This window comes from Fulmarus glacialis, unplaced genomic scaffold (assembly GCF_000690835.1).
Source record: "Fulmarus glacialis isolate BGI_N327 unplaced genomic scaffold, ASM69083v1 scaffold2849, whole genome shotgun sequence".
NCBI lineage: Eukaryota > Metazoa > Chordata > Aves > Procellariiformes > Procellariidae > Fulmarus > Fulmarus glacialis.
The window spans coordinates 1-61,287 of record NW_009231223.1 but is presented as its reverse complement, the minus strand read 5'-3'; the positions used below and the strand labels follow the sequence as shown (position 1 = coordinate 61,287).

The 61,287-nt window shown below is 36.1% G+C and overlaps 1 protein-coding gene across 1 annotated transcript; it reads right to left on the bottom strand.

Annotated features, from left to right (window-relative positions):
- Positions 1-3,360: 3,360 nt before the first annotated feature.
- On the bottom strand, positions 3,361-40,330 carry LOC104081641 (regulating synaptic membrane exocytosis protein 1-like; the record flags this gene model as incomplete). Its single annotated transcript, XM_009584474.1, has 14 exons — positions 40,267-40,330; positions 39,416-39,526; positions 37,187-37,286; positions 32,859-32,982; positions 26,078-26,124; positions 24,799-24,911; positions 23,632-23,762; positions 23,135-23,306; positions 22,847-23,003; positions 21,546-21,617; positions 13,227-13,380; positions 12,045-12,170; positions 7,913-7,975; positions 3,361-3,450 (listed from the first exon to the last, which is right to left on the bottom strand). Coding segments are annotated over exons 2-14 (1,385 nt in total), but the record flags the coding sequence as incomplete, so codon positions are not given.
- Between the last annotated feature and the right edge of the window lie 20,957 nt (positions 40,331-61,287).

Genomic DNA, 61,287 nt, shown 5'->3' with positions numbered 1-61,287 from the left:
CCGGTCTTCTTCCCCACAGGCTCCTCTTTCGGCACATGGGAACAGCCTGCTCTTGCGCCTTTAAGATTTGCTTCTTGAAGAATGTCCAGCCTTCCTGGACTCCTTTGCCCTTCAGGACTGCTTCCCAAGGGACTCTGCCAGGCTCCTAAACAGGTCAAAGTCTGCCCTTCAGAAGTCCAAGGCAGCAGTTCTGCTGATGCCCCCCTCCTTACTTGAAGGATTATGTTCTATACCAAACTAGTCCATTTACCAAAAAACTTTGGCAGGCCTGGGCCAGGGCAAGGTCAGTTTGACAGTCAAGTTATACAGACTTTCCTTGCTCAAATGATGTAGCTTATAGCAGGAGAAAAGAAATGTCTTTTTTTTGTTGTTTTGTTTTTGTTTTAGTGCAACTAACAAGACATATATCCCAAAATCATATATACTGCTGAAAGCATTTTTCTGCTGGTGTATGCGGGTCAACACAATGACTTTTATTGGCAAAGCAGCATCTTAAAAAACAATAATCACTCCAAATGTTCCAAATGACAAGAATGATGTTATACAGAGTTTAAGGATCAAAACCATTTCAGATAAATCAGAAGAGAAATAGGACTCTACTGTCTATCAGTTACACACAGCCAATACCATTTTGTTAAAAAAGGTCAAGTGGACCATTTTAACTCTTGATCCCAAATGCAACCTAATTTATACCCTCTGAGACAAAAGGTTGGAGGGAATGAGTAGAAAGAATTTTTCATAGGTAAGTATACTTACAGTTTTGTTGAAGAAAATATGTAATGCCACATTTAGAAGTCTATCTTTATACTTTGAGGCACATTTAGAAGCCTACCTTTATACTCTTATACTAAAAGCCTAAATTTGTAAATAAAATATAAAATTTCATTCTGGTGAAGGAAAAAAAAAAGCAAACACCTGAAAACAACTAACAATGCCTTCAACATATGTCCCTCAAATATAACGATCATAAAGTGCTGCTGTACAGATTGGATTTCACAAAACCATATAGTGTTTCTCTTCGCTACAAGCAGGACCAACTACACCTGACAGATATTTGTTTAATCTCTTCTTAGGCAGTCTCCAGTAATGAAGTCTAGAGAACCTTTTTCGTATCTTCTATTACAGCGTTTCACTATACTCACCTTCAAAAAATCTTTCCTACTATTTAAGATGAACCTATCTTACTTTATTTTAAGTCACTTATTCTCATCTTGTCCCCATATATACAAAATGCTTTCTACATAGCTTGAACTTAATTCTGTGTTCTTCAAACTAAAGACTCCTCTATCATTACACACAACTGATCACTAACCTCACGCTAAAGCGTAAGCAGATACATTCAACAGTGGAGAATGAAATCTTCTAAAATTAGCTCCCCCCAAACCAAAAGTTTAATTTGGTGTTTCTTATACATTAAATGCAACATCTTCCTCAAAAAAATGGGCTGTACTGGAAAAAAATCTATGTCTGAAGAAAAAAAAAAGCGTGTTGTTAATCCTCTGACAGAGGCACACAGATCTTCTAATTTGCAACAACACCATCATGGAAATTTTGAACAATAATTTAATAAAAAAGAGCTTTTCTACACCCCCTTGAAGGACCCCAAATCAAAAGCACCTATTAGTCACTATTTAGGACTTCTAAAAGCAAAGACATAAAAGTTTCATAGTGATGGACAATTTTTCTGGATCAGGCCCACAGATGATTTGGGAAAACCTTGTATTTAGCAGAGGCCATTAACACAGACTAAACACTTCTCTTTATGAGGAGGCTCATGAAAAATGCTGCCGATTCTGTTCAGTGCCTACTGGACAGAGGTTGCTGAAGATGATTTATAAGGACATAATACACCTAGGTAACATCAGTGACAGGTTTAGTTTTGAGTATAATATTCTAACTAGGTAGTTTACAATAACCAGCTTTCATTTCATTGAATATTTAACTTGACGGGTGGCATCTTGAAATAAAGTACAAAACATATACTGCTTATGTTCATATGTTATTGTATTAAATAGCTGCTTATAGATGAATACAGCTGTATATATCTACACACTTAGTTATTAATATGATGCTACAATAATTTTTTTAAACATTTAGAATGGTATCCTGTATTTCATTCCGAGTGGTCTTATTTCTGTCATACTTTTTTTGGATAACCATATATGTTTTATCTATGATATCTTGAGCTTGACCTGAACTATTGTAGATCTATCTGAGATATCTCAGCAAAACATTAGTCACTCCTCTGCAACAACGGCACAACTTGAGAAGCAAGGTCCAGTCAAGGAGCAGCCGAAGTGGGGAGAAGGGAAAGGGAAATTACACAAAAGAATCCCCAAGAGAAACCTTATCTCAAAGAAAAAAGTATGTTCTTATTGCCTTTCCTCACAGGTCCTCTCCCATGATAATGAAAGTGATACAACTGTTTTAATAACCACACTGTGGGCTGACTGACAAAGCAATTTTGCATTATTAACTACCACACTAGTTAAATATGTATTGCACAGATTAAATTATAATTCCACCATATTCCCACTCAATGGGAGCCTATTATTGCTTTTAGTGAAGCTAAAATCTAGTCTAAACGGTATAATTCTTAGCCAAAACCACAGGTGGTGACGAAAAATTCCCTTGTGGAACAATCCCATCTGTCAAACACACCAATAGTATTTGGTTCACCTAAGATTTTTAACCAAGATATTGTAATATTAGAAATTCAGAAAACATCCATAAAATGCCTGCACAACGTATGTGACACAACAGTATTTCATTTAAACTGCAAACATGTCTTCTTATGTGGCCTTAATATAATGTCACAGAGTGAAAAAAAGCTTAATGCAGTGATTTGCCTTGTAATTGAGAAAGCAGATGCAGCAGATTAGATTAAGGAAGCAATGAACTTTGGCTGTTTTGTAGAAAATACATCACAATACAAACGACAGTTCTGGTTTGAAATATGAGAGTTTTGTCACATAATTTATAAATTTTGTCACCGCCTCATTAGCAGTCCACAGAACAGGCAAGAAATAAACATAGTACTTTTTAGCAAATGATGATGAAGATTAACAACCAAGTGGTACTTTGTCAAAATACTTAACACTGCAATGCTATTATCAGCATACTGAGGACTTTTGTAAACAATGACATCAGCTTGAACTAAAACAAGGAAAGAAGCCAGAAGTGGTTATAAACTCCAACACACGTTTTACATGACATACATGAATATAAGAGCAAAAATGTCTACAAATACCAAAGCAGACATGAATGCACAAGAATGTAGAGTACTCATATGAAGAAAAACAAAACTGATAAAGATCACCAGCACAAATGACAAGAAATTCATAAGTTTTTGTTTTATACCTTTCTCGTTCTGGTGAATGAAAACTAGTATCTGGTCTCAAGCAGTTGGTACTAGCACTCCTAGCCCTGTCAAGGGAGGGCTGTAGTTCACTAGTGCCAGTGCATTGCATCCAATGGTAGAAGAGAAAGAAAAAGAAAACAAAGAAAGGAATACAATGTTAGATATTAACTCATAAAATAATGCTCTCTTTACAGAAAATGTAGAATCACAATGGTTTAATTAAGGAAAACTTAAAAGAGCTGGCTGGATGACAGTGCCAAGATTTGTTTAGAAAATAAAAGCAAACAAAAGACTGCTAGAAATTTTTTGCTACGATAGTTGAAATGTTTAAAACTGAATGAGACAGAACAACATCCACTTGTAAGAAAGTGGAATGAGAAATACCAAACGATAAATTTAAACTTTTATTAACAGCAGTAAATCTTAGGCCAACATAAAAGGATGTGATACACTACATGTTATGTGAAATGACTTTACAGTGAAGCTCATTTATTTTGCAAATCCGTATGAGATACCAAACAGGAGGGGGGAATTAATCCTCAGTTTCTTACCTAACCAGTAGATCATCTTCAAATTTCGGTATTTGTGAATTAAGGCAATCGCGAAGGAGTGAAATATCCTGTCTAATCACTGATTTGGTCTTAGCACATGCAGGAAGAGTTGAACTTTGTAAATTAAAATTATTTAAACAAAATGAAAATAAATTTGACATGTAACCAAAATCATATACGTAAACAAAAGAATGTAATAAAGAAAAACAAGCAACATATAATTTTAACAGTGAAGAAAACGCTACCTAATACAAAGTGTTTGTTTTTTCTTTTTTTTTTTTTTTTCATAATGTAGGGGTTAATTTAGATAGTTATATGAAGTTATTTTAGGATTATATCCTTTATTTCTCAGTTATAAAAACTGTATGAAGCTTTTTTTTTTTTTTTTTAATTTAACAAGGCAAGACTATTTATTTTTTAAAAATGAACTAACTACTTAACACGGACTCTAAACACTTCTTACCTGTATAGGTTCCAATTAGTACCATTTTCTAGTAAAGGCATCCTGGGTGGTAATGTTTTATAGTGCCTAACAGAATTTCTTGAATGTGGTGGAACAGAAAAGAAAACAGAACAACACAAAAACATGCCAGAAATAAAAAGACAGGTAAAAGTAAGGCAAGATTGACCAGAATGTAAAATAAATGCATAATATTCTACTACATTTAATAGCTGTATAAGTAGATTTCTCAATATATGTTTTTCTCAACTCAACTACTGTGACAGCTATCTGGGGGACAAATTTTTGTATTTACACTTTTGTTAATACAGCCCACGAACACATGACAATACTAGTAAAGCTCAGATTTTTTTCCTTGTAATGAAAGTAATCTAAATTCCATTTTTAGAGATTTTTAATTAAAATATACAAGCTGTTGTAAAGGATTAGGTTGTTATTAAACTTGCTGTTTATTTCTCTCAGTAATGCCTTATTTAGGCCTACAGAGACTTTAACCTCTTCAGTAGCTAAGCATGAAAAGCTTGCTAAAACAGTGATATATAGTATCACAAACTCAATTATAGATATATTAAGATCTGGTATTTTTGAATGTGGAAGTATTTTTGAAGTGATGTATCAGCTTCAAAATCCAACAGTAATTAAATGCTATTAATAATAAGCTAATTAAAAAAATTAGGAGATCTACTACATCAGCCAGCACAGCAGCACTCTGAGATGCTATGTGACAACTGCCTAATATCATCACTTACAGTACATAAGATTTTAGAACCGGAAATGTTTGCTTTATTATCCAGCTCTACCCAATGAAGACAGGAGAAATTTAAAGGCAGACAGTGGCTGCCAATGGGAATCATGGCCATTTAATGGTTAAGGGTTAATAATCAAGTTCTACCAATTTCCACATACCCTACCAGGACACAGCTGTGGTGCTATTAGCAGAAGGACTGGCAGCCTTGTGGATTTTACAGCTTCAAGAACAGTCTGTCCCAATAGGACATCTTGATTCCTATTAAGGTTTGGACCTAGGCACAGCAGATCAACATTACAAACCTGGCTGTGTCACAGACAGATGAAACAACTGTCTGGAAACCCTAGTGTTTGTAAAACCCTGAGGGATTTAACAGAGGAACTTTGACCCTTCTTGTACAGGTTTAGCAATCATCACTGCTGCCATCTCTACCTGAGACGTTGCGAAGTTGGTATAAAGGAATGGTTGTCCATCAGGTCAATCCTGGCATACTAGCAGATATTACCAATCAAAGTGGGTGTGACCTAAGACATGGACTGTGACCACCTATGGTCTATGGCATGGTACATGTCCTTCCACCATTTCTGCTATTAGTCAATAATTGCACACAGATGGACAGGATGGACAGCTAGGACTAGTATTATTCTAAACTGGTGTATTAAACTAACCATATATCTTAACTTTATAGCTTGGACTATCTCAGATTAATATTTCTTTCATTTAACATGAAACCCTTTCCCATTTTAAGCTGAAGCTGTCTCAACAATTGATTAAAACATTATTCAGCAAGCTGTCTAGAAAACAAGGATAAAGACTTAGAATGTTTCTAACATGAATAAATGTCAGACCACTACAAATGAGAAAGGACAAAAGATGGCAACCAATGCGCAGACCAAATTTTTGTTGAAAGAGTTTTTAAGACTATTCAGTCAAGGATGGATATTGGCAATTTTCTGGGTATTATTCAAACTTGGATTAGGCTGTATAAGCCTCAGAGTTAAATTTAAAAAAAACAACCTGTTGTCGTCTGTTGCCCTTATATTCACCTTCAATACATTATTAAAAGTACCATTCTGTTTTATAGTATACCATTACTGTTACTTTAAAGGGGTGAATTTTTTTACTTTTCTTGATCATAAAAAACCCCAGCAATAATTAGAATAAGGAAAAAGGCAAGAAAGGGTTATATCTCTGAATTCAGTGTAGCTCTTACCTAACTCTATTGCTGCCCATGCACAATTGTTAGCTGGTTAACTGGCCAGACTGGTTAGTAGTTTTGTAAAACTACTGGAAATCTATTGTGGCTGGGCAAAGTGCATCAAAAGTTCATAATATTTACTTTGTGAATTAAGTGAGATTTTAAGCATTCTTTCATTGAAGAATTCTAATGAAAATTATAATCTTTAAGAGGGAAAGGAAAAGGCACAGAGCTGGGGGCAAGGAGGAGGGTAAAGCTATAGAAGATGCAGCACAAAGAAAAAGGCCATAGGAAGGAGGCAGGAAAAATTGCTATTATATGGCAATAAACTGACATAAAATAACAGGGAGTGAAATAAATGATTAACCCTTGAAACCTAAAAAGTTGGGGAAAAAGCTTTTTTAGCTGAAGTATGAGAATGAAACTCCTTCTACTGATAATGAAAACTTAAATTTTAATTTAACAGCTTCACTGGTGCCCGGATTTTTTTTGAAAGTTTTTGTATTTATTATTTTACCTTTATACTATTGTGCCTTGTAACAGAACCCTATCAGTATCTTTGATGCTGTTTCAAATTCGATGAAAAGAATGAAAGAAACCCAAAGCATATTAAAAAAACCTCCTCTGTATTTTTTTTTATCCTACACCAAGTAAATTAATAAGTACATTAGACAACATGGTTTTAGAAGTTTGACAGTTTTAAACATATAGCACTGACATAAAACTCTTAGCAACACCCGGATCCCAAACAGAAAAATGGTTAACTACTTGGTTGAAGTAGTTGAATGGTTAACTACTTCAACTTCAACCTACATTTTTACTGATTCTAACTGGAAGATTTTCTATACAATCTGACATGTATTTTTAAGAAGGTTAACAGACGTGGTGAAAAAAAAAAGGGAGGGGGACAGAGTTAGATTTGTCAGATAAAGATATTTCAGTCCCGTTTAGTTTCACAACATTGGGAAGAAGTTGAGACAGGAAGCTCCAAGCTTTGGAACGAGAGATTAATGAAGACTGAAGATGAGCCCAAACTACAAAGTTTATACCTGGATCTAATTTATAGCACAATTTGTAGATGAAAAAAACAAGTAATACAAGACCCCTCAAATCTGAGGTACCAGGGAGCCCTCATTAATCACTGTTCTTTCCTCAACAAGTGACCAAAATCAGCAAGAGATTAGGTGTCACAACACCTAATTGTTGGCTTGTGCATGCTTGTAATATAAACATAAAAATGCAAATAAAAGAAAACATAAAAACAACTAAAAAGGAATGTTTGAAATTATAACAACACTGTCATCCATTGGGAGACCAGGACTTCTGTGACTAGACAGAAAATCTACCACGAAATACAACTGCAAAATCAGAATATCTTCAACTGCTTTAATCCTTACTACTGAAGTTCACAAACATATATACACATCTCGATCTGAATTAAAATGAACAAAAAAGAACAACTGACACCTGGATCACAATGTACTAGGAGGTTCTTTACTTACTGGGACTAAACACCGCTATGGAAGAAAGTCGGGCACACAAAGTATAGACAACTAACCAGACGTGTTCATGATTACCGAATTCCTGTATTTACCTGATGGTATGTAGGCACTCTGCACTTCTTCCTCGTTTTGCTCTGGGCAGCATAAGAAGCTCACTGCACAGACAGGATGGGCGGTGAGTGAAACAGATATAATTATGAAGCATTAGATGACATGGGTTATGCCAATGATACGCAGATGAAAACATAAAAAGAAACAAGAAGCTTCCACCCAGATAGATAGTCTGATAATGTTCAAACCCAGACTGCACTTCTCAAAGAATGAGCCAAAAAATGCCTGTGATAACTACATTTTCAACAAATTCCTTTCAGCGTGGCACCCAATTTTGTGGGATTTTCTCCTTTTAAAATTTGGAAGTACTGTTTCAGAGTTCTTCATAACAAAAGCAATCCATAAACCAGCTCCTTTCTCATGAACTAATTAATGAAGAAATACTTTAGAAAAAAAAGAATGATGCTTGGTTGTTTGGGGTTTTTTTCTTCCTAAGCCACAAAAACACACATGAAAAAACAGAGAGGGTTTGCTACTAATTTACTGAAAATTGGTTTATGGGAAGAGTAACCAGTCACCCTTTCAGGAAAAACAAAAATATATGTTCACTGGAAATATTACATTTGGAAAAATATAAATTCTGACTCATAGCTCTTGGCAGTATTTTGTAATGCGATCCTAAAAAAACCAAAAGAATTGCTAATCAGCCATTAGACTTTCTGTTCCTTATTTTTTCCAATTGAGAAAATCATCTGTCTATTCTGTTTTTCATTTACTGTAACCAAACATATGCTACAGCCAGCAAGGTGATAAAATTAATACATATTTATGCCTATGGTAAATATGACTATGATATGAAATATCCTTTGAATTAATCTTGCAGTTTTATGCACTTCAACACAATCAGAAAGACCAAGCTCCAAATCTCCTACTTATCGTAAATATGAAATTAAATCCAAACTTCATGGAAACATGCTATTTTAAAAGAAGCAGGGAATCATATGAAGTACTATGGCGACAAAGAGAGAAAAGATTACAAAATAGGTAAAGCAGCAGTTGTTCGATGCGTTTTGTGCTTCATGCCATCATAAAAATGACCCATTTAATTGATTCAGTATAGGTAATATTTGTCTAAAATTCTAAACTGGGCAGCTTGAAATAATGGCTTGTGAGTCACGGGTGAGATTTAACTTTGCATCTGGAACCACTAGCCTCATTTTGATGCAACAAAATGTATTAAAGGTGAACTGAATTGTTTTGTTGGTTTGGGTTTTTTTTAAGCAAATTTCAATTCATAAGCTCAGACGACTGACAGAATTTATATGCAGGTTTCCAAATTACATATAAATATGCGTTTTAGGAAAAAAGTTACCATTTTCTTAAAAGTTGCGAGGTAGATGCAAAGTCTGTACTAAATCATAGGGTACTTCATTAATATTTTCTCTACCTTTGCTAAGCCAAAGAGTATCTATTGTAATTGGCCCACGGCAAACAGTAATATAAAATTCACCCAGAAAAGGGATATAAAATAGCAAATCCACCATGAAATCTTCAAGTTAAAAAAACAAAGCAAAAGAATCCATCACAGCAGATTACTGATAATATAAGAAGATACCACAGTTCTATAGTAAATTAAGACTGATTTGGGGACATTTAAAATAAAGATTATTATTCTAAAACAAGTGTTTTCTAATGTGAGTCTTTTAGCACTCACATTAACAGATTTTATTTAGGAATAAAAGAAACACTAAGAAGAATTATAACGGGCATGTCCTTGAAAATTGGATGACGATCCTAAATTCAGAGCAAAGTATACTGCTTAGCTACATTTCCTAATAAAAAGCTTTTCCTAACAGATTTATATATATACACACACACACAAGTGTGTACATATATAAATATATATAAAAAAGGTAAAGTGGACAAATCGGTTTGACTGGAAATTTATCACACCAGATGCTTTAGTAAGAGACTATAATAATTATTTTTACAAAGATCTATTCAGAATATTCAATATTAATTTGGGACCAATAACAGATCATTGAGAAAATGATCAAAAATAATCAGCAACTGCAGTTTCTGCCATGTAACTATTGGGGAATACCTTTCAAACCAAGTTTATGTTAGGTATCTACATGAATGTACTTGTTTAGATGAAAGGTTCAGTAAATGAACCACACATACTACTTATACTACTATTGATACTAATACATAATACTGAATAAAGATTTTTTTAAATCCTTAGATGTGATAGAGAATCTTCCTCAACAAAAGCTGGTTTTGATCTTCCCTATGATGCTGCTCTTACGTACTGAAAGACAGTGAAACCTGCAAGAGTTAAACAGTCTCCACAACTGAAGAAATCTGGGGGAAACGCAAAAAGGAAAATGGGAAAAAGGAGACCACTGCAGACAAGATTGTTACTCAAGGAGATTAAGTACATGGACTCATCTTTAAATCCTGCAGATAAGCCACGTACATCCTTCACGTCTGATCTTTAAACTTCTGAAAAGCGTTTTCTGATAATTGAAAAGAACTGAAGAATGTGTCTTACTCCTCTGAACAAATTCCTGCTGTGGTTCTGGTCTGATAGCTCATCTCCAAGCAAGCCTCAATGGAAGGCCCTGCTCTTCAAGCATAATCTATGCATATATAATCATTTATATCATGGTTTAATGCTTTACTAGAAGAAAATTTTTTAGACAGTTAACTGTCTATATTTATTTCTACTAACAAAAGCTACTTTTTAATTGCTCTTTCTCTTCAGATCTTCTGAATAAGTCATCTATTCAATAAATATTTTCAGGAATCTTTTGAATATATTACTACTTATAGTAAATAATAAAATGAAACATTTGCAACAAGTGCAAATTACTTGAAATAGCTTAACTATAAATCTGACTACTACATTTAAAAAGCATTTCAATTCACCTCTGAAATTCAGTACAACAATCCAACTTAGACAATTCTGTACATACTTCTTGCCTATAATTTTAAAATTTTAAAATGTTTCAAATAACTCATTAATTCCCATATGTATGTTATCACATTAAAAAAGCAAACCAGGCAAGATCATATACAAAACTGAACTAGATTAACTGCAAAAGCCATCTGTTATTCAATTTCTATGTTGCTTCAAAACTGGACAAAGAGTTCCAGAGATTTTTCTGGTTTATTCCTTACACATTTTCACCATGAAATGTATGGTTTGTATTGAATTTACTAGACTATTTGGAAAGGTTTTGTCATCCTTACTTATAAAAAAAAGTAACTTACTGCAAAAAAAAAAAAAATCCAAAGACATTACTATGACAATTGATTGGATATGGATGGTAAAAGTTTGCCATTATAGTTTGGCTATACGATTTTTTTTCAAAGTAAACAAACAACCCACAAACATTGATAATCTATGTGACTGTCATCATCATGTTTCCCAAATACTGAACTGAAATACCTTATTAAACTTTTTTCAGCTATAAACTAAACAGGTATTCTTGTTTTCTTCCATTTTATTAGAAGACATTCCAAGACAGCTGAAAACAATGCCTACTAGGAGAGACCAAGCATTCTCTGAGGAGTGTAGCCACTGCATGTATTCCAGGGAGAGATGTGTACGTGTCACAGATCTAAGATTGGAGATTTTTGCTAATTACAAGCACTGCAACTATCCTTGCTATGCTTGGGTACTATACCAAGTTCACCAGAATGTTACATAAGATGCTGTGACACTGCATATATAGATGTCCAAAATCTACAAGCACAGGAATGCAAATCATAGCATATGCAACTCCCAACCAGTAGGAAGTCATGCCTGGTATTTTGCTGGCTACCAAAACAGAAAAATTCTGAGTTACAAGAATAGCTAGAGCATACATGTAGATTTATGGTTTTCTAGCAAAAAATCTCTGGGCTTCATTCATGAAACAAACAGCAGAATACTCTAGAACACCCAAGAACCATTAATCTAGACACCTGCTATTACTGTCAACCCAGAGCACAGTTTTACCAAAAAAGAGGCATAGATAATTTAATCATGACACTAGATTTGTCAGTTAGGATAATTTCAGTCCCTTCCCCATTACTATCAGTCATGTTTCTACTGAATACTTGAAAATTAGGCAAACCAACAAAGATATTTCTAAACTTGTTTCCAAGTTCAGGCTGATGATGTACCTTTCTTGATCAGACAAATACTGACTATCCATGTCTCTGGATCTGTAATCAACTGGAGTTCTGGAGGCATCATGGTGTCTAGTTGGAGAACGTGATCTTCTCATTTGATGAATTTCATCTAAACTCCTGAAAGGCAGAAATATGTATGATAATCTTGTTTTCTCAAAAATAACACAGCTTAACGGATTACAGTACAAGCTGATTGAAGAAAGTCTTTAATCATTAAATTGTTAACATATGACTTCTAAAAAAATATCAGTTCCTAAGATTAAAAAAACCACCTCTAAGTATAGAAAGCAGCCATTTCTACCATATTTAGAAGTACATGCCTGTTTCTGTGTACACTGATGGATTCAGTAATGGCATTTTCAAAGCCTGTACTTAAAGAATAACTGAGGTAACACAAGAACTGATAATACCTCACATGAAATTAAGTTTTATGCATTTGTAGATTCATAGCCAGATTTCTAAAGGGCTGATTTTGGGCTGTCAACTTTTTGCAGGTATCTCTAAGTATTCTTTAAAAAATTCTGGGATAGGATATGGGAACTTGCAGCAGATTTTATCAATCTCAGACTAAGTGTTATACAAAAGAGATATGATTTTGTATAAATGCAGGTAGGCTCTGACCTCCATTACCGTAATTTAAAGCTCTTCTCACATGGAAAAGAATAAGAAGGGCAGATTCTTCCTTTCGTTTAATAACTGCCATTTATTTCTGTAATGTATTTTTTACTTCTTCCATTAAAAATGTCACATTATAAATACATTTGGTAATTTCAGCTTGCTGTTAATTCAAAATTAGCTCAATTCATATTTATTATACAATTTGTACATGCCACTATTTATTATCCTACGAATATAATTAAGTGGCTTTATACAAGATTCAGCCACGGACTGAAAAAACATTTCCAAACCTACGTATTAGTTATGGTACACAGATGATGAATCACAGAGAAAATATCAGTAAGAAAAGGTAAGTCTTACAAAGTTATGATTCATCTCATGAGTGCTCTTGAATGATTAATAAAAGCATACATCAAGTTCAAATACTACACTATTAAATTAAGACACAAAAAAAGTTTTTAAATTGTGAAAAATTGCTGAACAAGAGAAAAGTTTACAGTGACAGATTATACAAACTTGAAACCACCCAGTGTTTCACTAACTTGTGGTGCCTACCTCTGTAATGGCACATTTGGTAAACGTGAACGGGTCCTGCCCTGATCGTCGCCACGGTGAGGAGATACAGATCGTGAACGATGATGTGTTGTTCTTTGCTGTTCTGGCACAGTTAGCGTTGTAGATTTACTTTCTCTAGTACTAGATCTATAACCTACTGGCAAGAGGGCAACAAAAAGAAATTAGAGAATAAAAGTCTGGGTTTGGAAAGAATTCAGATGGTTAGTCCTTTCAGGAACACACATATAAACTTACACAACTTTCAAGTCGTCATTCAGCTGTTGTACCTCCTGATGTATCATGCATCCAGGATAAATTACAAGCATTACTTTTAAATGACTACATGTACAGAAACAGAGAAACGGAGATGATTTTCATACCGGAAGATGTGGAGGAGAGGACTGAAATAGTTTTCTGACTTGGGGAAGAGTACCCAGAGTAACTTATACTTCAAAATTGTCATACAGGAGCAAATATTTGAAAGCAATCCAAGCAACATAGGTTTACCTCATCTAACAAATGGAGAAGGCACGCTTGTGTACAGCAACACAGACTCATCCAGGACTGCTCATGTATAAAGCATCCTTCTAACCCTTGTTTCAGTTAAATACAAAGATATTCTCTACTGAACTTGGCCAAAGCCACCTACTTTCAAAAATTACGAGCATTCAGAGTATATTGTATAGAATATTGGTGTTGATTACTCTGCAGAACACTTTTTCTGAATACTATGAATGAGCTGCAAAGTTTCTCGTAGTTCATTTTTACATATGATTAAAAAAAAAATCAGCAGAATGTTAGTACATTTTAAAGCGTTGATATTCCTGTGCCTTTTTCCATGTAGCACACTGTTTGCCTTGATACACACTGAATCCCATCCTAAAACAGACAATGAAGCTCAAGAAGACAGCTTTCAAAAGGTGCATGTTATCTTTCCAAATGAGCCTAAGGAGATTTGGTCAGACTTCAGTTGCTCACTTCTAGACATTTAAATTAGATTACAAGAATCCCTTGACAGAAAATCCCTTAATGACAGAAAGGGTCATCCCTTGAGTCATCCCTTAATGACTTCACAAATTATTGTTTAGATTCCAAAATAATAATTTTGCTGCTTCTCTGAATTTGTTTAGCACTAAGTTCCTGTAATGTGTTATTTCGTTCAGCTAAAAAAACAGCCTGTATCAGAAATCTTCTTTCCATACAGGAAAAGACTATGCTTTAGTCACTCAATCATCAATTGGATAAATTAAATAAGTTGCACTTTTTAAGGGTCTTGTTATAGAGTTTCAAGTTTGGGGTTTTTTCATATTTTGTATAATTTGTGTAATTCTTGTAGTTGTTCTCTGATCTTCTACCAAATTGTTATAGCCCTTTTGAAAGTGTGGCCTATATACAGAGTCTGTATGAGGCTTGGTCACGTATTCAATGACACTTAATAACCTGTTTAGCTGCAAGTCTGAACCCTGATCACAAACATCCAGAAAGCATTCATGCTTTTTCTCCCAAATTGCGCATCAGTTTACTAACCTATTCTAATGGACATCTAAGTTATCTGAATGCATTATCTGATTATCAGACCCGAGAAAAACACTTTGTTGAAAAAGTGGTAAGTAATCCTAAAATAATAACATATTCCACCATAGAACAGATTATTTTAGTAACACAAAACTGCGAACAGGGATCTACTAGATTATGCATTTTATCATCCAAGGAACTCTAAGACTGTTTTCCCTGATTATACAGCTTACAATATCACAGCCTCCAGAACTGTGTCCACACTTCTTTTTATATAGTACTGAGAAAACTAGCAGAAGTTATCTGAAGATAACAGATGAGCACCAAGGTGCTGTAGCATCCTGCAGTAGCTTCCAGCCTTGCACCAGCAGCAACTTTAGTAAATAAAAGAAGATTGGCTTCAATAATTTCTTGTTGTCTTTAATATATTTACCACTACAAATACAATAGGGAAGGCAGGTGTGAAGGAGACAGGGTTAACAAAAAGATGATTAGACAGTTTTACTATGGACTTTCTGGTACTGTCAGCTAGAAAACATATGCAGAAAGACCTTTGCAAGTTCTGCTATCATCTTGTCCAACTTTCCTGTTTTATACTTCCTAGTATAGCGGCTGGTGTGAGAAGATGGGAAATAACTTTTTTCTTCCATTTGTTGAAGCAGAGAGGTGAGATGAGGTTAATAGATCAGGGAAATGGGAAGCAGTATGAGTACTGATAAATCTTAGAGGGTAGGATTGGGCCCAAAGAAAAGCACTTGTAATAAGAACATATGTAGCTCAGAAACAAACATCAGTGACCATAACGTTGTGTGCATGTGTGCACTCTTCCCAAACATTGAGTTAGACATGTCAAATAAAAATAATGAATACAGTTTCATATTTAAAATGTGACATTACTCAAGTTTGGGGAGGTTGGGGGCTATCATTTGAAAAGCAGAGAAAGACATGGAGAAAAAACTTTTACATAGGAGCTACATAAACAGCAAATGCTTGCCACTTAATGGGCATTTTTAATAGCAAAGCTGTACTGAGTATTGACTGCAAATAGACCTGTAAAAGTTGATGGCATGCATGAAAGTATCTACCGAGGTTTATCAACCTTTTAACAAAGAAGGACTCCAATGTTTCGCAGGTTTTGATGCACTGTGACGCTGGAGTACCTTTTCCACTGTAAAAGAAATACGAGGATCTCCCTGATATCAGGACAAGGACTGGGTGCAAATTTTGAGGGAAAAAAGGGACTCCCTCAGACTTCAGTGGAGATTCCCTCACCTCATGTACTAAGGTTGCTGCAGAAAATGTCTGGTTTTTTGTCAGAGGAAGAAAAAAGACTACACATGACAAAAGCTGGATGTGTTCCCTTTCCCAGGATAATTAAATCTAAGCTGTATGTGCTAAAAGATATTTCATTTTCCAAAAAGCTCGTTTTAGATAAAATCCTGTCATCTCTATCAGAAGGAACACTAGTTTACATTTATTCAGCACTAAAATAAAAAAAATCCAAAACTTCTTTTCAAGCTTTAGGCAACTGTACTGAAATACATATACATTAAACATACATTTCACTTCAAAATATATTTCTAGAGTATCTCTAGTCTGCCTAAAAAAAATACACCTAGGATTATTCTGTACGCTTACAAATCTGGTATAGAAAGATGATTTTATCCTATATATTCTTCCTAGCCAAGCTATACAGGGAACAATATCTGAAGCTTGTGCATTGTGTGTACACAAAGCTTACAGAACAGACACAGCAATAACAATTCACATTTATCCTAAGTATTAGCTCAAGTATTGTCAAGTTGGTCAAATCACATCCGTACTTCCATAGTGACCATGACAGTGACAGCAACAGTAACATTTCCTCATATGCTCAAATACAAAGGCTCTGTGCTCTCCAGAGTGAGCAGAGAAATTTTTTGCATGGACCAGCATGATAGCAGCAGTCAAGCTTATGGTAGTTTACGCAGAAGAAGTTTCTCAGTTGCTCATGGGAAACTGTCAGGTGTGACATGAAATGGAAGCTGGATGAATAATGAAAATGGTTCTAGGAAATGTTCGATACCAGAACTTTTTTTTTTTTTAAAAAGACAATATAGGCAATGACAAGGTGTTGTGTTGGTGTCACCCTGCTGCTACAGGAGGAAGGTAAGTACAGTGCAACCATTTATACAGATTACATATGATAGAAAAATAAATTGTTCTGAAGAGTTACCCATAGCATAAGCAATACAGCTCATTAAAAATACCCTTTGGGATATTGCCAACTGTATATCAGCTTTTTTTCTTTTTAATTAAGAAAGTTACTGAAGTTTTGGTTAAAAAGTAGGCCTTAAAACATGTTCGGTTTTTATTAAATCCTTTACTGATCCTTTACTGACACTTCCCATATACTTAGCATTGGTGAGGCCACATCTGGAGTACTGGGCTCCCCAGTACAAGACAGACATGGAGCTACTGGATTGAGTCCAGTTTAGGATCACAAAGATAATTAAGAGACTGGAGCTTCTCTCATATGAGGAGAGGCTGAGAGATTTAAAATAATATTTTCTTCATGTAAACACATGTAGGCATACCAAAAAAACCTGTCAAAAATCAATTCTGTTAAAGCTGAGCTTCAAATTAAAGCTTCAAATTACTTTCAGCTGTTGATATAAACTCCTTTTATGAACAGTTCTATGAGCTGATTTAAAAATATATATATATATCACTGCAAGATACTAATAATAAATGAAGACAGTACAATTATATGAAAGATAAGACACATTTGTGATATAACAAGGGAAAAATACTTTTCTTAAAATATTCTTGAAGTTATCAAAGCCATTATTTTTGATGTAGCAGTCTACTTCCATCGACAAGCAGTGATTCTTTGCAGCTGCTGAAACATCTAGGAAAATAGTTTTCTCTGTTATTACTAAATGCTAATACTGCATTTGCCTTAGCAATTGGTAAAACATTTGAAATTATAGTTTTAACAATTTCCAATTTTAGTTAAATTAGCCAAAATATTTTCATCATTCTTTTTTTAGCTTATGGTGGTGATCAAGTGAACTTTTGTGCTTCTACATTTTGCAGTTATGTGTCTGTATTTTAGAAAATGAGCAATAATCTTTGTGAAAATCTCGAGACATTAAGAAGGCAAAATAACTTCCTTCTCTTCTGAATATTTCAAGAAAAAGAATAAATTAACAACTGTAACAATATACCTTTAATAAAGACAGAGCTTATTTATCATATATAAGCACCACGGTGGGTAACATTGGCAAGTAAGTGGTAAAGGAAGGAAAAGGAGCTTTAAAGGGAAACATTCTCTTTTGCGTAACATGTAAACTCAATTTTGATATTCTTACTTCTGTTGAGAAGAAATATCTTAATCCTAGACTAATGTGGTTGAAGCCAATAGAGGCTATGCCAAAATGGTCTAAGAGTGCACCTGAACTGCATCATCATCCTACATACGGGGAAATATGGATATTCATCGTTCCCTCCCACACGCATACTTTACAGGAGAATGTGTGGGAAATCTGGGCTAGAAGAGCTGCAGTGCACTCTGGTGAGGTCCATGGTATTGGGGGGCAGGAGAAGGGAAGGGGTAAAGACCCGGCAGCACAACAAGGAACTTACACGCAACTTATTTTAACAGAGGAGACTGTTAGATGGAGAAGATACTGTACTATTCATTCGGTGCAAATGAAGGAAGCAGTCCAAAGTCTCAGAAGATTTAGCAATGTGATAAGTAAGGAAGGATGGACAGGAGGGTAGAAATGCATATCTGAACTTGGGGCCAGGCACATTTGTGAATCTGTGCCTAAGATTCTCGAGCAAGTCAGCAGGCATGGGACTGGCAACCTTTTCCAGTTCTCACTGCAAAACACATTTTCATATGCTGTCTAGGTTGTCACACATCTGTGGCTGACAACTGAAATTTTCTTTGCCCCTGTGTGCCTAAAGTCTAACCCCCGTTTAAGAATTCAGGTTGCACCTGCAAACAAAACCCCCACACTTATCTGTATATCCACTTCACATAGGAATCACAAACATATTAATTCCACTTACAATTCCCAAACATGTATCCATTAAACTCAAAATAGACAAATTTGTGCTTGGTCAGGTCAGCTGCCAGGTTGTTTCTGATTAGGTGGACTTCAGAAGGAGTATCCTCACCAGGCCCTTCAAGTTTCAGTTCAGAAACTCTCAGCTCATTGTAAATCCTATTGCTACAGATTAAATCTTGCAATTTTCTACAGTGATCTCTGAGAAAGTTTGGACCCATGCATTCTTCAAAGGCACACCTGAGCATGCACAGTCCCAAGAAATTTCCATAAGAATCAGTTACTCAAGTGCTGACGCAGTGAATAGAGTCCAATGCATTCAGCTTAATGCTTTTTAACGTTTCCTGTCAGATGGAGAATGGTTTTGTATTGGGTTTGCATGGCAAGGTTTTGGTAGCGGGGGGGTGGCTACCAGGGTGGCTTCTGTGGCAAGCTGCTAGAAGCTTCCCCTATGTCCGATAGAGCCAATGCCAGCCAGCTCCAAGACAGAGCTGCTGCTGGCCAAGGCCAAGCCCATCAGCAACAGTGGTAGCACCTCTGGGATAACATATTTAAGAAGGGGAAAAAATCTGCTGCACAACAACAGCAGCCAGGGAAGAGAGGAGTGAGAATCTGTGAGAGAAACAACTCTGAAGACACCAAGGTCAGTAAAGAAGGAGGGGGAGGAGGTGCTCCAGGCGCTGGAACAGAGATTCCCCTGCCACCCATGGTGAAGACCATGGTGAGGCAGGCTGTCCCCCTGCAGCCCATGGAGGTCCATGGTGGAGCAGATATCCACCTGCAGCCCATGGAGGACCCCACGCCGGAGCAGGTGGATGCCCGAAGGAGGCTGCGACCTTGTGGGAAGCTCGTGCTGGAGCAGGCTCCTGGCAGGACCTGTGGGCCCATGGAGAGAGAGGAGCCCACGCTGGAGCAGGTTTGCTGGCAGGACTTGTCACCCCGTGGGGGACCCACGCTGGAGCAGTTTGTTCGTGGGGACTGTACCCCGTGGAAGGCACCCATGCTTTATGAAGAACTGCAGCCTGTGGGAAGGACTCAGGTTGGAGAAGTTCATGGAGAACTGTCTCCTGTGGGAGGGACCACATGCTGGAGCAGGGGAAGAGTGTGAGGAGTCCTCCCACTGAGGAGGAGGAAGGAGCAGCAGAGACAACGTGTGATGAACTGTCCAAAGCCCGCATTCCCCATCCCCCTGCACCTCTCAGGGGGAGGAGGTAGAGAAAATCAGGAGTGAAGTTGAGCCCAGGAAGAAGGGAGGGGTGGGGGAAAGGTGTTTTTAAGATTTGGTTTTATTTCTCATTATCCTACTCTGATTTGATTGCTAATAAATTTAATTAATTTTTCCCCAAGTCGAGTCTATTTTGCTGTGACGGTTATTGGTGAGTGATCTCCCTGTTCTTATCTCGACCCACGAGCCTTTCGTTATATATTTTTTTCAGCTGTCCGGCTGAGGAGCGGAGTGATAGAGTGGCTTTGGTGGGCACCTGGCGTCCCACCAGGATCAACCCACCACAGGTTTATTTCAAATGGCAAATGGATGCCTTGAAGAACTGGCAGCTGAAAAAAGGCCCCAATTCTTAATACAGTATACTGAAATCTTAAACTTAAGTAAGTCTACACAGATATGCCAGTATCTACATTGCCATAGAACCTATGATTTATTTTAATTTTAAATGTTCACTCTCTCAGCTGATGTAAAAATATCAAGCTTAATCACTTCATTAAAGCAAATATCATTACTAGACATACCTGAACACATTTCCCTCTTAGTAACTCAGGTGGTAAGTGTATTAAAGTAAGGAAAAAACCCAATCAACATCAAAGGAAGGAGAATTTGGCTCAGTAAACATCAAAATGATACTGCATTAATAAAATATGTGATTTATTTGTGTGGTTATATAATGAATAAATAAACTGTCAGATTATTTTAAACACATCAGGAGGATAGAGAGCTTTCCAAATCCCACCATGATTTAATTCAGCGATTTTCATCAGGAAGATCCACAGAAAAACTGATTTAGTGCTGGCAATGACATAGTGACTCTTCAGTTAGTTTGGGACAATTGGGAAACATATTCATTTGACTTGTGGCAACAGTCAAATAGAAGTAGAAAAATGTGGTATCCAAAATGATCCTCAAGATTTTCAGTATGTAAGGAATGCTGAACTAAAAGTCAAAGCACGATAGTCTCTACAAGCATATATTTATGAACATTTACGTAATGATAGTTCATGAAGGCTTATGAAAACTATAAAAGATATAGCCATGCTACATGCATCTTAATCTACAGCCATGCATTCTCAATAAAGTCCATGGGAGACTGCATCATATCTAAGTTTCAAGCAACAAGCAAAATAAAAAAAAATGCTTGCAATAAACACTGAAATCTTAATTACTTTTTTAAAATGATTTTTTTAATTTAATTTATATTTTAAAAAATGCTTGGAACATTACGCAGTAAATAATTAAACAATTTGAACCATCCAGTGGCTCACATATGAAGAATGATATGTAAAAGAAATATCAATGAATGAATAGTAGAATCTTTTAATTCACCACGATTTAGGACAGGTACCATGGAATAATCAGGAAAACTGTTTTTTTCACAATGCACTCTCCGAAACCAGTATCCTCAATATTCCGAAATGTTATAAAGAAAAAAAAAGAAACAAACAAGCAAAAAAGAAGAAGAAGAAGAAGAAGAAGAAGAAGAAGAAGAAGAAAGCAGGACCATGCTGTTCACCCACGCACCTGGAGGAACAACTCCAATACCATCATCAACATCATAATCTGAGATGTCACTATCACTGATTGGCCGAGATCCTGCACAACAGTAAGGTAAACAAATACCTGAACATCTGGTCGTGTTATAAAATGTAAAAATATGTTCATTTAACATACTACTGAAATTAAAAAGATTACTTTAAGTCTAAACAATAGAGGAGGAGAACTAAACTGCAGTGACTGACAGTGGTGTTTCACAAGTCAGCTGAGCCAATTTAACATCTTACAGCTGCTGCAGCCTCCTTTCCCCTTCTCCTTCCCTCAAGTCCTCAGTAATCCTCTACTAGGACAGTTTACCTCACTAAATCAGCAAAAAGTTAACTCAAAAAAAAAAAACAACTTTTGTGCTATTTCAGTGAGTAAGCTGAATCAGCTTGCTGACAGGAGAGGAGAGGTGGCAGCATATGGTGAGAGAAGGGAAGAGGAAACAGCACTGCCAGCTTTTAGAAAAGTTCAAATATCTCATGAAAACTAACCTTTAATTTGCTCACTCTATACATATCCTCATGCAGCAATTACATTTTTATAATTCATTCCTGAATGTGCACCAATTTCCTATGCATTGGCTGGAACGAATGACTTCCATGTTTAAGAAAAAACAGAAAAATAGCTTGGAAACGTATTTTAAAATAATCCCCTACATCCTTCTTATTTCTAAATAAATCTTAAATTAATTTAAATGAACAGAGAAGCTACAGTATTAAAATATTTCAATACATTCATTATTTTAATATGCCTCATACAAACCTGAAATCAGGCTGATGAAAACAACTGTACCTCCCAAATACACGCATACAATTTCTGTTTGCTGCAAAAGTACAATTCTCATCTGATTGCATAATGACCATATTGGAGGCTGAGACTAACTTTATGATGAAAAGTGTTTTTAAGCCTCGTAAGTCTTTAAGGACTTTCTTTTTTTAAATAAAAAGCTTTTAATTATTAAAAAAAAAAATCCAATAATGATGAACATCATCTTTCTATGTAACAGGGAATTTATGCAAACAAATGTTTGAACAATTTTCTTTTGCTAGTGAAAACCAAACCATTTCCAACAGGTTTCACGTACTTAAAAGTTATGTGTCACAGGTGGAAGGCTGCCATGTCACAATGTCATAATTTGCATCTCTTTTCTGCCACACATTTTCATTAAGTTTAACAACTATTAGATAATATTTTTATCTTGTATATGGAAGTTAAATACCGTTACACGATATCCAGCATTTCTAATTTAAAATTTAAAAGACATGAATGGAATTTGGACCTACTTTGTAATTTTTTGCTAGTGCTTTCTCCACCATGAACATGTCTTCTTGGCATGAAAGGTGATGGCTGAGGCAGAGGTAGTGAAGATTCATCATGTGTCTGTAGCTTATACCAATGTGGTTCATCATCTAAAAGTGCTGTCTCCAGTTCTATAAGAATCTAGTAGAAAAATTACCACGTTTTAGTTTTACTTTCAAGGCACACAGGCACAAACACATATATAAAATATATATGCATATGTATTCAAAACCAAACAACGAACTCAGGAGAAATGTGATTGTATGTATCACCTCTCCAAGAAATTCACTCTCTTCTTCTTGTACTCTTGGTTGATCCCATACGGTTATTTCAAGCATTCGTTCTCTAAAATCTCTACGATGTACATGTGAGTAGAGAAAAGTTTGGTTCCATTTTGGCTCTAGACTTTTCTTTACTGTTTTGGTCCTCCTTTTACTCTTATCACTGAAACATAAATATTTGTTGTAAATTGTTTGTAGAGATAAATCACAAAATGCCATCTACTCATCAGCATTCACTGTTTTCATTCTTTCTGATCTGATACTGCCTAAAAGAGAAAAGTATTTGCTGTACAGTAGATCACATTCATCCAAAGTCCACAAAGTTAGTTTGATACTGACTTGCATGATTCAAGTGCAATTTTTTGTTATAATTAATCTAACTACAACAAATTATTAAAAGGAATTCTTTACTTCACAAGCATTCATTTAAAAGTTGATTCAATACATGGTAAATAATAACATAATTTTCTAAACTGAAAAACTACTACCTTCTGTCTGGAAGAAAATACATTTTCACGTAGGGATTCCTGGGGCGTCCATCTACTCTTGGTGGCAAATCTGTTGCTTGCAGAACATTTACTATTAACTGATGTCCCACTTTGTCGTACCACAGTTTAACCTACAAGAATCAAGTTACCAGAAAACATTACTGAAAACGGAGAAAAACCAGAATTTTCAGACTACATCACGTTAACCACAATGTAAAAGTAACCATTGTTTTTTCCAAGAGACAATGTATATATTTTATTTCAAATCCCTTAATATTTAATTAAGTTAGATGGAAAGTATGATGGTATATACCAAAGACTTTTGTATTAACCACAGCTGAATAAAATGGTGGTGCTTGATTATACTTACATTGTTTATTGTACTCACTGCCTAATCTTGTATCTCTGAGTACATTTAAACCAGCATATGACTTAGCTCTGCACCTTAAAAGCTACATTCAAATAGGAAGCCCTGACTGCAGCTAAACTCGAGGCATAGTTGAAATCTATCTACTCTGATTTGTCACCTTGCAAATGTCCATATGAAAAGTATAATATACAGTTAAATCATTTCTTAAGAAAATCATAACATCATGAAATTTTTGAGCCTGACGTATACTTAGAAATTAATATCATCAATACAAAAAAATAAGAATGTACCAAACAAAGTCTAAGTACTCACAGTATATTTAATAAGCACAGCTTCAGTTAGTATTACAGACAGTTCCAGGATGTAGGTGTGTCTAAATTAAAATGCATTACTGAACAGTGTAACTCTTCACAAATACACAGCTCTTTAAATGCGCCCATAAAGAAGACAAAGTGGTACTATGCTTGTTATCTGCGGATTACTGGGCACGTATAGAAGAGTGACCATTTTCAGTGCAGACAGTACAGGATGACAAGTTACAAGGCACTTTTGTGGGCTCCTCTCAACGTAAATTCCTGCGCTCCTTGGTGTATTAAGACAATTCTTTACCTCTGCTGTGATTACAGTAATGGTTTGTGAGTGTGCATAGGGGGTCTTAAACATTTGAAAGATGTTAGTCTTTACCAACAGCGGACATTTCTCTTGACCTCCCAATAGACCTTGGGAATGTGGAGGGCTGAGGGACCAGCACTTCATAGATTTTCATTAACAATTCTGGAAAAACAAAATATGCTCACAGAAAGCTGCCCTGGTAGGACTTGTGGTGCATCCCGCAGGGCTCCAGGGCTGGTTGGAGATATAACAGAAATAGAAGGCCTTTCCATCTTCTGTGATTCAAAAGAACTTGAACCTAAAAATGCATGAGAAACACATGAACTTTCCATCCAAAATTCTGAAGTGAATTTGGATAACTTATGAACTGCTTTTTCTTTGAATTGTATAAAGCTTGTATTTATACACAGTATAACTGGATTAATATACAGAAAGATTTTAAACTGATGTAGATAGCATGGTGAAAAAGACTGTCTGGATACCCTTACCCCAGATTAAACCTGCCATGTTTTGTTTTATTTGAAATAACATATTAAAAAGTGCTCCTCATATAACAGTGACAAACCATACCAAGAGCTTTAAATAAAATATTGTCTTCTGATAGAATTACACATCTCCCTTCCAACCCAAACTATTCTATGATTCTATGATCTCAAATCTTTGATGAATAAACCCATATCTGTTGTATGGATTATACTCCTGGTAGCCTCTGAAATTTTAACTCCCAAGGAACTGGCACACAGGAAGGTACGCAGGACATGCGTCTGGCATGGAGGATGCTCTGGTGCCTGCTGGACATCAGCAGTTCTCCACCAGCGAAGCAGAACCCTCACTAATGAGATGAGCTCATGACAGGTGTAACAGCACTCGGTGGCCCCACAGAACCCTGCCCCAGGGAAGGTTTCTGGTTGCATCTCAGGCAAGGCTCAGATGAGAAAGGACTGGGAGCTGTGGCCCTCACACACTCTAGCTGAAACTGTTCAAATGGGATAGTTAAAAAGAAAACCATTCTTTTGAAGCATGATACACAAAAAGTTCACCTAATCAACATTTTCTTGTTAAGAGAAAGAAACAAGAACTCTGGACTTACGCTGGGTGGTGCAGGAGGTGAAATCCTGACACCACTTGTACCTTTGGCAATCCCTTATAGCTGTTTTCTCTCTTGTGTTAGGGCAAGTAAAGGACTGTTTTGGGCCACAGCATGTATACCAGTATGGTACTAACAACACAAGATATAGAAGAAAACAATAGAATCCTGCTAAGATTTGAAATCTGTATAGCTTTTAATCAAATCTATATTGTTTTGAATTTAACACGCAAGACCAAAACCCATTGAATTTTGTCATACAAAAACCTCAGACCCAATGCAGTCTCTCAGTGCTCATCTTTCAGAAAATTCATAGCTGAAACAATTGTGCTGGGTACAAGACCATGCTTAGTGAATGGAACGAGGTGTGTACTCACTAGACTCTAACGGGGGGTGAGAAGTCTCGGGAATCCGTGGAATATCACTAAAACGTGAATATACACATAGTAATTAGAAACATCGGAGACAACCTTCTGCTGTAACAAATACGTTTCTGGGACACTTAGAAATATGGATCTGTTTCTGTTCTAATGGGTTACAAGGAAAGAAAGGGGAATTATTTAAAGACATATTTTCCACTAGCATTCATGAAAATCATACTAATGGAACTACTTCTTTCAAGTTAAGGAACTAGCAGACATAACAATATGAGCACTACAATGTTAATATTGTGGATGGATTCCACCATATCTTTACAACCAGAACAATAAAGTTAGAGAGCTTTTGGGAAGAAAAAGGTGGCAAAAGGTAGTATAGCTACGGATGTTCAACTATTTTTTGGAGGAAAAAAATCCAAAAAATAAGACATAGATTAACTCACTAGTAATTTTTATTTAAACGTCTCAAGGAGTTCACGGAATGAAACTGATGAAAATGTCTTATAATAATAAAAAGAAAAAGCAAATGAGGTTAGCAATGTTAAACAAAAAAATGAATAATGCATTTCTTCACAGGCTAAACAAAAAAAAAATCAAACCACATTACGATCGGGTATGGACATTTTTCGACATACACATACCCAGCACATATACAGGTATAAGCAAAATCAAACTGGTTAAGTCCACACACATCTATCAAAATTTTGCCATCAAAAAATTTAGTCTTCCATCAAAATCTGAATGATGCTAGCTCCTGACTCTCTTCTGTTCTCAGCAATCATTGAAAATACATTGTGAGAGCAAGAAACGACTGTTATTGTACAAACGTTAGCAAAGCAGCAGAGCAGGAAAATGGAAACAAAGCTCTATGGTGAATTACATGGAAGTATTTTTGTCTACACAAAATAATCCAAAATTGGAACTACAATAACATTTCTGAAGAACATTTACAAGATTTTAAGTCTAAAACTGAGTATTTTAAAGGTATTCAGGCATTTCTCTGTTCAGTGAAACATTATCTTGCTGACTTGGAAGTCAATAAAACTAAGACTTCCGGGTGTATAAAAGTCACTTATATAAAAGAGACACTTAAGTCAGAAAAGCAATGTAACAGTGCCCAATCAATTAGCCTTAAATTTGCTTTTCATGTCCTGCAATTTGAACTTCTAGTGCATGTGTTTTAAAAAACCCTATTTCAGCTCCCAGTTAACGTCTCACATCAGCTTACATCTCATATCACTCCACAAGAATGTGCTTCTCTTTGCTTTGACTTTGTCATTTGAGAGTAATGTGGTTTCCTCAAACTCATGGAAATATAACTGCATTACTTAGTCTTGACATGGCATAGTACTACTTTACAAAAATATGAACAGATTAACGACATGTTGCACAGCAGGGCTGCTGTGCAGACTTCTTCCCCTTAATATTTTCTCCCTTCAATTTCCAAGGCAATTCTCATCAGTCTGAAATATTTACTTAGCATATTCAAACTGATTTTTCTCTTCAATACAACATCAAGCGTGCAATGTTTTCTTGTGCTAGAATATGAACACTTTCATCTGCAGTATAGCATTGTTTGTAATAATATCCCATTTAGGATATCTAAACGAGAGCTCATATGTGCAAGGAGTATTTCAACATGGAAAGTGCAACCTACCGTGTCAAGTTGCATAATTCCTGTATGGGTGAAAAAATGTTAAAGTTGATAGTATTTTCCTCACTTAGAGCTGGCTATACAGTAGTCCTTGCCAGGTAAAGGTAAATGACAAAAATAATCATACCTTTCTTAAGATTTTACTCGTCAGACAGGAAAGAACTGAAAGTAATAATTTTTTAAAGTATTTTTCTAAACTCCTTGTAATTCTTACGAAAAACTGACAGGAACAGTGGAAGCTAGAGCATAAATTTCAACTCCCGACAAAATGCATGGTTTGCAATAGAAATGTTATTTGGCAGCTTTCCCACCCACCCCATTCATCCCCACTATATTAGAGCTTGTTCACCCTCAGGAAATCTCTAAAATTTTATAGTATAATGGGAAGCTTGTATTTATATATAAAATGTATGTATGTGTGTGTGTATTTTTATATATATATATAAAAAATTATTGCTAGGAAATCTTCTCTTCCCTAATATATTTATCTTATTTAAGCACAGCTCTACACAGAACTGCAAGACACAAAAAGCAAAGAAACTAATAAATTAGGTATGCAATACAGTACTGATCACCAAAATCATGGCAGAGTATCCTAACAAGCTCTGTAACAGTTCTGCTTTCTGCTAATGATTTCAAAATGGACATGAAATAATTCAAAGCTATGCTTCTGTCAATATTTAAACTTCTTAAAAATTCAATAATCCACTTTACATAATTATTTTTTAAATATTACATGCCCACAAGAAAATAACTGGTGTTATATATCTAATGACTTTATCAAATGTATGAGTAGTATTTTCTTAAAAAACATTGGCATTTTAATTGAAGAATGAAAATTCTAAAAAGAAACTATAACCTAAAGCTTGTTAGGTAAGAAAATGTGTCTTATCCAGCCTGCTCTTATGGATTGCAGGAAATATTCTAACACTATGATTTACAAAAAAAGCTCTTCAGAAGAAATAGTAGAAACCTCATGACTCACAATATTCAAAACTAGACTACTCAAAGCAAATAGTAAAAACAAAGTAAGAAGTAGCACAACCAGTTATTGAAAATAAGAACAACATTTTGCTCTGCTTTCAGAGCAATGTGAATGTCAGAAAAGTAACGTCAGACATAAAGAGCTGCTGACATCGAGCTTTGTCTTTCTATCTCTACCTGAAAGCCAAAGGTTTTGTTTGATCTTATGTGATGTTACATATGACTATCTTATGTCTGATCCTTCCACACCTCAATGAATACATAAATTAAACTAAACTATACCTTAGAGTGAGACTACTCTGTGCAGATATATGGTTTGTCAGGATCACTATTTTGTAAAACACAGGAACAGCCATAATATCTCTGAGGGCTATAGTCAAGAGCTTGATCACTGAAGACAAACCAAATTCAAATGTGGTTGTAACCCACACTTCTTTAGGTTGCTTCTAGGGACAGAAGCATCGTCCTCTACAAACGCCCTACAGAGTTTTCAGAGTTTCTGACTACCTGTCCCCAGTGCTCATCCTCCTATTTCCAAAACCATTCCTTCCCATCAGAACCTGTAGATCAATCTGCACTTTGCACTAATTACATTACTCGAGCGACTCTCTGGAATTCAGTACTGTCTGTTTTATGATGGAGATTCAACCTCCTTGCGAAGACCTAGTGCACAGTAGCAGTCCCTGCACAGAGGAGCTGAATCACACCAGAGAAACAACAATTTTGGCAATATTATCTGTGGAAATCCAAGCAGAGATAGCTAGCATCTGACAAAGAAAACAGAGACAAATGAAAAAACATTTGTTTTACCTGCACTATCCCACAGAGCTCACCCGAGCACACAAGAGACGGTGAGTTAGTTACCATGCCAGGTTTCTTCTCCAAAAAGCATACTGCCAGAGGATTTTCTATGCTGTCCTATGTTAACTGCCTCTCGCGTTGTATGCATATTCATAGGTAATTCTTCCCCTCGTATTTAGATAGCCAACTCATTAATTCTACTTTTTATAGGTTACTTATCTACCTTGTGTTGCAATCATTAGCATCAATTAGTTTCTATGGAGTTTTTAAGGTACTATTGTGGTTATACTGTTTATTGTCCGTATGCCTTCATCTGCTAATAGTGTTACGTTTCACATTTTTCTCTAATAAACATCCTACAATTATCCATTACTTAAAATTACATTTGCTGGTAGACACAGAAATCCAAATTTACAAGACTGAGCAAATTGTTTAGACATCAATTTTGTAACTGGCAGTCATATAATTTGTGGGCTTACAGTCCTCCCATTATTCACTTAAGCCAAACTGTGTCATGTTTGGGCTTTTTAGACCTAATATGCTAGGACTTTTTAAATAGAGACCATTAAAAGTGCTGGTACATTATTTGCATTATTAATACTGAGAGATGAAAACACTTAAATTATGCAGACGAAATATCATTTTTCAGGTCTTTCGGGAACCTATTTCCCCACAGGAATTTTAGGTGTAATGGATTACCACTTACTGCTGTATCAAGCAGCTTCGATTTTGCTGAGTCAGCACCTAAAGTAGACACAAAACTTTCCTATACTAGATTTGTTGGATTAAATAAAATTCCTCATCATGAATTTGAAACAATCACATAGTTTGGATAACAAGACAAGGAGAAGTTAGGGGGAAAAAAAGCAATCTGTTAATGCAAGCAAGCCATTTCCCATTATGTAACACAATTTACATAGATTATAATTATTTAAAAAAAAAAAAGAAAAAGAAAATCCTATGCAGCATGTTCTTTTTTGTTAACTAATATCAGGATTTCCTTCATTGTACAATGCCTGATATTTTTTTTCTTTGAAGATGACAGACAGGTAAATCCCACTCTGATACAAAACAACAGGACTTTGACTCGTTACTGCTGGAGAAAGGAAGTATCTTTAAATTTCAAAGTTATATGCTCTAGTTGCTTTGGGATATTTATTTGCTTTTCTCAAAAAAAAAAAAAAATCAATCAAGACACAACTCTGCAAGAACAGTGGTGTTATAGTATGTAAAAACCTACATGCCAAGACTCCATTTATCTCAAATTAAAAGCACAATCTGATGTGTTCTATTTTTGCCTATGTCTGGAAAAACATGTATGGGTCATCCAAAGCAAAACTTTATATTTTATTGGTACTATTTCTGGGTGCACTTTTTTACTGTAAAATTCACTGCTTGGATTCAGAAACATTCTTTGATTTTGAATGCACTTCACATTCTATGTCACAGTTCAACAGTTTATGTCTCAGTTCAACAGTTGTGGTATTTTCTCTCGATTTTTCTTCAAGAATATGTCACTGGAATGTGGTCACCTAGTACTTCATTTTTTGAAGCTATTAGATTTATCAAATTCATAAACTAAAATAATTCAACTGGTTTAATAATGAAGTTATCTTAAAAGCTTAAGGATACATGACATTTGCAAATATATTGATAGCAATAAATATATCTAAAGCTCATTATTTAAAATACTAATCTAGCACTTTCCATTTACATCAGTTGTACAAATCAATTTTCAGGTTTTCTTTAATTAAGACATGAAGTTCAAGTCAGGTCCAGTATCAACATTTTTTTTTTCTGCCGATTTAAACATAAAAACTAGACTTCCAAAAATCTCCTTATGGCATCTTATTTTTAATTACAAAGACGTAGGACTGAATTTGCAATTTTCAGTCAGGAATGTCTCCTAATTTATACAGCTAAAGAATGTAAAATAAGATTTCTACTCCCCCACAGTCTCCATCTGGATGGTAATTTTAGCTTTCAACAACCACTATTACTGCATCAAGCTTTCGTTTTCCATTAGAAGGTCAAACTTATAACTGGAATTAGCAACAAATGTTAATTTTATTTAAGTACTTTTAATAGTGATTGCCATTAAAAAGGCTGAACTCATTTGCAAAATATAGCTACACTTGCACAGTACAGGCAAAACCAAACATCAAAAGCCGGCATGAAATAAATGTAGAAGAAGAATGTTTTAGTCAGAAAGAAAATTAATACTGGTTTTTGTTTCTAAAACTGAAAACTTATCATATTTGAGATAGATAAAATTTATAATGAGGATGAAATCTAGCAAATTCAAAATGAAATAGTCATGCATTTATAAGGGGGAAACTGTTTACCATCTACCTACAGGATAGAGACTTATAATGGGTGCATATGAACTCTGTCTGGGAAGGTGACAAACTACAGAGACATTTAAATCCTTTTAATTTTTTTTTTTAAACTAGCCAAGAGTCACTTTTTATTGTTAATCATATGACTCTGTTCCACAATATAAATGTCAATTTACAACATATGATTCACATTCAATCCTGTAAGACTTAGCTCAAAATGGTCCCAATAGAGTCCTGTTCAGGGAAGGAGTGTAGAATTTCACTAAAACAACTGTGACAAATGCAAGGTCAACCTCACTAATCTTATCAATTTGAACAGATTTTATGGTCTTTCTAAGGCTTATTTGGGAAATCAAGAATATAAGAACTGTTACCACAAAACCCCAGACTTGGATTTATAGTAAGTAAAAATTAAGATTATAAACATAACACGTTAATGCCACTTTTTGACAAAACAAATTACCTTTATAAATATGAAGGCATTTTTATTTCCACTTTTGATTTTGATGACGGTATCATTTAAGGCTAAATACAGTCTTTTCAATTAAGAGTTTTGGTTTTCCTTTTTTTAGCTCTTTAAAGAAAGCCTGTTTAAAATCCTACTAGCATTGACTTATTAAAATCCTGCAATATTCAACGTTTGCTGATGCTTCCTTCTACTCATTAGTATTTGTGTAAGTTATTCTGATTTAAGGATGTTAAAAGCCTGAAAAACAGATTTTTTTCATCCACTTGATCCACCAATTTTCGTTTGCCACTTGGCAAAAACCTTGTTAGTACTTTGACCATACAGAAAACAACATTTATGCTTATATACATCACTGCAAAGACCCAAGATTGTAAATGGCAGTGAAGAAAATGGAATATACAGAATGTCAATAGTAGAAAGTGAATCATATTCCGTTATTAAGAGAGAAAAAATAATGAACTCACAAATAGTCCCTTTAAAAGTCCCACTAGTAGAAGTAATAACTGTGCTTAAGAAGCAAGTCTTTAGCCTTACCCAATAGGCCTTGAAACAATAATTTCAACTTGAGGTTCTGATTTTGATTCTAAAATAATGTTGTAAACTTCTTCATTTGTAGCTCCAGGCAAGGGTTTACCATTCCATTCTAGAACTTCATCCCCTTGAATTTAAAGAGAAGTTTATCTCATTTCCATATTCTTTTAGAAAGAAGAGCAAAACATTTATGAAATCTCTATAACCAAGTAACATTGCCCGAAATTAATTAAAAAGCCGTGCTGGAACCCAAAAAAGGTTTTTGAGATAATATCAAGGCTCCTTTCTCATAACACGGGTACAATTTGTACACACAAAACATATTAAAGAAACCACTTGTGCCAACATATTAAGTACTTCCAAAATAATGCAGAACCTGTTATTGTGCTATGAAATGAAAGAGTCTTTTTAAAAGATCCTTTATTCACTAGCAGCAATAAAGTTTGAAAACAGGTTAATCTTCAAAAGTGAAAAATATAAATACCTACAGTTAAGCCTTTAAAAATCATGACATTTTATTACAATTTACCTACTGTGCATTTTGATTTCTCTACAAAAAGGGCAGTCTTCACTGTCTGTGTCAAACGAACCCAAAATAAAAGCAAGGAGTGAGTCACTATCTCCTGAGGATGTTAGCAGGGACAGAAAGAAAAACATGATGTGAAAGTTATTTAGATAACTTTCTTTTTTCAGCTTGCCATTTCTGGAATTTAAATAGTATGTACATTGCATTGTACTTTGGCATTATTATAGAAATGTGAAAATCTTGAAGTACAGTTTCTAAAGAAAGATCATTATATACAATTAAACTGCAGGAACCATAAGGTAAGTTTACACTCTCAAACTCCATCATATGCAGCAGTCAAAACTTCACAACCACTACCTGATGCCACAAATAACTATTGACAATGATTTTATCTTTATTGACACTGATTTCTTGTTAATCAGATTCAGTCAGGAACAACCCTTCAGCTGCTGTCTTTGCTCCCTTCTGAGGAGATCTAAGCCAAATGATCAAACTTGTGCTTGTTAATAAGCCAAGGAAAACTATCCTAACTGAAGTCCTATCTACCAAAACACATGACTTCAATTTCTCTGTATGTTCAGTGATTGTCAGTCCTATTTCCCAAACAGCCTATATCTTGGTATTTTAAGAAAGGACTCCACAGAGTGTTCCACTGGCTTTCAAAGCAGTTTGGCATTCTTTAAAACATAAGGGCTTGCTAATGACAGACTTAATAAGTGAGTTTAATTTTCTACCATGCTGTTAGCTGAAACAGTTTTAAATATTTCATATATTTATTACATAATCTTATGTTGGGGGGGAACAGGAATTAGATATTGCCCAGGAACTTCATTTCAAATTTACACAGCTCAGTGAAAACACACTCAGTTTCTTCTGTAATTCTGACTGTATTTTAAAGCTAACAACTGTTATAAACTAAGATGTTGTTTTTCCCTAAAAAAAAAAAAAAAATAGGTGCAACATGGTTGAAAATCCTGAAAAGGAATGTGCAAGGTCTCTGTATTGCTATTTTAGAGGACTTAAATAGCTTTTTAAGAGTCATTAGGAAATCAAACAATTAAAAAAAAAGAATTGCCAAGATGATGAAACATAAGATTATCATAGTCAGAATGCTAAATTAACAGAAGTGGCTCTAATTATTCTTACTGAAAACTAGATCCAAATGGAGATTTGAGTGAAATGGCACTTCTGCTAGTTCTAACCAGATCACCACCATCCATCTTTTGCTCAGCTTGTCCAGTGCTTGATCTTTTTGACCAGCCAAGCCCTTTTACATTGTCTTTTTCATCTAAGATGCTGTCTATAAGGCTTACGTTCTGATTTCCGCTCTCAGTAACAGGTACGGAAACAGGAAAGCACCATCCGGATACTCAAAACTTGGACATATGCAAAGCCCAACTGAACACGATCCTGTGCAACCTGCTCTAGCTGACCCTGCTTAAGCAGTGGGGTTAGACTAGAGATCTCAAGAGGTCCCTACCCACCCCAACCATCCTGTGATACACTGCTACAAATTGAGGTGAGATGAACTCCCCGGTCTTAAGTCCAGAGTAGCCCAGAGTAGTAGCCTAGAGTGGCAAGTTAGTCAGTCAAGGAGCTGTTAGACACCTTACACTGTAGATGTTTAGGATAACCAAAATACCTGCACAAAGCGAGTTGGCAGAACCTACAGGATACCTGCACTCTGATGGAGCCACTTCTGCTGGGGAGGCATATATTCCAGAATATCTAAGATGCCTCTGCAAAGGAATATTAACGCATCGTAATATTCCCCCACTTACTGATGCATGATCAGCAGAGATAGAAAGTTTTCAGATTTATGCTGCAAATCTCTGAATTTTTTTATATTGATTTCTAAAATAGTAATTTGGTTTGGGAGATACGTCTGGGAGTCAGCTAGTCCCAACCCCTGCTTAAAGTAGGGCCAACATCAAACGACAGACCGGGTTGCTCAAGGATTTAACCAGATGAGACTTGGGTATTTCAAAGGAAGGATACGCAACACCTCCTCTGGGCAATCTTTTCCAAGCCTTAACTATCCTCTCTAGATACAAGAAAAAAGATTTTCACAAACAGGATCTTCCTCATTCCAGCTTGTGTGCTTCTTGTGTGATCAGTGTGCACCTCTGAGAACAGTCCGTTTCTGGGTTCTCTACAGCCTCCCATTAGCCAGGTAAAAACGAGAATTAGACCCTCCCATAGTCTTTTCTTTGCCAGTCTGAATAAACCCAGTATGCCACCTGCTTTAGATTCCTAATCAACTTTCTGTCCCTCTTCCCAACCTGGTCCAGTTTGTCAGTATCTCTCTTGTACTAGAGGAACCCAAACTGGACACAGTACTCCAGATACAGCCTCATGAGCACTGAATAGAGAGCAACAACCACCTCCCTCAACCTGCTGGTGACAATCCTGTTAATACAGCCCTGTACATGAAAGGGTGCTTTGCTGACTCATGTTCAACTTACTGTCCTCCAGCACTTCCAGACACTTTTCTGCCAAGCTGCTTTCTAGCTGATTGGCTTCTAGTGCTTACTGTTGCACTGCATTATTCTGTTACTGATGTAAGATTTCATATTTGCCTTTGTTAAAATTTATGAGGTTTGTACAATTACTCAAAGATTTATCAACTAGCCAAATTTTGGAGGTTTTTCATAAAGACAAAAAAGTGTGTTTTCCTAACAGCAAGGACTCATCCATGCCTTTTTTTGTGTTTTAGTCCCATACAATAGGACGAATAGACTTTCATTCATTGAAAATGTGCGCAAAACAATGTATTTTTTCTGTGAAATTATTTTGGCTCTAAAAATATTTTTAGAAATTAAAAATAGCTTTGACTTAAAAAACAACCTAGACCAGACATTAGAAATGTAATATTTCAGCCCAAATAGTTCAAGATTAGGGGAGAGAAACTTATTTTCTGTAATTGTAATCTGCAGTTAAGATCTATAAATAACGATAATAATTGGTGCTACCAACCCCATGTATATTGACTTGGTAAAAAAAAAAAAATAAACAAATGCCAAAACAAAGTAGGATATTTTTAGAGACTCATCATCTTTTCTACTTCTTTATTACTATTTGCTTCATGCAATTATCCTAAATTCATACAAGTTGTCATCAGAGCTTCTGGATTCCTCAGAAGGCATTGCATAGACTTTGGTTTGCTAAGACAAGACTTGGAAAGTAGTTGCTTAGAGCCATGGTAAAAATATAAATCACTAAGAAGTAATTTTGAAAACCAGCTGCTGTGCACAGTTCTCGCTTCATTTAGAAGCTTGAAAAGTGCCAACAGCACTGACACTTATTTGTAAGTGCAGAATATACATCTTATATAAATGAAATATTTTAAGATCATTTTCTTGAGTTGTTTTCCATTTTTATTTGTAACAATTCACATTGAAAGAAGCACTAATAAAAGTCCATTGTGTACACAGTGCCATCATCCTTCAGGTGACACTACAGTACAAGTAAAGTAACTGTAGTGAGTTTTGTTTGCCACAATGAAACAGTTTGAAAAAATGTTTGCATTGCTTTTCTAAAGTGTAACAAGCAGCTCTTGAGCTAGCAAGCAAAAATTTACCAGTGACACTCAGTCCTGACACCAGCACTCATCAGGAGTGTCTTGTATTTTGCTCATACAGCCAAGCAATTGGAGTTAAAAATAAATTAGAAATGTAGGCAACTGTGGCATTCCATAATAACTTTACAGTATTGTTCTGGACCAATGTTAATATAAATTACCAGCTGCATTACAAAAAGCCATAATTAAAAGACAATATATTTTATATGCAACTGATTGATTTACCTGCTCTGAGATGCCCCACCACATCAGCCAAGCTACCTTTCTTCACTTTGGTAATGAAGGCACCGAGTCGTCCTAATTCTGTCATTTTTCCTCCAACAACCTGGTTAATCATAAATTTGTGAGCTTCCAAGCCACACACCAGACACCACATCAAGCATAAATATATAGACAGATCAGTTTTCACATTATTTTTAAAATTAAACTTAAAATATGCATAAGCAAATCTATTGTCAATTTAGGCCTTACAGAGGCTTAAAGACAAAGTTAAAGATACAAAAAGGCCAGATCTACTTGAAAAGAAGTAAAGCTGACAGAGAATGAATAAAATTGATATTCCTTTTAAGGTGTTTGACTAATCAATCTTATGCAGTTTGTTAAGTATCTAAACGTTGCAGAAAGAACGTTTCTTAATAACCAAGAAAATGTACTTTTTGCAAATAGATGTCTGTGATGTTCTTAAGTTTAAATTGCAAGTGTACATCAAACCAAACATATGAAAATCCCAAAATGCAATTGGTACAACAATTAAAAACTTAGCAAATACACTATGAAACATGGGCAAAAAGTTCACAAGAACATTGCTACTGCTAAAACCCAGGCCCTCTCATCCAAACACATGACAGGACAAAACAGCTTCTGGCTTTTGTTAAACAGAACTGGAGAGAGCTATTTTTGAAGATGACTGCATGATACAGAGATCAGGAAAATCAGAAAAAAAAGGTGCCCTCAAGAGATTAGATTTTTAATAAAGTATATAAAACAAGAAAATGAAGTCTTGCTGACTTTCTATTATTCTCTATCTTACTCTCTCCAGTCAGTTTTTTTGTCAGGAATATCCTGGGAGGAGTTTTATAATAAAACGAAACAGCTGGTTCATTAGGTATTATTTCCCCATGTTGTAATCACAGTAACTAGTAGGAGCTTTAATACAGATATATATCCAAGAAGATGCAGAAGCCTACTTGCCAACAAGGTTGTCACAAGATAATGTGTTAAATTTATCAGCGGGGGCCTTAGTTCACATCATACAAAAATGAAACTTGAAAAATCAAAGAGAAGCTGTCCAATCTGCATTTCCTACTAGGACCAACCTTTTTTCTCACATACTAAAAAAAGATTGCTTGCTGCCAGCAAAAACCAGCCTTGTGCTACAAACTACTAGACATTTAGTAGAGTGAAGCTGTTCTCATCTTCTGTATTCCCACACCACACTATCTCACTTCAAGGTGGATAAATGGCACTTACCCAGGACATGCCATTACCAAGTTTACAAGGTTCTTTCCTGATTTAATTCCCACCATGATGAGAAGAACCGACAACCCACATCTCCGTCACATGCGAGGGACTGAACTATCAGACAATTATATGCAAGGACCAGTTCAGTGTCAGTGCCCTTTGAAGTAGACTCAGTCCTAAGTGGATGGGAATGTTTCATATTTTGCATTGTTTCCATTGTTCTCAGTGGGGAGAGGAAGACACCCACATTAAATTCTCTCAGTCAAGTCATCTTTGGAGCTCCATATAGTTAAAAATATACATGGAGAGAGAAATTCTTGAACTGGCACGCTGTACTCCCCACCAGCTTCAGAAGTAGTGCTCTCTCTCTTTTAAGTGTTCTAGCAATTTAGGGACACGAACCTAAAAGTCCACTACCAATGACTAATTTAGGGATTTAAATCAACTGCACAGCATTGCCAATGTCTTAATTTTGGGGCACCAGATTAACTGGAATTACATTTAATATAATTTCTACTATGCCTGACAAATTTTTTTGCAAATTTTTGTGTAAATGTTTAGTTTCATTCCACAAAATTTCTGTTTCCGACTGGCTGTGTGGATTTTAAACACTGACCTTGTAAACGTTTGTATCCGGATGACATTTATGTATGTGGATTATGACATGAATTACTTCACTGAAAAACAGTAGAGCTAGAAAAGGCAGGACTCCATTAATGCATTTTAATGTGCAGTATATGTCTTCCAGACATGAAGCTGAATAAACATAAGCTTTTTAATCAAAACGGTTCAGCTCCTTTGCCATGGATGAGTGGAAGACTGCATAGAAGGATAATTTATCTGTATAAATTTCAAAACTTATTAAAAATGAGGAATATACTTTTGTCAAATGACCATATAACTGGCGAGTCCTCCGATTTAATGTGTTAGACCTCTGTGTCTAAAGTCAGTGGAAGTTTCTTTCATTCACCATATAAACCACGTAATACCTACTTTTAGCCCCAATAATGCACCCGATTCTTTTGGCATGGTTGTTCTCTTGTTAAGAATAACACGCCCAATTAAGCGATCTCCCTCTTTAGAAGGCTGCCACGTTACTGGATGCTGTTAAAAAAACAAGCAGTGGAATTAAAGAAGTGCAACCATCTTCCTGTATTTAGATGTACATTTACAAACCAATAAAATTTCTGGATCATTATGTCATGGTAGACACAAACATCCTTCAGATGTGTTACATATTGGACCTGAGCTTTCTATTATTATATCTGTTGGACTCCAGCTTCATTAAATATTTATGCCCACTGTAAAAAAATCTCAGCACTAAGTCTGCAGGTAGAATTATAATACAATTCAAAGTTCAATACAATTAAACATTTAAAACAAAACTTAGGTAATAAAATTAAACCTTTACTTTTAAATTCCATGACCCTGAACAGTGCATTCATAAATTCTGTTCTTTAGAATAATATACATGTTATACAGCTCTACCATATGGGTTCACTATATAATAAAAATCCAAATGATCCTTTCCCACACCAAGTCAATAGAAAAAGTCACTAATCTCTCCCAGAGCAGCATCACACTCACAGCTGCTTTTGTGGTGTGTAGTGAAATCCAGTATCATGTCTATAAAAGAATTAAGTTCAAGTTAAAATTCAGCCAATTTTACTAGTATACATTATGATGAAGATTTCTTTCTGATTTCAGTTTCCATGATCCACTAAACCAAATTTTCATATAATTTGAATAGACTAATTTTTTACAACAATGTATCTATGCTGAACTGAAATAATCAGCAAACATTTTAATTCATACTTATGAACCTCTTTTTCCCTATTTCTTACCGAACTAATAGGGGATGTCTCCCTGCTGTGCCACGTGGCAGGATCCAGCCAGTAATAATCCAAGTCACCTGGAAGAATATGAATAGAAAGAAATGTGTAATCTTTCAAACAGAGAAAGATGTATGAATGATTACTTCTGCATGCATGAATTTTAATGTGCAATAGTTTGATGAAGCAAATACAAAACCTGTATTATGATTCAAATTAACTTATATCAACTTGAAAACAATATAGCCTAATAATATAAACCCAAACCCACATAATAATGCATTTATTTGGACCTCTGCTTTTTCACGAATTGCACCTCAGAATCTGTTGTGCACTCCAGCTGTTTTTGACTTTGCCCAGTCATCTTCCAAGAATGGACCCCAATGCATCACATTCACAGCCCTCCTCCTCCCCCCGTCTCCATAACAAACACACAGGACTACAGCTAACGATGACACAAGAGAGAATACTCCACAAAATAGGCACTTAGCTACAATTAAGGACAGAACAGTCAACCACACTCAAGAATCTGCCAAGTAGTTGATCAATACCGTGGCAATGGGTACTGTACAGACAGAGAGGCACAAGAGCCGGTAAAGTGTAACAGAGCACCAGGCAAAACAGCCACACAAATAGAGCAAACAGTGCCAACAGCAGATATGAGGTTGCAATCTTTCATTTAACTTGGGACAAACTTATATATTATGTACATCAAGAATAAACCCATGAATTACAGTGGTCTGGAAGCCATGAATCTGGTGGATAGGGTAGGGGCAGGGTTTGGGAGAAAAGGCAGCAAAGTGTAACACCACAGAGAGTATATATGAATTTATGGAAAGCTAAGGAAACCACAGTTTGACTTAATATATTACAGCTGTAGAAGGCTGAGTTGGTAACAAAAAACTACCAATTTCACTGGCAGTTGTCTGTGATAGAGGACTGATGTAACTGTGCACTCCAAGAAGGAAAAGGATGAGGCAGGAACTGCAAGAGGAAGAGTATCAGGCAGTGCAATTCAGAGTGCAATTTCCTTTACAAAGAGGAAGGGTGCAGGTGATATTGGGAAGGACATAGGAGAATGATGCAGGCTAGAACAGATCCAACAGAAGGATAAATGTGAGACTGATACAGCAGGAACAAGTCTGAAGTATTTCTGTGCTAGCCTACTTTTAAACAGAATATACCTGTGAGCTCTGAACCTTGTCATTATGTCACCCCTTTGGGCATTGCCAAGTGTATTAAAAATGCAATAGTGTCATCAGAAATGAGAACAACAACTCCTTCTAATGCTCTCTTGCAATAACAGTAGTATATAAAAGCTCGATCTGAAATAACCTAGAGGTATTTTTGAATTTTATCTGAGAAAAAGCAGATGATTCTGCCATTTAGCTTACAATGCCTTTAAACACGCAAACAAATAAAACTCCCACCAAACCAAAATCTAAACTATCACTTCAGAGGTTAGTTTTAGACCCTGAAGGAAATACAGTCACCTCTCACTGAGGTTTATATCCATACCTGCACTCCAGGTATTTTTCACCCTCACTTAGGCAGAGAACCTTAGTCATTGGAAATATGTTAGTGGAACAGTTTAATAATACTGCTTTTTGAATTTACAAGTGATTTTTTTTTTCAAGTCTTCAAATTACTATGTCCCAGAGTTAGTTTTCATTATGGAATAACTCTTCACACACTTTCCTAACAACATTCCTACAAACTCTTTACCAATCATTTAAAAGCCACACACCTTGACATCTTGACATCTGCAGTTAAGTACTCTGTTACAGCTATACTTTTAAAAACAATTTCTCCTTGATCATCCTACGTCATTGCTGCTTCTTTACTTAATACCTACTTATGCCATTCTTGCACTGCCATACCCCAGAACTGACTATTTTTTTAATTACACTAAATAATTTCACTGAAATAGTATTACAGAGATTCAGGAATAGGTAAATAACATGCAAAAACTTGCAGTCTAAGAGCATAGTTTCAGAATTTCAGATTTTCTCAAAAAAACCCTACCAAAATTAAAAACAAAAAAACCTATACACAGAGTACTCTCTCCACTGGTAAAAGTCATTAAAAATAACTAGTAAAATAAGACAAATTTAAGACATTATGGAGAGGAAAAAACAACTTTTCTAAGGAGTAAATAATTGATTTACAGGCTTAAACTGCTTTTAAACACTTCTAAACAATGCTTTAAATTTAAAAATAATAAGACCCTATGAAAATATGCATATACTGTACCATTATTTTTGTACATTACTGATATTTTCTAAAACTTAAAAAACATATTTCAACTTAAAGCATATTATTAAAAATGCATTTGCAGTTATAATGCGTGCTTTACTTAAGACCAATGGAGTGAAACAAGTATATGTGTATAAAACCTTTTTTCCTGAGGGAATAATTCAAACGTTGTATCCTACCAGCAATGAAATACTTTTCCTATTAATCGAGCTGCTGCTCGATTACTTTACTCTTGGACGCAGATGGATATAATCATAAATCTACTTTACAAGACACAAATGTGTTGAGTTTTTTTTCTGTGAGAAGTCTTTTGCAGTCTTCAATCAAATTTCAAGATGGGGAGTAAAACTCTAAAAAATTGCTGTTGTTTTTATATCCGCAACATGAGTGCCTTGAAATAAAGAGAAAGCAAAATTCACACCACCAAAAAAACATTTTCTCTAAAATACTTCATCTTCAGCAGCACTACCCATACCAAAAGCTAATGCTGGGATACTGTGATTTCGAGTGAAATCCTGCAAAGCTGAGAAGTGCTGGAAATGACAGTCTTGTCTCTCTTGCAAAGTCAAAACAAGAACAAAATATGAGAAAGTCCGTTATCATGTATGACCGGTTGTCCTGATTTCCAAAGAGTCTTGAATACCAGAGATAAAATACCCCAAGATGTTTTCCCAAATCCATCCAGTCTGTATTCGGAGACTACTGATATTCAGCAAAGAACGCGGTTCTGGTGTTTTGCTCAAATCCAGATGCACTAGATTTGCAGCGGTTACTTAAGACAAGAAGCAGACAGTCTAATGATAAGAGTCAGTCAGCCCATGTTAGGCACTTAATTGAGCCTAACATGTAGCTGCTAATTAATAAAGCAGTTCTATCACGTAACTAGGAAACTCAGACAATTATTTTCAGAGGCTGCATCTAAAATTAAGGTGCAAACTGGCTTCCTATATAGTCAGACACATGCAACAGCCTAATTAACACATGCAACAGTCATTTATGTATTTACCTTTGTTAATTTTTAGGGTCAAATACAGCCAGCATTAAACAGACAATAAAGCTTATCAAAGACATGGAACATCCTCTGTTAGGTTTTCCACAGTTCCCATGGAACTGAATCAGTATCTCATGGAAATGATCAATTGTTTCCCAAGGTAAAAATAAATAGAAGCCACATTATCAACCTACAGAAAGTTACAACAAATGTAAACAAACTCCATGTATCAACTTGATTGCCTTCCTCCTTCATATTCTGAGTTTTCACAAGTTAGAAGAACACTCTACATGCTATTGTCAGCACACTGTTATTGCCATCAAAAACATCTGGCTGCTGTTACAGATGTGATAAGTCATATTATTAAGCAAGAAAGTACTTCTATGCCCAAGAAAAAAAGATGCTAATCATTTAATCATGTCTGATAAACAATGTATGTTTAAATCATTATAGTCAAGCTGCTAACTAACCACATAAAGAGAAAACATGAGTACCCTGGCCTGACAGGCAGCCCTCACATCTAAATGGCAAGCAGAGAATTCAAAAGCTACCTATTGCCAATTTATACAGAAAACTTCACAAAAATTCTCATTATCTCCTTGCTCTCAAATCAACTCACTTCACATGCCTGCAGTTAAGAACTTAAATCCTTGCAGAACGAGGTCTGTGTTTTACCATTTATGTGGTTCAAGGGCAGGCTGGCTCATGCTGTATGTGGGAAGAATGCAGCACATGACTGTGAAGTTTAGGTTTTATTTTTTACAGAAAACATATAATCACATTGGATTTGAATTCCCTGCTGGCACATGTCCTAAACACTGAATGCTAACATACTGTAAGACTCCAAAGTTCAAATAAAGACTAGTACTCCATACAAGTGACAATTTACACATATATAATACAGCTATTTGGACTACAGACCTGGCATACCTGCCTGTGACCCAAAGCTCGAGCCAGCATCTCAGATCATTCCCTCATTCAATATTTATTTAAGCATTTTAACGTAATGATGAGATACAAAATTGCTTTTCCATATCTTAATTAAATTTCTGAGTAACAGAAAATCATTGAAAACGGGTCTGTGGAGCTTTACCAAGCACTAGCCTTTCAGATCTAGATAACTGACAACCTGGGCTTATCCAGCATACACTGAAAATAAATGTTTATTCCTTACTTTTATGTTTAGAAGATAAGGACATTTCATACTCTTTCTCACACAAAATGAACACTTCAGCATTTTATTTTGAAACAAACCCCTTAGTTTAAAAATCTTTTTAAAAACGGTAGTTACATTGTGAACACAGTGCAGGTTGCAATGCTAATTAGTATTTGCAAACCAGAAATCCAGAAATAATTAGGCAAGGAAGTAGTGAACTCATGAAATACTATTTTGATTGTTAAGGACATTAATATTAGACTAAATACAGTGAAAAGAAAAATCCGTTTGACTTCTTCCTTAGTTACTATTGCAAAGTGGTTTCTTTACAAGAGTTTGCAAATTCACAATTATTTTTGATTTTGCAAAGGAATGATTTGTCAGTGGCTGATTCTTTCAATATATTCTTTTTATCTGGATGCAAGGTGAATTTTCTGTGGACTGTTTAAAATATAACATGAGTTTCTTATCCAGATATTTATTTAGCCAAGAGTTTTTTATTTTATTTTATGGATTGTGATTTTTTTTTAAATGAGGAGTACAGTTTACACATACACTTTTTTATAAGAAAGTATTGCAATTGTGTTCAAGAAGGTTTCTCAAAAGGTATACTTGCAAAAGACCTTTCAACACAAAAACAACTGGACCCATTTGTAAATTCACAAGGTGGACTTCCTACCTGAATTCTCCCAGTGTTGTTAGGAGGCTTTATAAATTACTGAAAGCAAAGATTACTAATCTTGCCCATGGAAGCTTGAAGCCAAAAATCACAACCTATCCAGTCAAGTAACAAACTGATGATTTGTGAATGTTTCTAAAACTTTTAATATGGACACAAGGAACGTAACAGGGAAGCTGTTCTAAGTTTCCTGAATCTCTAGGGAGTCTGTCATGAGACTCCCTGAGCCAACATTATTTAGTTCCTTCACTCAAACACTGAGAGTGTTGAAGAGTTCATCAACCCTTTCCAGCTAGATGCTTATTTTTATCTCAGAGACTGTCTCAAATGTTATTATGAGGATGTGTAAGTCTTATTGTAAGCATGTGAGTCCAAGAATATATATGATCCACAAAGCTCACAAAGGGATGGCCCTCAGAAGCATGTTCTGTAAGGTCTTCAGAAAGTGTGTTTCGAGTGCTAAAGAACCTGGAGAGACTTAGACATGTAAAATACTAAGTAAGATGCATGAAATTCCATTGATTTGAAAAGTTCCTTTAAAAGCTTTATTAAAAATATTTTGTTGAGGATACCAGAAAAAGCAGTTAGCACTACCAAGAACTTCAAATCAGCAGCCAAACATTTTAATTGATTTTTGCTACTGTGGTATGTAAAGATTTAAGAAAAATTTTGCTGTCTCAGGGCTAGCTCCGAGTGCTGATTTTGCTGACTTTGATTACTCTCTTGAGTGGAAGCTAATTCTGTAGGTAGATGGATGGAGATCTCCTCTTTGAAAATTAGAGCTTCTTTGAATAAATTTGTTATTGTTATTTAATTCCAATTCAATATTGACACTAACTTGTTTTAACAGTTTTATTTGAGTTCCTGTTTCATATAATTAACACTATTTTAGCTTTGGCATGATCTCCTGAAAATATTTTTGTTCAGTGTATGATGAAATTTGCAAAATGTATAGCAAGTTATTTCAAAAAGTCACATGGGCTCGTAATTTTGGAGACATGGAAACATAGCTATCCTGTACACTAAAAGCCTGACCAACCCTTAATAACTTTTCTGCTGTTCCGAAGGAATTCCCAGCACTTCAAGTATGCCATGCTGTTCTCCAGCCTAACACAATTTTTCTTTCCTGTGTTTTTTTTTGGTTTGGTTTGATTGCCTTTTACGGAGAGTGGGAGAAGGTATTTTAAAAAGCCTACGTAGACAAAATAGCTTTCAGCTGTTGTGTGTGTTGGGTTTTCTGGGGGGGGGTTGTGTTGGTTTTTTTGGTTTTTTTTTTTCCTGTGGACATTTAAATCAACTGAGTAGCTGTTAATTGCAAAAGAAGGTAATATTTTCATTTTGGTCTCTTTTGGTATTTTTCCCCTGACAATTCTAAAAAAGATCCCATTTAATATTTTTTATCTTAGTATTTGTTGAAGACTGATTTATGAACAAATTATAATTAAAAATCAAAGCTCAAAATAAATTCTCCTCAAACCTCAGGGTGTTTCTACACTGCCAGTAAATAGGAATTTTAACAAGGATAAGCATACCACAAAAAAATGTAAGGCTGTGAAACAGCAGCCCATGCCTTAGAAGCCCCACGGATACAATGCCCAGTGAGATATCAGTGTCCTGGTAGCACCTGCTGCAAATAAGATGACCAAAATGGGCTATGCCCAGAGAGACTTATTTGAACGTGCATTTTCTCCTACTGTGGGGAAAAAAGAAAGGCATTTCTATGGAAGGTAATACACCGTGTTTATAAACATGCTGATAGAAACAACAGCAACTGGGAGCAAGGTTTCTCCTTATCCACAGGACCTCAGGAGTGGGAAGGGAGAAAGACAGTGACCCTTTCTGTTGATTGTCCAACATACACACACAGAGTCAATCATGCAGACCTGCACAAGTCACTTGAGAAATAACAAGGAAATTCTATTTCATAATCAAAGTTATGATTTCATTTTCATGAAAACTGAAAGAGATAATCTCAAATATTACAATGAAAAGGAAAGTCTGAGGAAGAAAAAAAAGCTCTTCATTGTCCTGAGCTTCAGGTCTGTAGAAGGAAATACAGCAGATGAAACTCTCTGGATTGTGATTAAAGAGAAAAGCACTTCAGCAGTACCATGGGGACCTACTCCAGAGCACCAAATTAGGAAGATAAGCCTGGTGAGTTTTGGGTTTTTTTGTAAGCATTCATCAGAATGCTCCATTATGCTGCATTTGAAGATAATAAGAGATTTTAAAGGCTTTCGTTGCTCCAGTTCAGAGGGGAATATGGCAGGAAGCGCACAGTGAGAGATCACTGACACTAGGAAAGCAACCAGCAAAGGACCTTTGGAGCTTTGCTTCCCACCGTAGAGAGGAAATAATTAAGAATGTGAAAGTGAATAAACTTTGTGATCTTTAAAAAGGGAAGGAAGCTGAGCAGAAGAAAAAGCCAGAACCTTTATACAAAAAACCAAATCAAACCAAACCAAAAAACAACAACAACAAAAACCCAAACCAAAATACCCCAACCTTAGAGAAAATAAGGAAGCAGCCATGACAGCAAAAGGAGTCCAGCAATCATGGGAGCATTTGAAGAAATAATACCAACATCAGAAGCACAATCAGCCCAATACAGAGGAAGGAGAAATGCAGTCAAAGACTGACCAGCTAAGTCATAAATGTTTCATTTTCTAGAAGAAGGTGAACAATCAATGGGAAGTTGCCTATGAGTGAGTAACTCACAGTGATACAGCACCAGGAAGCATACAAGACAAAATCAGAAACACACAAAATTTAATGCGAACAGCAAAGTATGCAAAACCAATTGAGATCATTCTGCAAATATTTAGTCCCTAGTACTTAGTATCTAGTATCAAGTACTTGCCATTCTAGAATACTACGGAAAGAGTCTTCTACCATTTGGCTCTATCAGCAAGTGATACCAAGGCAGCTAAGTTTTTTTTTTAAAAATAAGTTATCCTAAAAATAAACTCAAGTAAAACTCATAGCAACAAGTTAACAATGTCTGTAGCATAAAAATTAGGTGTTGTGTCAAAGCAGGAAGAGGTCAGACTGTCTAGACTGTATATTATACACGAGGCTAATTCACTTCATCCTGGAGTACTTATAGACCTGTCTGAAGCTATCTCATTGCCAGGAACAATTATTTCTTGAGAATTAGAGGAGTGTGGATGAAGTTTCACATAACTGGCAAAGGGCAAACACAGCACATATTTTTAAAAGAGAGAGGAGGGGAAGAGGGGCTAAAAATTGTAGACCAGTCAGCTTAGTATCAACTCCTGAAAAAATGCTAAAACGAAACAAATCACCTTCAAGATAGTAAGTAGAAAAGAGATGAGACCTAAAAATCAAAGTGTCAATAATAAATTAATCCAATTTCATTGCCTACCACTGCAGTATGATAGGTAACAAACAGCAGATGTCAAATATCTTCAGTTGAGCAGGAGTTTTGTTTATAAGCATGCCATGTTGGAGTCATACCAGAAAAAGTGTCTAAATAAAACCAGTATAAGGTGAAAAGTTATTTAGGAAAGTATATTCTAAACAGCTAAAATTGGTAACAAAAAACCCCAAAGTATTCATTAAGCAGAGTCTGTCATGTTTGTATGGGATATGGTAATAGTCAACACTCACATTACCGTTCTAGATAATAAAACAGAAACATTTTAGATTTGTAGGTGACTTGACCCCAAGGAGAAAGGAATGGCCAGTTATAGGAGACAAGGACTGGACTTCAAAGCTGTCCTGACAAACTGGAAAAATAAACTGGAAAAAAGAGGACTCAGTTCAGAGTGGACATGGAAATGGCTCCACACTCAGGCCCGGACAAACAAGTGTAGAAACAGGGAAAGGAAGTTAACCAGTTAAGGACTAGCTGCGCAGAAGGTGATAAGGTAGATATACTCTATCACAGTAGTAACAGGAGAAGATAGCATGCAAGCCTGGCTGCTGTTTGAAAACCATTACCCCTGCACTTGAGGAGTTAGCAGGGTTGGCCAGAGGCCAGGCTCAGGTGCCTTGCCTACTACTTGCCACCAAATACCTCCACAGGTCAAACTGGTGGAGAACTTAAGGTTTTGTTGTTGTTGGTTTTTGATTTTGCTTTACTCTGCATCATGGTTTGTCTTCTGGGCACCTTTGCACCTAACCAACGCCCTGACATGACAGTGACCTTGACGACAGCTCAGTCTCTCAGGTTCTCTCCTTGCAGCATACAGTTAAATTTTCAGAGCAAAACATTTAGCTTAACTGAAGTGTAGTTACGGGAGAGAGATGAGTTAAATTTAATGGCCGGAGAGATATAGATGGTCTGGTTTAACAGTCCTTTATAACTCTACAGTCTATTCCACAAAAAAGTCAAACGGTCTCAACAGAGACCAAAATTGGATGGGGAATGTGGGTCTAGTGTGATTTCAAAATATCTTTTCGTTCTCCCAATTCGATGCTATTCCAAAAGCTGGAGACATGCTGCTGTAGGCCATTGCCCACAGCACAGCCTTGAATCTCCACAAAACAGCTCTGTACTTCTCAATCCCAGCCCTACTTCACCTTCTTTATCTACTTATGCCAAGATGTGCAAGAGGTCTCTGGAAGACAGTTTACAGCTGTCTACCACAGTGAGTACCCTGAAGAAGTACAGGGGGTTTACCTTCTTTATGTAGCTATAAACAACTTATTAAGTATGAGAGAGAGTGCAAGGCTTTGATCTCAGCCAAAGGTTTTCTCCAGTCTTATCCTTTAAACTCCATGCAGAGCTAAGGTTGACCGTTACTTCTTCCCAACCTTCGTAGCATCTTGTTTTCCTGATATTCCTGCTTCTGTTTCAGTTCCATCTCTGTTCTGATTGCTGCTCAACCCCTTTTTCTCCAACGCACCTCTCCAGATTCTGCCCTCAGTATACTCTTATTTTCCTTTAAACTCTGCTAAAACAAATGAATTTCACACAGAGATTTCTCAATACATGTTAACAGCTGTAATATTTGAGAGAATAAAACCTCTTTCATAACTTATTCTATCATACAATCTTTAGGATTAATTCTTCTAGTGAAAAAACTCCTTTTCAAAAATGACTTTTACAGACAGTGTTATCGACTACTTAGATATAAGATTTTAAAGATCTTTGTTATTCTCAACACACTGCATAGTCCCCAAGGAACTTGCAATTGTCAATCCTTCCTCTCACTTTCCCCTGTGATCCTTTAGCGATTTAGCTGAGGACCTTATTCCAAATACAGATTTCCCCCCCCGCCAAGAGGAGGGCTGATGTCCTTCCCTGATTCAGAAAGTGCAATGCATCAGTATGAGGATGCAGATATAACATACAAAATAACCACAACTGTACATTTATTGTAACCCATATATTATTATTATAACCATAACTGCATATTATGCTAAACAAACATATTCTTGTTCTATGTACATGGGTTTGATGTTTTTTTCCCAAAATAATATGCAAAAATAAAAGTAACAGAATCATATTCCATTCTGAACTTGTTAAAACCACTAACAATAGCACAATTCAGGGGATAGAGGACACATGAATTGTCTTCTGCCAAAGAGAAATAATACACAGGAATGATCATTTGTTTCCTGAAGTAAATTTCTAAATTCTTTATCCATGACATCTCCAAAATGCAAAATAATCATAAAGCAATCGGAATATTATTATTACTTTTCAGAAACACATGTTTTGATGTGTGCTTTCAAACTAAAGATTTTTGCTTAAAAACTCATACCACATAGCATCACTAATGTCAGATTATATTTGACACATGAGCTTTCAAAGTATAACTGAAACACAGACTTACAAGCAAAATGGTTCCTTATTCCCTGCTTAAGCTGAATATTTGCTACAATTAATTCTTTACATTCAGAGGACACATCTCCACTCAAATGTACAGTTAAAGAAATCTGTTTAGAAAAAGATATATTTTTTAAAAATATAAAATATAAAAATATATCTAAAACCTCAGCACTGTATAGCCACTTGTTTACCTGTCCCTGAATGCAATGTATGGAGCAGAAACTGAAGAAACCCAGCAAACATAGCAGCATCAGCAAGAGAACGGTTAAAAAAGCACAACTGGCATCTAGTAGGTTGCTGAATTCCAGCCTGCAACTGTAGCAAAACCGTAATGCAAGCAAAAATCCACTTCAGTGTGAAGGAGATGATATAAAAGAGGTCCTTGCGTCCTGATTCTAAGCCAAATTATTCTGCAGCGTCAAACATTCAACACCGGTGACACCAAACAGGGCTACAAGAGCTCTTGTCATCAAAACAAATCTCTGCAGTGTAGTGCAAGCATCGATTACTGCATTAGTTCATACACGCTTGCTGCAATGACAAGGAGTTTCAGTCTCCAGAAGGAGTTAATGATTTTAGGAATCCAGAATTAACAATCCTCAGGAAACAAGATGGGGAAAAAAACCTCCTTCCTCTCTGGATAGAACAGGAAAGAAGTTTTCTTAGTGCTTTTAAGCCAACGGTAGACACAAGCTTAGGTACCTAAGTAATCAATACCACTGCTGCAGTTATTATTTATATTCAGCAGTGCTGCGCCAAACAAGTTTTAATGAACTGCATAAATGAAGCTATTGTGTAAAGTAAATGTGGCTGGTTTAAGTTATGTAAAACTTCCCAAGCTGTAGATTTACTTCTAGCACACTGAAAACACAAAAGTTTTACCATTTTTTACAAGTTAATGGGATGATTTAATAATTTTCTTACATAATAGATGTGTGCATGGAAATGTAATTTTATATAAGAAAAATATATTCAAATAAAAAACTGGAAGTAACATTTTGTATTCCAAATTACATATTCAAGATAAAAGAGAAAAGCAGAACCTGTATACCGGCATATTTGGGAAAGCCAGATGATTAGAGAATTACAGCTAATAAAATTTGCTAAAGAATTTAACCTAATTTAATCATAGCCAAACTGTATGACAATAAAACTATTTCTTTGGCAGAGAGAGTCTTCCTCTGTTAAAAAAAATGTTTCTCTGCAGCATATCTAGATTCTGCAGGACTTCAGAAGTACAAAAAACCTGCCTGTTTAGAAATTAAAATGTGAGAAAACAAAGCACTATGAACTAACCTATTTAAATTTCCACTCAAAGAGAAGCTTATAAGGGATAAAATATAAATAATCAAGCTAATGAGAGCTTACAGTTCTTTCATCTTTAATAATATATAGATCTGTTAGCAATAATGAAAATACAATTTTAATCAAGTTGTTTCCCTGTAATTCTGGATCACATGATTAGAACCAAGGTACTGTACACTGCCTTTCACACGCTATCTCACCTGTCAGTCAACAGCAGAAGCAAAGGCTGACATCCCAGGTCACTGCTGACTTTCAGTGTCCCCAGTAGCACAGTATTAGCAGAAAGACAACACAGCTGTCTACATCTGCTTTTTTCATTGACATGTCCTCATTAGAAGAGGACAATGTCCAGGCTTCATATACTCCAAGAAACAGTGATCATCTGGACATCTACTGACCAGGGAACATATACCCAGCTTTCTCCTAAAGCTGCAGAACATTTCTTTCAAAAGGGACAAAAGACAGATTGTGCCAAGTGCCCAGTGCTTCCACAGCACATCTACTCTCCCACTGACGCTTCTGCACTTCTCCTTGAAGGACCTCCTCCTGTTCTGTCAGGGCTGGCATCGAGGGCTTTGCTTCATTTTCAGAACATACCTCACCTGGATCCTGAATCCTCTCCTCCCCTTGCAGCACATACTAAACAAGGCACGGGATTTTGCCACAACCCAACTCAACATATAAAAAAAATTTACTCCCTACAACCTCAGAACTTTTAAATGTGACTGCACTCTATGGGCCTTTTTTTCGGACTTTTTAAAAACCTTCCTGTCATTCCCATAGCATGCATGTGTTTGTGAAAAATCTAATAAACTGTTCTCCCAAATTTATTTAGAAAGGGCACTGTTTGTGCCCACAGTGTTGCTGAAGCTCTCACTGTCACCCATTCCCCTACGTGCCAGATATGCATAACCTCTCTCTGCTCCTCCATCTCTGCATCAGGCAGTCCTCAACACCAATTTTAGCCACTGCCTTCCCTAGCCATGAGATCTGCCCAAGCCCTGCCTAGGCAGCCCTGTCTAAAGCTTCAGCTTTAGATGGTAGAGGTATATGCAAGGATTTGATGAAAAGTAAGGGAAGAGATGAGCAACAGAGGAGCGTTCTGAGGTCAGAAAGGGCATTTTGCAGAAAGGACAGTGCCAACAATTCCACTGTGCACTGCACACCCCAAAGGGTGGTTTTCATTCCTCCCAGCCCAAATCAGAGCCTTTCTGGCTGCCCTAAAGGCCCATCTGACAGTTTGAGGATCAAACACTGATAGTTGGTTTATTTACTTTTATATCCATTAGTAGTAGCAAGGCTACTGGAAACTAACTGGAAATCTGGTTACCATTCCGTTGTCCTAGTAAAAACACATAATTAAGTTATAGCACACTTTCAACCTTTGCTTTGGATAACATTGCCTATGTAATCTCAGGAGGTTTTTACCCTTGCAAATTATTTTACTGCCATTATCCTCTGAGGCACACTACACTGTGTATCTGATTTAGATTTTGACCATCAAATTTTAGCTCCTTCATAATCTTCCTGCTAATAATTGTTCTAGATCTTAATCCATGTATGATACTTTATAAAGTATCAAAGTATCAAAGTTTATAAAACTTTCTAAGATCATTAGAGAAGAATGAGATTGAACAATCTCACACAGATATCCAACCCTACCAGCTGTCAAGTCTTAAGAGGTCAAATTCCAAGCAATAAACGTACTATTCAGTTTTATACCTGGGTGACAATGCAGCTTTCCTCTAAACCAAAAGTTTTACACACTTTTTTTGAAAGAAGAAAGCCAAAGAATGGTCCCAAGCTTAATTGAGTAGTACAGAAAGAGCAATTCAAGGGAAAAAACCTATGCTTTAAGGTGGAATTTAATTCAGGAAATGAGAGAAACAACAGAAAAGATCCATGTTATGGTCTCCAGACCTCAAAGCCAAGTTACAATGGAGAAGAGATTCTAATACAATTGCAGGAGTCTTAAATACAATATTAGGTATTATGTGACATTTTGTACTGTAGCCCTGTCTGATCCACTTCGAAAGATCCTGGCTGTTGTGGGAGATTCACAGTGACTGGGCAAGGCAAACGTCACACCTCTCTTCAAGGAGGACAGGAAAAAGGACCTGGGAAACTACAGACTGGGAAGGCTAACCTGAATCCCTGAGAAGGTTAAGGAGCAAATCCTGCTGGAAGGCAGTCCTGAGCACATAAAGGCCAAGAAGGTGACTAGGAACCATCAGCATAGCTTTACCAAAGGCAAATCATGCCTGACCAATATGATTTCTGGATCTGCAGGCAAGGGGAGAGCAGCAGATGTTGTTTAACATAACTATAGCAAGGCTTTCAACGAAGTCTCCCACAATATCCTTCTAGCCAAATTGGAGAGATATGGATTGACTGGTGAACTACAAGGTGGGTGGAAAACTGACATAACCACTTGACTCAAGTGATGGTCAAAGGACTGAAGTTCAACTGGTGGTGAAATGTTAGATATGTAAAAAAGTATCAGAACAAAGATTTATGGGGAAGAATCAAGGCTTTCCTTTGCTCAGCTAGTAGCACTCCAGACCACAAAATGCTCTCCTGGGATCATAGATAAGTTGGATGTAGCCTTTGGCTATGCATCCAGAATTAAACTCGGTAGAGAAAACATACTTGCTTCTGATAGGCTTAAGTGCAGAGTTTGGCTGACACTGGGCTAATTAAAACACTTCTGTTTTCTGTGCACTCGTGCAACATAAGTGTGTCTTCTCTTCAGTAAAGTATTGCTCCGTGAAGAGGACTGAGTATTTTTCAAATTCCTTGGCAAAATAGTTACACTTTGCAAAGACAATTGTTGACCATTTACCATTTACAAGAGAAAGACTTCTATATATAAATATACAAATACATATATCCACACATACAGAAGTGGTTTTCTTTTCAACAGATTGATATAGCTCGGCCTGTCATTTCTCGTAACTACTGAGAAAAATCAGAGGTTAAGAACTGGGATGACTGCGGTGAAAAAGACACATAGCTCCTAAAAGGAATGTCTGCCCTCAAACACCCAGCAAACTTGTTAGAGCTCATCAATGTTCCTTTCCATCCAGGCATGAGCATATTCTGTTTATATTCTTGACCAGCTGGCAAAAAACAAAAGCACCAAAGCAGAAATGATGTAGTCACATCAACAAAGGGACATGTTGGAGCTAATAAGTTCAGCCTTTTATTTAGCTTGGGCTAAATCAATGTCATGCTTTCATCAGTCCTCGGCTTTTAATTCAAACCTCGATCTGAGCCAATCAATTCAAAGTGGAAGTGAAGTAACTTGGCATCTGTCTGAAAAACACAATGTAAACACACACATTGGGAGCACGCTATGATGTGCCTCCCACTGGCATCCCAGACAAGTGGCTTTACCACGTTGTTCCTAAAGGTCATTTAGGGGAGTTTTACAGAACATCACCCTCCATTTTGCAGCAGACTGGAAGACTGCTGGAAGACAGAGGAGCATTGCTGCACAACCAAATGATAGGAACCCCTTCAAGCACACAGGTATGCAAGAACCAGTGAAGAAACACCCCGCTATCTATTGCTCCTGTATCCGTTGTTTCCAAGTTCCATTGCCAATTGTCTAATACTGTGCTGCCACCAATATTCTGTTTCCCCATCCTCCACCCCTGATTGACTTGATTGTTCTTGACTCATCTGAGGAAGATGATAGTGACAGCAAAATTGCAGAGACAAAAAGAATGCTCACACTAGAAAACCTACATTGGGCCTTCAATCCCATAGATTTAGTGGCTGAGATCTTTGCTATCCAGCCTTCATGATCCAGTAATTTTGCAAGGCATTTATCTTAGTTACTTCACCTATTAAAAAAGCCAGCATCTCCTCAGGTTGATCATTTCGATAATTGGCCTTGACTGAAGAGGATCTACTGACATCAAGACAGAGAACATCACTGCTGAACTGTCAAATTTACAGATGACTTCTGGGCTTTCTCTGACATCACAGGATGATGAATTGACCTCTGTATGAAAAGAGATTTTATCGAGTATTTTTCTTTGTGACAAGGGCAGCACTTAACAAATTAACTTACAATATCTATAAAAGATCTGCTGGATAGCCTTTTTTAGAGCCAAAGGTGGTCTTAACCAAACCCTAATTCAAATAATTCGCTCTGCCATTCAATTGCTGACCAAAGCCAGATGCTTTCAGTGAAATGGTAACTGGTATGCAGCCACTGACTTTTCAACTTACTGACCAATAGTATCAAAATATTCTTTCTGTTCCCAACTTTAACTATTATTTCTAGTTGTTGTGTTAATGTCTCCATAGAGACAGATTTCTCCCAACTCTCATGCCCTACAGCATGGTGGACATGGAAGACCCATATTCAAAGTCTCTTCCCTGCCTGACACAAGGTAAGCTGGGATGAAGTGGTGGTATGACAGCACTACCTTTGATAGCCATGCTCAGGTACAGGCTTGAACTCATAGAACTAAATTGCTCGAATATATTCAATGTTACTGGCTGTAGAAAGAGACCTACAGGCATCTAACCTGCACCTGAGTTTTCCTGCCAAAAGAGAAGCCAAGCAAAAAGTATCGTCTGCAAACCTGGGCTACAGCAAAAACAGAAGATTCAACCTACAGTGACAGTGTCATTACAGCTTCTTATTTGTCAGCCACATTAAATTCCTTAAAACAATTCTTTTTTTTCCTTCCAAAACTTCCCCCCCTATTACAAAACAAAAGACAATGCATGTCCTGAACTGATTCATGTATGGGCTGTGGTTGAAAGGTTACACAGCCAAGGGTGATAGACATCTACAGGTCACTAGTTCATTCCATTTCTCTAGTTCAGGACACCTTTGACAACTTAATTCACATTCCCTCCTTTTCTTTTCCTTACCGCCTAAATCTGTGTAGACATGATTTAATTTCCAGTTCCTCCTACAAGTCAGATTTCTCCCAGATCCTTTAATTCTAAAAATTTCAGATTTAAGTCTAGAAATGAGATCAGCAGTACCATATGTACTGACCATTTAAAAAAGTCAACCTCTATTAAAAAGCATTTTCTATTACTTTAAAAATGTTATATACCATTCAAACAAAAAAAATAAAACCACACATCTAAACGCAAGGTTTAAGGGTGACCATGTTGTTTGTTTAAGCATTGCCAGAAAATTCCTAATCCTTATAATAATTTTCTAGGTCAAAGTAAGATTAGGTCCACCATAGAACAGAAAACTGATGTCTGACAACACGCCTTAAGTTAATATCATTATTTGTTGTCGTAGCTTTTTTTTTTTTAAAGGAAAAGAATGCTAATACATTAGAATTTTAAAGGAAATATTTGAAAAGAAGTCAAAATGTAAATGGTACATTTGTTTGTTTAAAAAAAAAAAAATCTGCTCACTGGCAAAAATTAGCAACTTCCTAAGTGTCTCCTTTCAGTGGCTTGTAGGAATAGCCATTCCCTAAGACCTCCTTGGCAGTGAGATTTAAAACTGGATAACAGGCACAGATTAATCAACTTTTTGTATAACTGATTTCAGAGCAACTTGTCTGTTGGAAAGTTTTTTGAAAGAGTCCGCAGCAGCACAACTGGATTTATTCCTAAGCGTTCAGTTAATTTCCCATTCCCAGGGGGCTGTTTTGCCCTCCACTGACAGTCTCTGCTTAAAGACGATGACAAGTCCACTACCGGCAAATCCATAACACCTGGCCCATAGAAGATAACGGAACCTACCTGGGTATGCTGACAAGGTTCAGTATGTTACATAAAAATTGGCAGAAACGGCAAACACCAGAAAGTTTTGAGAATCTACATCTATTTAAATTTGTATTTGTGAGTTGCTTTGGTGAGGTTCACTTTTATCTGTAAGTGCAAGTCACTTTTATACAATATTTTAAGTAAAATCTGAGCCTGTACAGAACACCAAATTACCTGGCATCCCAATTTGCTGTGGTAGCTCCAGAACATGACAGGCAAGAACCAGCTTTATATCTCTGAGTGACCCAGGACTTTGGGGAGTTGGAAAAAACTGGCTGTTGACTAGTCCTCAGCTCACGGCATTGATTAGTATCCACTGCCTGAGGAGAGGTTTTTGCTCATCTCACAATTCAGGTAAGAACTGTATAAATAAATTGCACACGGGTTAAAGCAAGTCAGCTGGGGAGCGCAGCTTTGCACAGCATGAGCTCCCCACTCTGCAAAGCTACCTGTCACTCCTACTCAACACTCACGGGAACCCGGTGCCAAGATTTGCAATTCCCACCTGAGGTGTGGGAGCAGGGCTGAGGCACTCCAAGGACTGTATCCAGCTGCTTCAGAATGGCATTTCTTCTCTTGTGACACCTGCTGATAATCTTTAATGCAGAACAGTCTGACTTTCAAATACTTTACAAAGGCAAAGAATAAAACAAAAATCTGAAGAATTTTATATCCACACATAGCTCTGTTCTCCTCCGCTAACACCACTCTGGGCTGGTACCCTACAAGTACACATCATGACACCTGAAGTATTTAAATGCAACAGATGTACTGGAATGCACACATGCCTTCTAATAGTGCACACGCATTCTAATTCATATAAACATCTATGTATATATTCACAAGCATGTACAACCCCCAAAAAAATCTTGTCTTACTAATGTTATGAAACTACAATAAAACAAAGAATATGAAAGCATTCACATACATTACTGTATCTTTTCTTTCTGCTCCTGAATCTGCTTTACTGCAGCATTCCTGATGCAGATAACACAGTGTGTTCACATTAAACAGGTGTTTCTTATGCATTAGGTCACAGAAAAAATTAGGTTGGAAGGAAATGTGCTTTGGGTAAGTAGGAAGAAAATACGCGACTTCACCAGAAGTATCAGCAAGATTTCTTAAGCACAAACATACAGAGTCATCTGTAAATGTGTATCTCTAAGCTTCTTAAAATTCTTGAAAATCTGGCTCATGCTCCTCAAAAAAGAGTACCATTTTCTTGCTATGTTTATTTTTTTCTGAGGATAGGACTCAACTCCTGTAATGAATAACTGCTTCCATAGAGCTATACTTGTCAGTGTAATTTCCATATTCAGAATATCTTCAGAATACACCGTCTCCGACACTGAACCTACAAGACAATGTAAATCTGCCTACGGAAAAATGCATATCGAGATATAATCTGAAAAAGGTTTTTAAATTACCAGTTCGAGTAGGAAGGTGTGCCTGCATTTCCAGACTCTCTCTTTGCTAAGAGAGAAATTGTCTTGCATAAACAGAGTGTGATAGATAAAAATTAGATTTGACTGCTCCATCTAGTGGCTCATTAAGCACAACTTTAATGGTTAAGAACATGTGGCCTAATGGGTTAAAAAGAGTCACGTGTGGTACTTGCTTCTTCTCTGAGCAACACAGCAAAATAAATTCATAGCACCAAGCTCTTTTAACAGCATAATATACAAATAATCTCCAAAAATGAAACAAAATTTCATGAAAATTTAATATAGTTAGGTCCATAAAAGTAGGTAAATATTTTTACATTTTTAATTATTAATTTATTTATTCTATTTAGTTAATAAACTTTAATACGAACAGCAAAGTTTTAGAAATCATTCATTTGAATTTACAGTTGAAGTTACATTCATATTTGAGTTTATATTTCCAGTGAAAAGATATCCTCATTTTTAGTAAAAGAACCAAATTAATAAAAAGCCAACCATTAAAAAATATACACTGACTCTTACCTATAAGAAGTAAATAAGAAGCTCAGGTGTGACTCAGCCACTTCTACTCTCTGAAGGACAACTGCCAAAAAAATCTAGAGCACCACTGATTTTTAGAGGGAAAAAGAAGTGTGTGCCCTCAAGTCTGCCCAAGGCTGTTCCATGGCAATTTTAACTAATTAGGACTGAAGCTCATATTGCAGAGGAAAGAATTACCAAATTGAGGACTAGGTTTCAAAAACTGGAACTTTAATTTCTAGAAATTAATGTCTACAATTAAATCATAAAATACTTGTGAGTTAAAATCAGATAAACATGTGATGTGCTTCATTTCTCCTTGCTACATGACTGAAAACATTTTGACTGAAATTACACATATGACTGAGAGGTAGTCAAGGAATATAACCATTTTACTTCTTTCTCCACACACGTAGCTCCCACAACTTACACCAAAGATATATTAAGTTAGGACCCTATGTGCAATCAAAACCTCTATGTAATGAAAGTTAAACATATGCTTAAATTCTTTACAGACCAGCGTTTAGAGTTGCAAAATAATCCCATGCTAGCTGTGGCCCCAGTGAAGCATATAATACACATTAAGTTAAACACCCTTTTCAGTCTAATGTTCCAATACCAGCCCACCTTCCCTTAAAGGCCATATTTGGATTTGGGAAGTTTAGATGAGCCACGCTGCTCCTGCACATTTCTCAGCTTCCTCCATGGACCAAGTTAGACTTGGTCCAATTTGCATATAAGGTACAGCAAAGCCACAGGTCACAAAGTAAAGAATGCTGATATTTGCTTTTCTAAAATAGAAAAGGTTGTGTTTACAGACAGGAAGCAAATGTGAAAAGAAAATATTCTAAATAAAATGTATTATTAGAAGTTGCTTCATGGCTGGAAAGAAAGTGTAATAAAATATTTAATACTGAGGGTCTACAAATATTGCTGTAGGTAGGCATTTACTGCGTAGCATCACAGCATTTCTGAGACTTACACTCTCTTATAAAATACCTCTAAGGTTGAAAGTGTTTAACAATTAGAAAGCTCTTCATTATACTATTTTTCAGTCAGTAAAGGGAATGAGCTGAGGGACTCATGTACGAGAGAGAGTCTGACCTTGGTGCTGGGGAATGTTAT